Below are 72,089 nucleotides of genomic sequence, written 5' to 3'. Positions count from 1 at the left end.
GGATTCCAAAACCGTGGTTAAGCCTAAATTCTTATAATGAAAAATTATGTAAGGAGGTTCTCTAATCTTTGTTAGAGATGGGAAATGGGCAGGACGGTTCGGGCCGAATTTGGCCTGCGAGGGAGATGGGCCGAGTCGAATTTGGCCTGAGAGGGAGACGAGCCGAGCCAGGAAAATGAAAATTGGGGCCCGGCCCTGTGGCCCTTAATAAATGGGCCAAAACGAGCTGGGCCGGCCCGTGAGCCTGGCTGTCTGGGCCGGCCTGTGAGCCATTTATTTATAATTTTTTTTATATTTATTTATTTTTTCTCACATGTAACTAATATTTTTTTAAATATGTTTATAAGTAAATAATGTTTACTTATAATTTTTATGTTTGTAAAATTATGTTTACAAATATTACAGTAAACATTATAGTAAAATTATGTTTACAAACATAATTTTTTAAATATTTTTTTTATTTTTTGGTAGGCCAGGTCAAGTCATTTGAGAGGGCCAGTTGGTGGGCTGCCCACGGGCCACATATCGCTGGCCCGGCATGGCCCTCATTTTGTTGGGTGGGCCAATTCGACCCGTTTGCTATAGTACTGGGCCAGGTCAAGCTATGAGGCAGGCCGACCGAGTTGGCCCATTTGCCATCTCTAGTCTCCGTGGTTGTGGCGGTGGTTAAAAGAAATCAATAATGATGGAGCTTTAAGTTGAGGCTGTTGACCAATTCTAACAAATGGATCCAATATAAACCAATTCACATGTATTTAACCCATTAAAATAAAATTAATATTATGGTGTACATTTAATACTAGTATCTTAAAAAAAATTTTAAACCAAAATGAGAGGTCAAGTGAGTAAAATGATCACCCTATTATTTTTCACTTAGAAAATCTATCTAGCTTGGCATGACCCATTTGGGCTCCGATCTTATGGGTTGAGATTGGGCATGGCCCAATCATAAACTAGGTGAACCCATATAGTGTGCAAATTGACTTGACACATTCCTGTGTTTAGATATATCTTAATTTTTGTGAAATATTTATGAATTAATTCATTTTAAATCGAATCAAAACCCAAAGTTTTTAATAATCCTAAACTAAGGTTCAAAAATAACAATCATAAAATTTAATTAGTCAGTTGGGCCCGGCATTTGAAACTTGTCCCAGGACTGTTACGTTGAAATTGGGCCACAAGAAAGCCCAGAACCAGCACATATAAGACCCATAAGATTTAGTTCATTTATAGAAATACTATTGACTGTAAAATTCCCTCGTTCAGTTAAAAGTTTTTGTAGTTCAATTAATTTTGATTAATTTATTTAATACAATTAAATATTTTCTAAAATTTCAATTCAATTTCATTTCAATTTAAATTAATTTGGTTTCTAGTGAATCGCACACCCTTACCCACTTTACATATTAGACCCATTTTGTTTTTAAACATGTTATATAACATAAAATATATATAAAAATAACTATGAATATATAGAAATAAAGATGCCACAAGAAATGCAGGCTAAGTCAATATTTTTTTTACGTAGAAAATAATTGTAAATGTGAGGAAAAGGAAAATATGAAATATATTTGAACCCTTCCTTGCTAAATGATTTAGTATTTAATTTTGATATTGTTACTGGTATTTTTTGAATCACCTTGGACTATTGTATGGGCCGTTGCGAGTGGAATGACCCAGTGATAAGGCCCAACCTCTCCAAGTCTAATGGGCCCAAGACTGAAGCTATCTATGCGAGGTTGCATAATTGTTAAAGCACGAACTCTGATTACGATAGCGAGCGAGCTCTCGACGATGGCTCTAGCTCGCTGGTCAACCCGATCAACTCGCAAAGAAGACCACAAAGCAAAATAATCGGATCTGATGTCTACTTATTCTTATATGTGGAAAGCCAATCCCCACATGGTGTGAAAGTTTTACTCCCTGTTTTATGGAGATAATGATATATTGCCCCACTACTTTAAATTTTGTGTAAGTTATCAACATCTCACACTATAAATAGGGGATCAAAAGCTATTGTACGAGGAGGATGAAAAAATATACATACTGTTACTCTGCCAAAATAATCAGAGGACAATCGTGGACTAGGTATCATTTCAGCCGAATCATGTAAAAAACTTTTTTGTCTGATTTATTGATGGTGTTATTGTTTTTTTCACCTCGTATTCATGATTACTGGATCAATACGAGGCGACGAATCTCGGTTGACTATTTCTAAACGTCGACGGATATATTTAATATTGTTAAGTAAGAGTATTAAGGAAAAGGGTTCCAAGGTATAAATCGAGTGGTCGGATGAACAATATGTTAGTGTCAATTCTATGAGTTGCGAGTTAGATCTTTGTTTTGCTCAAGGACTAAAGTCTCAATCTATGATTTATCTCCTTGACATGTACGAGCATGGAAAATTGTGCAAAAACGATTATTCTAAGTATTAAGAAACAAGAAAAGGGAAATATGTATTATTGATATTTTTTATCCAAAGTAGAAATAGAGGAGTTGTACTCATGAGTCATGACTATTTTGAATCACATATTAGGTATCAGTATCTTAAAGTAAAGTTAGTTTTGATTATCATTTTAATTATTTTAATCATAATTTACTATCTTAAAGAGAATAAACGATATTTTCATAATATCTTAACCATTATGATTAACTAAAAAGAGTTAAAACTCCTTCTGAAATTACAAAATAAATATAATTTAAGATACAGATTAATCTTCTAACAGCTACAAATGATACTAAAGCATATATAAGAACACTGGAATGGGTGCAAACTAAAAGGTGCTTTGATAACGACTTGGATCAAATTCACATATTAAATCTGTGAAATAGCAAAGACACTTGGAATTAAAGTATAGAATTTTGTCATAACTCAATCAATCTTATATAAGTGGCTAGTACTTGTTGAAAAGGTGTAATTTTGTGTACATTATACGGTTGGGTTTGATTTTTAAATTTTACAATTTCCTCTATTTTGATTCGATTCAATTGAGTCTCTGTATTGAAAAAAATCAAAATAATCAAACTAATCGAAATGTCAAACAATGTTATTTTTAACTAACACTTCATCAAAATAGAATAACTGAAAAAGAAAAGAATAATTGAAGAATAGAATAACCGACCCTTCTATTTTTCTCATCGGCTCTTCCTTTGCAATTGGAGTCTCCCATCTCCAATCGATCCCAACTCTTTTGACCATCCCCTTTCTCTTTGTTCCCATTGGTGACCCACAAGAGTCTTTTCTAACCTTCGCCTTCCTTTTTGCTTCGATCGGTGACTAGCGACTGACCTCAACTATTCCCTTTCCTTTTTGCTTTGATATACGATCAAATTGTGACCTTTTCCTTTTCTTTTTGCTTTGACCAGCGACCAACCTTGACCTTTCCTTTTTCTCTTTGCTCTAATCAATCTTGACCCTTCCCCTGCTTCTTTGCCTTTGTCTTTGGCCTTCTGCCTTCAAATTTCGACAGGTTGATCGCTGACGATAACCTCGACCCTTCCCTTTCTTCTTTGCTTCGATTCAAGTACTAATATGCATGTTTGTTCGATTGATTTTTTCAATAAGTTCCTCTAAGCTTCCTCTTTCTTTGTTTTTTTTTTTCTTGTGTCAATTTATTTTTTTTATATTTTTTTATTTTTTGGTTTGTTCCGTTTGAACATCTATTTAATTGATTCGTTTCAATTTTTAATAACATTTCGATTTATTCAGTTTGAGCTTTATCGAACCAATTGAATGCTCACTACATAGTTGAAAGGACCTGAGATTTGTCATAAAAAAAAAAAAACAAAGAAAGAAATATTAACCTCTTCACTTAAAATGCTATTTTTCATCGTAACTAATTGTTTAGTTAATGATTACAGTTATAATTATTAAAGTAATTATAATTGTACTGTAGTTGTAATAGAATTTATACCGATTTTATAATTTTTTTAACTATATCTAACAAATAGGAATATAATCGAATTGTTCAAACTGAATAGACTGGATTTTTTTTCAAAATCAAACCAACCCGATTGAATAGATACTCAAATCGAACATATCAAAAAGTAAAAAAAAAAAATTAAAAATATCAGATAATTTATATTATATATAATATTTAGTTTTTATATATAAAAATAAAATAGTATTAATTTTTAAATATATATTCTTTTATAAAATATTTTTAAGTTATAATTTATTTATAATATTACTCAATAAATAAATAAAAGTATAACATTAAAAAATATTTACAACATATCAACATAAAGAGTAGTACCGCGTTGGCCCACTACTTGCCACTACCGCGTCAGACAACATAAAGAGTACCCGACATTAAACAAACATATCAATTCAGTACATATCTTTTAAGTGATTTAGGCATTGTGATCTGTAAAGGTTACAACTTTTATGTTGGATACTTCTGATTTTAACTGGTTGTACCATCAGTTTTGAATTTATTACACTATAATCTAGAAAGTGAAAATAATTACAATAGAGTCCCGACCCCTATTATAGATATTCTCTCCCTTGCCTTTTTATGATTTCTGTGTCTTTGGTGTGTCTCTAGCAGCAAAGCAAGCCCAGTGTCAGTTTCTTTTTCTCTCGTTTTTTTTAATGGTCTGTCTGAACCCGCGGCTTCGTCCATGACTTCTAAATTGTCTCCCCTTCTTTGCTGTTCTTTTCCATTCACTTCTTTCCACACTACCATATGAAGGATAACTGCTCAGGAGGTGTTTGGTTTATTCATTTTTTTTAATAGCTTTTAAATTATTTCACTTTTAAGTTGTATAAAACTTAAAAATTAAATAGCATTTAATCTGATAATATATTTAAAAAAATATATTTTTAAACTATCAATTATATAATTATGTGTTTGATTTGAAAAAGCTGATAAGTTATCAAAATTTGATCAAAAAAATATATTATTAAATTATATAAATAAAATTTATAAAAATATTAATTTTTAATAAAAATATTAAATATATTAATTCAATATATATTAAGAATGATAGAAGTTGAAAATATGTACTTTGTTTGGAAGTAATAAGACATTTTTTTAGTCTGTGTAAAAAACTCCTAAGAGCTTATTTGGAAAAGTTAGAGGAGTACCTTTTCTCAAATGCTATTGAAAGACCTTATAAGTTACATAGCGTTTAAATTTTTAAATATTGTTAAATGCGTCAAATTGCATAACTTATAAATTAATTCAATAATTTATAAGGCAAACAACCCCTTAAAAGCAGGTCACCAATTACAAAAATCAAAGACTCACATTTACTCACTCTCATCTAATGGCTCAGAATGCAAGGTAGTGGCACTTTATCAAGGGTACCATACGCATTCCCAAATAATACACTCTGTTCACTTACCTAGGAGCAAATAAAAATGATTATTTCAGTAAAGTGTATTTTCAAGAAATTTGACTAGAAGATGTCTTTAAGGTAGCTTATGGCGGTGACCCACTCTTTATTTTAAGCATGAGATTGTAACCTCACATTTTCTAGTTATTTTTTATATACCAAAGCCAAAAAAAAAAAAAAAAAATCTAATTAAGAGATGGACCATCAAGCGACAAGAGACATTGTGTGTATTAATCAATTTTATTAACTCGCTGTCTCACTCACTCATAAAACTAGACAAAGTATAACTGATAATTTAATAAATGTTACATAATTAATTAAGCAGTACTTATGTGACATTAATAGGTGGAACGATGTATTCTCTGACAGGGATGACATAAAACCTGGAAAAAGAAGCAGAATATGTAAGTTACGATAATATTGTATGCCATACATACATAACGTATAATTAATTATTATATTTATAATCATAAAATTTATGTAAATTATATTATATTGTAATTAAAAGTGTATCTAAATCCGTAATAGAAAATACCATAACGAGAAATACCAGTTGAAGACGAAATGCCGAAATCTGGTTTCTCTTTTTCACCTCAACCGTAATGATGGAACAATATAACTGTAATTTTTTTTTTGTGTGTTGGGTAGAAAGAGAATTAAACCCTTATTTATAATAATAGAAGTAGTCTTCCATCAAGATTTTTAAGAGTTATTATCATTATTTTTTAAATCAAATAGAATCAAGATTAATCATTATCTTATTAAATTTTTATATTTATCTTATCAGATTAATATAATTATATCTAATAATAAATTTGATTATTTCATCAAATAAATATTATAATATTTATTGAGATATTTACATTAATTATCACGTGAAGGGAGGAAAATTCTTAGAGAATAGCCGTAGAATTCAACAATTAAAGCTCATTAATGGTTGGTGGGAATTGATACGAGTGACGGCTGGATGTGGATGGCAGGGTATTATTTTCCTTCGTGAAAGGGAGATGCCTGATTCTGATTAAGGCCTCAATGCGAGAAGGGTTGTGTCTTGGTGGAATCGCAGGCCTGAAATCAGGCAGGACAGGATCTCTCAACTCTCAACCCAACGAAACTTTGCTTATAATAATGCCTTGGAGGATGGATCCAGCTTTATAATATGCTTTTTTGAGAAAGTAAAACAATTAAAATTGTAGAGAAAGCTAAATATGTTATTAAATGAGGGAGTGAAGTCAAATTGCTGAAATTGATGATTTGTGGAAAGAACGATACGATCGTGGAAATTTTTACGCCAATTTTTCTCCATCTAGAAAATTTGCTTGTCGAATAGTATTATATTATATTATATGCCCCCCAATCATCTGGCAACAAACACGACACGACACGTTTTAAGGAAAGTATAAATTAGACACTGGAAATCATTTGGCAGAGCAGCTGTATGGATACGCGCGGTTGGGAATGCCTTACCAGTCGTTAGTATTGCGGGAAGAATGGTTCAAACTGCCATGCAATCCAAATTAAAGCCGCCAGACTAGACGTAAATTGGAACGCAGGTGGGGTAGAGCTGAAAAATCGGCGGGGGGGGGGGGGGGGGGGGGGGCGGTGACGAAATTGGTAACGCCTACGCGTGAAGAATGAACATTGATTGATTTGAGTCAATAAACCAACCAAGAGTCCTTGTAATTGTGCATGCATATATAAATATGGGGACTTTTCGCATGGAAAAAGAGGATGGTAATGCAAAAACAGCATGGCCAGGGCGATTGGCACCTTGCGAGTCGGTCCACTCCCAGGAAGTCAGTCTTTAAATACTGATATTAATATATATTTATTATATAATGATAATTACGTTTTAAATGTAATAGTTAGTCTTTAAATATTTTTATTAGCTGATAATAAATATATTGTGTTTTAAAGTATTCAAAGATTAAAACAATACAAATTAAATATATTTTCTCTAAAAGTAAAATATATTTCTATTACATTTATTAGTGTTGTAATAACAATTGATATTTTGTTTGTCAAAAATATTATGCTGCTTGTGTCGGGCAATATAACGTTTGCCCGACAAGAACAAAATGAGAGAAGAACGTGAGCTCCACCCCCAAAACACCCCCTTGCATGCTCGCGTTGGATTTGTCCGACAAGAAAAGAAAACAAATCCGCTTTGCCTATTTAGTAATGATAAATTTGGGGTGGGATTGAATAATGTGTAATAGTTCACATATTACATATATTAAATAAACACATTAAAATTTATATATGAACTCAATTTAAGAAAATTTAAACATTAATTATAAAAAAATATTACTGTTATGCTTGTGATGGGAAAATACGAAATTTCAGACTCATTTATGTGTTAGTATTTTATTAATTAAATTTAACATTTAATTCAATCAAAATTTACCAATTCATTTAAGCTTAAGAACCAGTACATTTCCCCGTCACTGTCAAAGAGTGAGAAAATAGGAGCTAATTAAGTCGTAGTTTTCTCACCAAAGGATTGACAGTCATGTGCGAGATAGCTCTCAGTCAACAAGAGAAGAATTTCATAACCAAACAAGGATTTGGTTTTGGATCATAAAAAAAAAAAAAAAAAAAGGAGGACATTACCTACACACTAGTAATATATTAAATCCTCGTGTTTTTTATATTTAATTGTTCTTTGCATTGTTCTTTCATGTAAACACAAGACAAAGGGTCAGGATCTCTCACCTTTTGTTTGTCTAAGAGTTACCATTTAGTTGATTTGGTGACTGATCGATAATTCAGTTATAAAATTTTAAAAACCAAAATGACTTGTAATAGATCAAATGAGTACATTTTTAATTTAACTAATTATTCTAAATTACAGGATTATTAAGTTGCTTAATGCGAGCGAGCTTGCAGGGGTGGGTGTGCGAGTCCCACCTACCCTCCAGCCCATGCCCCTCACATCGAACAAATGTTATATTGTTCGATATGGGTAATATAATATTTTTATTTTAAATGAATAGATTATTAAATTAATCAATTTTTTTTATCAAAAATCTAAAAAATTAAAAATTGGTCAAGTAAATTCTTAATAAAAATGTTCCAACAATCTTCCCACTGTACAAATATACTTGCTGCCAACAAATAAATATTAGGGGGCTTATTTGTAATTAGATTATATATAGGGGGTACTTTTGCAGGGGCATTAAAAATTTGGTTAATTCCGTTTTTAATCGAACTTTTTTCCCTTTCCTAATCAAACCGAAGGCCAATTTATGGTGAACTCATAATCGAATCAAATCGAACCATTTTTGCTGATTAATTGACATCGAAAACCAAATAAGGTTGATTTTGAAAATTCAATATGTTACTAATGGGTAAACTCTAGACGTTATTAATATACATAGGTCTTCACTTAAATTTCAAAATTATTCTAAAAAAGAAACAATAACATTCATCAAGAGTGACTCATATAATAACCAAACACTTTATATAAAATATGAGATCGTAAGGTTGTTTTGTCATTGAATTTAAGAAAATAATGGGGCGAAAAAGCAATAACGTTATTTTGGTTGGCTTACACAAATCTTGTCCAACTCTAGGAACTGTTAGACCATGCTACATATCAATAATTTGATACCGAGTGAGTGTGAACGCTTGAAACTCAAGCACGCGCAGTGTTTAAAAAGAAAAGTTTGGCCAACGACGTAATATTACTTACTATAGCTGGTAGAATTTAATAATTCTTTTAAAATCAATTAGGGGTTTTTGATTGGAAAAAGATGAAAAAAAAAATTTCAATTCCATGAAAAAACAATTCCCACCTCCCCTTAGTTACAATTTTTTATGGAAAATGGACTAAAACATGCCTTAATATGTTGTACAATATTGAAATTTTTCATGAAAAATATTAAACAATCAAATATGCAAGTATGGAAATTTTTTTATTGATGTGACATTTTTCATAAAAAAAATTTTTTTATGGAAAACAATTCCAATCAAACATACCCTTAGAATTGAGACATCAGAAGATTTTTAATGCGATAGAGTACGAGTAATGCTACTTGTATATTTAGATTGATAGAGAAATATGTTGACACTTTATTAATCAATTATTAATATATTTTTTTATTTAAATAATTTAATGAGTAGTGTATTAATGATTCATTCAAAAAATAAATATAGATATTTAAATAAATGGCCAAAACATGCCTTAATGTGTTGTATAATATTGAAAATTTTTCATGAAAATATTAAACAATCAAACATGCAAGTATGAAAAAAATTTCATTGATGTGACATTTTTCATAGAAATTTTTTTTTATAAAAAACAATTCCAATCAAACATACCCTTAGAATTGAGACATCGGAAGATTTTTAATGCGACTGAGTAGAGTAATATTACTTGTATATTTAGGTTGATAGAGAAATATGTTGATACTTTATTAATCAATTATTAATATATTTTTTATTTAAATAATTTAATGAGTAGTGTATTAGTGATTCATTCAAAAAATAAATATAGATATTTAAATAAATGGCCAAAACATGCCTTAATATGTTGTATAATATTGAAAATTTTTCATGGAAAATATTAAATAATCAAACATGCAAGTATGAAAAAATTTTCATTGATGTGACATTTTCATGGAAAAAAAATTCTATAAAAAACAATTCCAATCAAACATACCCTTAGAATTAAGACAGCGAAAGATTTTTAATGCGACTGAGTAGAGTAATGCTACTTGTATATTTAGGTTGATAGAGAAATATGTTAATACTTTATTAATTAATTATTAATATATTTTTTATTTAAATAATTTAATGAGTAGTGTATTAGTGATTCATTCAAAAAATAAATATAGATATTTAAATAAATGGCCAAAACATGCCTTAATATGTTGTATAATATTGAAAAATTTTCATGAAAAATATTAAACAATCAAACATGCAAGTATGAAAAATTTTTCATTGATGTGACATTTTTCATGGAAAAAAAATTTCTATGAAAAACAATTCCAATCAAACATACCCTTAGAATTGAGACATCGAAAGATTTTTAATGCGATAGAGTACGAGTAATGCTACTTGTATATTTAGATTGATAGAGAAATATGTTGACACTTTATTAATCAATTATCAATATATTTTTTATTTAAATAATTTAATGAGTAGTGTATTAGTGATTCATTTAATAAATAAATATAGATATTTAAATAAATTATCAATATACACCTCACTTAAATTATTTAATAAAAAATATATTAATAATTAATTAATAAAATATAAACATTGATGTCAATCTCAATGTGTGAGAGCACTCATACTTCCTTCTGTTTCAACACACACCAAATAATCATCCATCTAGAAGTTTCGTCTTCTATTTTTGGTGGGTAGATAGGTGGCTGATCATTTAGAAAAATAAAGTTTTTTTAAGATATTTAATTATTTAACACAAAAATAAGAAAATTAAAAAATATTTTCCTCGAATTTCCATTTTATTTTCTTGGATTTCACAAAATCGGGCACTAAATTAATGGTGAGAGTAAAATGAAAGTGTGATAATAAATGTGTGGTGATATAAAAATGATGAAAATTAAAAATTTGTGGTTTCTTTATCTCTAAATGTAATATAAAATATAATAAGTTGATGATAGTATGTCACAATTTAATATTCATTTGTATTAAAAAATAACTATTAATGTATCAAAATTATAGTTTAAGTTGAAAAAAAATTCGAAATAACTAAACAGAACCAATTAAAATTAACAGTTCGATTCAATTCAATTTGTAGACTGATTCAATTCAATTTTTAAATTTAAATTTTTTTATTCTTTTAATTTGGCTTGGTCTCACCTTACTAAAAAATAATCAAAATAATGAAACCAATTGAAATGTAAAAAATGATATCAATTTTTACCAACTTAAGAAGTAAAGAAATGCAGATTCAACAGAATAGCAGAAGAATGAGATATTCAACAAAATAGAAGGGTAATTTTTAATTTTTTTTTTTTTTGATTTTCTCATTTTAAGCGAGTATTCAATCAATTTAGTTTGATTTTTTTAAAAAAATTGAATTTATTCAGTTTGAACTTATCTAACCAATCGAATGCTTACTAATTTCAATTCTCCTCAAATGGGATTAAGATGTTGGTTATATAGTTTTTCTTGTATATAATATTTGTTAAAGTATATTTAATATATTTTATTTTAATATTTAAATATTGTATTAGTTAATAATAAATATAAAATATATTAAATATTCATTAATTAACGTCAGCCTTAAATCTTAAATCTTCTTGCGTTTAAATACTATTCTGGCATTGTTTCATATTGTTATTTTGAAATAAAATGTAAACATTCAAATCAAGTTTGAAAGGAATGGCATATTTGTAATTTCATTCCACCGCGGAGTCTACCTTTAAGTGGGTTTCAATTGGGTGTCCAACTATCGTACGGCCGGACAAAGATGGTGATGCCAGCTGATAGCTCCGACTTCAGAGTGTGGACACGATCAACAGACGCCCGACACTTCCCCGTGATATAATTAATTGCCGAAACAGGTTAGATGTACATCATGAATTACATACAAAAATATTATAATTAAAATATTATTTATTTTTATATATCTCACGTGTCTCTACATACTTGATGATGAATATTTTTGTCATTAATATACTTTTATAGTTTAAAATATATCAATAATATTATTCTTGATCGTCAAGAATTATTCTGAGATGGACATCCAACGATTTTTTGAGCATGGGATGAAATTTTAAATTCATTTAAACTCACGGTACTGAAAAAAAATGATAAAATACAAGATTTGATGTCATAAATTATGATAGAATTAGATTTATAGATAATGATTATTATTCAAACTATTTAATAAAAAGATTTTCATAATTGTACTAAACAAATTATTAAACTAATTAATTCACTCAAAATGTTATATTATCTTCGTCAGCGTAATATTTATTCTATACAAGTAAATTGAGAGGGAGGCGTGAGCTTTATGAGTGCAATTTTGTTCACCCCTTTTAACGGGGTGAAAGTAACCCCGTCAGTGGGGGTTAAAAAAATAATCCCTTAATTGAAAAAAAATTATAAAATGGTTTTAAAAAAATTAATTATGTTTAAAAAAAAATTATTTTTAAAATTTAACTAAAAATGTGACAGGATCAAAATTGGATGGATTAGAACTTTTAAACAATGACAGACTTACAAAAATAATTAACAGAGTTAAAATTGGAAAGTGACTATTTTCAACAATTAATTTATTTGATTGGCTGGAAATGATTTTTTTTTAAAAAATAACTAAAAATAAATTTTTTTTTTGAAACATGATTATTTTTTTAACCCCCACAGATAGGGTACGTTCACCCCGTTAAAAGAAATGAACAAAATCACACTCAAGCTTTATAGGAGATGGGACTCACACACCCTCTTCTCAAGTTCGCACTTAACGTAGACAACATAAGATATCTATTATCTCACCACTTATCTGTATTTAGCATATATATATATATATACATATATAATCATTAAACTTCAACAAAGTGATCGCTTTGGACCTAAAAAAGAGTGTGGAAAATGAAAAATAGGGGAGAAAATTTACAACAAAAAAAGAAAAGAAATAGTGGGATAATGTCACTGGGTGAAATTTAGTGGCAAATGATTCTATTAAGTGTCTTCAAATTTGGTGTTTTTAAGTTTTGTGATTTTTAGACTTTGCTTCTCTTACATTCTGCTTAGTTGGTTCTAGTTTGGCACCGTTATTATTAAAATTCAATAAAACCATTATTAATGTTAAGATAAAATTAGAATATTTTTTAAATTAAGATATGAAATAATCAAGATAAAGTTGAGAAACATTTCAAGATTTTGATCAAATTGTTTGTTAAATTTTTTGAAATGTATTGAGAGATATATAAGTCATTTTTTCTTATTTGTAAAGTCTAAAATATATTTATCTAGAGGGAAGAGAGATAAATTTATCTGATCAGCTCTATATAAGAAGTCACGTGACTTCTTTGTCAATGATTGCTAGATAAATTTAACAAATACAAAAAAAAAATATTTTTGTTTAGAATACTTTCTATATCCTATTTTTTTTTGTCTATATCTTGCTTAACAAACACTATCTTATAAAATAGTAACTCATAAATTATATCTTGTCGACGTTCAGAATTAGCCGACCGTTTATTCTTAGGCTCGCAATGAGGTATTGAACGCAAATGCAAAGAGGAGGAAACGAAATAAAACGGACACAAAGAGTTTTTACGTGATTTGGCCAAAACGATGTCTAGTACTCCACAACCGTTCTCTGGTTATTCCAGCAGAGTAACAATATGTCATTCTCCTTTTTTCATCCCCTTTACAATGGTATTTTGACCCTTATTTATAGTGAGAGGTGTTTACAATTGCATAAAATACAAAAGTATAAAGATGATATTATGGGGGACAATGTGTCCTTATCATCTCTATAAAATCGGGAGTGGACTCCGCATTATCAGGGATTTGGAATGCCTCATATAAAGAAGGTGGGTCCCTATCTTAGATTGTTTCACAATCTTGTTGTTATGCGAGTTGAATAGTTTGATCGGCGAATTAAATAGTTAGGCCAACTAGCTAAAAGCATCGTTGGGAGCTCGTTAGGTGTCTCACTGAGAGCTCGCTGGAAACATTACTAGGAACTCGCTTGGTTATGAGATTTGAGCTAGGGTTTCAGCGATGTGTGAGCTTGTTCTGATGAGCTTGACTTGGGCCTACTGGGCTTGAAGTGATCGGGTCGGCCCATTGGGTCAAGTCTAGCCCATAAGGAATAATCTGATAAATACCCATAACATATCTTATCGACGTTCAGATTCAGCCGACCGTGATCTATAGGCCTGCAATGAGTAAATTAGCCGAAATGCAAGGAGGAAGAATAAAATAGAACGTACGCAAGGAAATTTTTATGTGATTCGGACAGAATAATGCTTATTCCATGACTGTTCTATGGACATTCCGGCAGAGTAACAATATGGTATTATTAGTCGTCTATCTTACAGTGGTGTTTTTGACCTCTATTTATAGTGAGAGGTGTTTACACTTGTATAAAATACAAAAATGTAGAGATGATATCATGGGGGATAAGATGTCCTTATTATTTGCATAAAATCGGGAGTGAGTTCCGTATTACGAGGGAATTGGTTATTCAGCAATCTTGTTGCTATGCGAGCTTAATAGTTTGATTGGCGAGCTGAACGGTTAGGCCAATGAGCTAGAAACATTATTGGAAGCCCGTTGGATATATCGCCGAGAGCTCGTTGGAAGCCTTACTAGGAACTAGCTAGGAGCTTGCTTGGTTCCGTGATCTGAACTCGAATTTCAATGATGTATGAGCTTGCCCTGACGAACTAGACTAAGTCTACTGGACTTTAGACGATCAGACCAACCTATTGAATTGGGTCTAGTCCTTGAATTGGGTTTGGTCCATAAGAAATGATGTGAGAAATATGTTTAACATATCTCATCTTTTCCATTTATGAAAATTTATTAATTACAGACTGACTCATTTATAACTAAAACGAAAATATTACTCAAAACATAGAATTTTAATATTTTATATGACATTTTGCATTTAAAGGTGAATTATGCTATAGTAATTTTTTTTTGTTTTGTTTTGTTGGGATGGTATAATAATAAATTTATAATTGTGAGAGAATATTTATTTTTAATCTTTAATTTTCGAAAGACCTATAAAATAAAAGACAGTTAGGGATGCAAAATATCTCTTATGCGAGTCATATGATACTTAAATTAGTTTTTATAAAAAATATATAAAATCAAAAAAAATATAATTTGTGTAATATTTTAATCATAATTTAATAGAAAAAATCATTTCTTATTTATAAAAATTAAAATTTATAGATGAAAGAGTATCTGTATCCCTTGAAATCATCTCTTCTGGATTTTCAGATAAAAATATCCAAGGAGAATGGATATACTCTTTGACGGAAAAGGGTGTCTCCGAGAGACGCTCTTGAAGAGCTTTTCTTAAACTTCTTCCTTTCATGCCTATCTTAAACTTTCTTCACCACAAAATTATGAAAATAAATGTAAAACACATAAACACTTCAGAAAGAGTTAAAAAAGAGGAGAAAGAGGCGGGAATGACGGAGAAAATACTTAGAAGGCACGTAATTTACCAGAGAAGAAAATTAGTTAAATCATATTGGGCAGCGTAACGTGACAACACGTACCCTGAGTACCGCGTGTACTGGTCTGTTGGGACCCAGAAAGTTCAATCCCATGCCTCCATCCAGAGAGCTTCAACTTTTCAACACACACCACAGTTCCCGTTTCCCACCACTGGCCACATATCCCCCCGAATGCCCCCCTTTCTCTCCCAAAGGGGAGTACTGACATATATATTCATGCTAGCAAGACCAACACGAAGTATAAAGTCGACATTGATTTTATCTGTGGTGTTGATAGAGTCCTAAGAGAGCTCGATGTCCAGAAAAGGAATGAGAAGCCTTTTGTCTTTCTCCAAGGGCTCATCGTCCTCCAAATCGATCTGGTCTTCACCTTCAGGAACCGGCCATTCGGCTCCCGGACGCAGCTTCTCCAACGCGGCCATGGAGCTAAGTCTTGCAAAAGCGGAGTCGATGATCGCGAAGTGGAACCCTGAAGCTTCGAACATCGCGAAAGTTACTTCTCTCTTCTACGAGAACGGCAGAGAAGCAAGAGACTTCGTTAGCTGTGTTAACGAGTTGCAGAAAGCCATGCAGACCTTGGTTAAAGTAGATCCGCATGAGGAGAAACTGATACGCGGTCAGAAACTTATGGAGATTGCCATGAAACGACTTGAGAAGGAGTTCTACCAGATTCTATCCATGAATCGAGCTCACTTGGATCGGGAATCAGTCTCGGTGGGATCGTCGATCACTTCGACCCGATCAGCGAGCACGTCGGACGATGAGGACGACGGTGGGTCTGGAGACGAGATTCAAATCGCAGGAGACTGTGTCTCGGAAACCGAGCATGTTTCGGCCATTGCCATGGCTGATCTGAGATTGATCGCCGACTGCATGATGTCATCTGGTTATGGAAAAGAATGCATCAAGATATATAAGAAGATACGAAAGTCGATTGTCGATGAAGGTATATACCGACTCGGAGTTGAGAGAATAAGCTCTTCGCAGATTCAAAAGATGGATTGGGCCGTGATGGAGTTGAAAATCGAGAATTGGTTGAATGCTGTGAAGATTGCCATGAAGACGCTATTCATTGGGGAGAGGATTCTCTGCGATCACGTGTTCGCAACGTCTGACTCCGTCAGAGAGTCATGCTTCTCAGAGATCACGAAAGAAGGAGCACTGATTCTGTTTGGATTCCCCGAATTTGTGGCGAAAAGCAAAAAGAAATCGCCAAAAAAGGTATTTAGTATGCTTGACATGTACACTGCAATCTGGCAAAACCGGCCGGAGATTGAGTCCATCTTCTCATTCGAATCCACCTCCGCCGTACTATCACTAGCCGTCACATCACTAATCAAACTTAGCGACTCTATACGGGCACTGATAGCCGACTATGAATCAACGCTCCAGAAGGAAGTATCCAAATCGCTGGTTCCTGGAGGAGGAGTTCATCATCTGACAGTTCAGGTCATGGATCACCTTTCTCACCTCGCGGATTATCACAATGTTCTGGTTGGTATCGTTGCGGACTTCACACCGCCAGCGACGTCATTCTTGCCGGAGTCCTACCTGAAGTCATCCGACTCTGACAAATCTCCGATACCGGCGAATTCAAACCGATTGGCGTGGCTGATCTTCATCCTCCTCTGCAAACTCGACGGCAAAGCAGAGCACTACAAGGACGCCTCTGTCTCTTACCTCTTCTTAGCCAACAATGTCCAACACATAGTCACCACAGCGCGCACGTCTAACCTCAAGTACCTCCTCGGGGACGATTGGCTAGCGAAGCACGAAGACAAAGTGAAGCAGTTCGCGGCCAACTACGAGCTGCTAGCATGGGGCAACGTCATCCAATCGCTGCCAGAAAATCCATCGGCGGAGCTGTCGCTGGAAGAAGTAACGGAGTGTCTGAGGAGATTCAAGACGGCGTTGGAGCAGGCGTACCGGAAGCAATCCTTGTGCGTGATTACACATAGCAAGCTGCGGGACGACATCACGGCGCTGACGGAGAGGAAGATTTTGGCGGCGTACCGAGAGTTCTGCAACACGCACAGGGGGGCGTTGCAGGGGGAGATGCATTTTGGCCCAATGTTGGGAGGTCAGATTTACCCCCGAAGATTTAGGTAATTACTTGTGGGGTCGGCGGTAATTCATTCTATGGGTCTTGTTGTTAGAAACGGTTACTTTATAGAAAGTAGTGCTCACCAGTGCGACACACGAAACGAAGATGTAATCGTAATAAATTTAAAAATTAAATTTTAATTAATATTAAAAAATTTATATATTAAATTTAAAAATACAATAACTTAAATCTTAATTAGTATTGAAAAATTCATGGATTGGTCTTGCATTAAATTAAAGGTAGTGATTGATTAATTATTAAAATAAAATTATTTATTATATTATATATTTATTTATAAATTATAAATATAAATTAAAATTTCTAAATATGAGGAAATATGAATTTTTCAATGTTAATTAAAAATTTATTTGAAATTTTTAATTTTTGATCTTAAAATTTAATTTTTACAATGATAATAAAACTTTAAAAATATGAATTTTGATTTATTTTTCTTTGACTATGTATTAATTTTCTTGCATAGTCTCGCAAATGTAATCTGTTAAATCTTAATTAATATTTAAAAACCCAGACATTAATATTTATTTTTTAATAATTAAGGAATTAATCAAAAATAATATTATAAATATTTCTAATTAATAAAATTTATTTTCAATTCATTGAGAAATTATATATCTATACATGACTTAATTAATAATTCAAATTGTCTATTCAAATTTTCTATTAATAATATTTATTTAATTGATAATAAAAAGTTTCAAGATATTTGATAGGAGATCTCTAATTATTTTGGAATAATAAGTATTAAATGTAAATTATTTTTATTTTATATAAATGAATAATTTTCTATGATTTAATTAATAGTTTAAGTTATCTATTCATATTTTTCAGAAACAATATTTATTTTTGATTGTATTGTGCCAAAGAAATCGGGACAAGAAATTAAGCAAATAAGTTGCGCAAAGAATGCGGCAGTGTGTGGCAAGTTCGCGGCACAGTGCCGCAAGACCTCAAATTAAGCAAGCCCTTAAATCGTTTCATAGGCTTGCGGCAGTATGCCGCAAGCTCGCAGCACACTGCCGCAAGACACTCCCCGCTCGCTTGCTAGCGGTAGCTTCTCGGCTAGCGGCAAATCCCGCAATCCCGCGGGCTCGCGACATAGTGTATCATGTCGCGAGCCCGACCGCTTAAGCTCGCGACACAAATCCAAGTGTGTCGCGAGCCCAACCTTCTACACTGCCGCAAGCCCCGAAGCTTGCGGCGGTGTGCGTCTCCCGAAAAAGCCAAGAGCCTCACTCGGCAAGTGCCACGTGTCGACACCAGTCACCCTTGAAAATCGCTCCCTATAAATATCCAACTAGAAGACAATGAACAGGACTTCCGACTTTGGTAAAATGCAGACATCTTGAATACACTTTGACTATTCTCTTTTTGGTGAGCAATTTCATTAGAGTTTGGGACTGACTTTGGTATCGGAGGGTCTTCGCGGGAAAGATTCCCGCGAGCCTTCTAACCCATTTTTTCAGTATTAATAGGGTCGAAGCCTTGTGGCAAAGCTTGTGGCGGAAGCTTGTGGTGAAGCCTTGTGGCAAAGCTAGCGGCGAACCTTGTGGCGAAGCTTGTGGCAGAAGCCTTGCGGCGAAGCTTTGTGGCAAAGCTAGCAGCGAACCTTGTGGCGGAAGCTTGTGGCGAACCTTGTGGCGGAAGCTTGTAGCGGAAGCTTGTGGCGGAAGCTTGTGGCGAGGCCTTGTGGCAGAGCTAGTGGCGAAGCCTTGCGGTGAGCATCCAAGCGGCAATTTCCCTTAAGGCGACATCTCTTACGGCAATCCAACTTCACTCAACACTAAGCTCGAGTGGACCCCATATCATAAATTTTAATTGTTGTATTTTGGTAACAACAATTTGGCGCCATCTGTGGGAAAGGCAACAAAAAGCCAATCTTAACACGAGATGCCGAGAGGGACAAGATCAACTGGTTTGGCAAACCAGCCTAACCCTACCTGTAGGAGCGCTCGCACAAGGACAAGAGACCCCAGCCAAGTACACCCTACAGTACCTGCACCTTTAGAAGATCATCTAGACAAAGAGGTGCGCTCGGGAAACATTCCAATGCTCGAAGGTAATCAGGCTATCGGGTTTGGGGGTTTGGAGCACTCGGAGCAGGGGGAGATACACGCTGTTGGGTGGGGGAGACAGGCGATCAGACAAGGGAGGCAAGTCCCGCCCCCAATACCGACAAATCAAGAACAACACTCCCTGGGACAGTTCTCGATTCCTCGAAGGAACCCAGTGGCGACATCAGTGCCCCCGGAATCTTCTAGGATAGCCGCCCCCCCCCCCCCACGGTCCCACTGTCGGATTACGAGCTATTGCGGAAGAATTTTGAAGAACTAAAACACCAGAATGATGAGTTAAAGACAAACAACAAGGAGAGCATGAAAAGATTGCAGGGGATTACTGCCCTCTTGCATGAATTAATGCCTGACATCCACATTCCCCGCATGGGACAAACAAGGGCCGGGGGAGAACACTGGAGGTCCCAAAACAACCCCCTGAGGACCCCAAGACAAGGGATAAGAATTGGGACTCCTAGGCCTAATGACCCTATCTGGGAAACAACGGACCCAAGGGAAAATCACAACAGGAGACCAGGGAAAACCCCCATGTACGAAGAAACGGCAGAAAACACCCACTCAAGAGCTCTTTGCGTCCCGTCTCCGCACAAGAACAAAATAGAAAAAGAAACGCTCAGAGCGTCCGACGTCAAACGCCTCATAGAAGAAGTGCTAGAGCAGAAACAGGTTGTGATGACGCCAAGAGAAATCCCTACAAAAGGTTTTCCTCTATTCGAGGAACTCCAGAAACAACCGGTGCAACCAGGGTTCAAGCTGCCGCAACTCTCGGTGTACCTAGGAAAGGAAGATCCTGTGAAGCATGTACAACACTTTGTGGCAATGGCTGTGTTGCATGGATGGGACGAAGTCACCAGGTACCGAGCCTTCCCACTCTCCTTGGCAGGACAGGCTCAACAATGGTTCACAGACTTACCAGCTGGACATATCCAATCATTCGAACAGCTAAAAAAAGAATTTCTAGAACCATTCTCTGCCTATGTCCCAAAGAAAAAGAACGCCATGTATTTAATGAGCTTGCAACAAAGGCCCAATGAATCCCTGAAACAATACACTGAGCGGTTTAGAGCAGCCACACAGGAAGTAAGGGACGTCCTAGTCGGTTTGGCAGCCTCGGCATTGCTTAACGGAACCACATATGCCCCGCTCAGGAGATCTCTAGCATTTTCTGAGCCAGATTCAATGACCAAACTGTTCGCCCGAGCAGAGCAATTTATTGTCCAAATGGAAATCCTCAAAGATTGGGAAGGAAAAAGAAAAGGGAGGCAAAACGACGTTGGACCAGATCGGGCTATAAAGGTACAAAGGAGAGATGAGGCCCCAAAGATGCAATTTCAGAGCTTCACCCCCCTCACTGAGCCAAGAGCTGCAATCCTCTCATCCATTGCCCATACAGGACTCATTAACTTTCCCCCACATTCCAGTCAGCCTCTGGGCAAGAACATGGAGGCTTTTTGCAAATTTCATGAGTCCATGGGGCACACTACAGAGCAGTGCAGGAAGTTACGCAACCAAATTGAACAGCTTATCAGGGAAGGGAAGCTTGACCGATTTATATTGGATAAGCTAAAAAATCAACAGAATATGGGAGATAGGTCTAGGAGGGATAATCAGAGGAGGCCCCCCCTGTCCTAAGTTTGATGCCGCAAATAGAAGGGAAAACCAGCAACCCCGACAGGGGGAAGGAGGAAGAAACAATCAGAAGGGGGAAGAGGCAGGACCGAGCGTCGGAGAAAATGACAATGAGCCCATTATGGAAAAAATACACATGATCTCAGGAGGAGAAAATTTAGCAGGCGATTCCTCTTCTGCCAGAAAGGCATATGTGCGACAGGCATTGCACGTAAACTCGGTGGCTAAGATTCAAGAAGACGAAGACCCCATTATTTTCACACTTGAAGACCAGGGGGATGTGCTGCTACCTCATGATGATCCCTTAGTTATCTCTGCCATCATTGCTAAGCATCCCATTGAAAGGATACTAGTAGATAGCAGAAGCTCTGTTAATTTGTTATACTGGAACTGTTTCGAAAAGATGTATGTTGCCCATGACCGATTAAAGACGGTCACTTCGCCCCTGTACAGTTTCACAAGAGAGGCGGTGCCAGTGGTTGGGTCGGTGCAGTTGCCCATTACACTGGGAGACTACCCTCAAGTGATCACTCAACAGGTTAATTTCATGGTAGTCAAGACCTTTTCTCCTGCCTACAATGTGATCCTGGGACGTTCCCTCATTAACGCTATGAGAGTCGCTATTTCTCTGGGATATTTGTTAATGAAATTCCCTACGCCCCAGGGGGTGGGCCAAGTAAGAGGTAATCAGAAACAAGCTAGAGTGTGTTACATGAGCTCTACAAGAGGCACCAAGGGGAAAGAAAAAACGACCGAAGAAACTTTAATGATCAACGAACAAACTCTTGAAGCTAACAAGCCTCATCCAATGGAAACACTTAAAGCCATCCCTCTAAACCCCGGTGATAACGAAAGACAAGTACGGGTGGGGAGCCAACTAGAGGGTCCGAAAAAAGAGGAGATCGTTAGATGCCTGCGGTCCTACGCAGACATATTTGCTTGGACGCCTGTCGACATGCCTGGAATTAGCCCAGAGATCATATCTCACCAACTGAATGTCTGTTCGGGGGCTTGGCCAATCAAGCAGAAGAAAAGACATCTTGCCCCAGAGAGATTGAGATATTTGGAAGAAGAAGTAGACAAACTCCTCGATGCGGGATTCATCAAGGAGGTCCAATATCCTGAATGGCTAGCCAATGTTGTGATGGTACCCAAGGCTAACGGGAAATGGAGGGTGTGCATCGATTTTACCAATTTGAATAAGGCTTGCCCAAAGGACTCCTACCCGCTCCCTCGGATAGACAGGATAGTCGATGACACCTCTGGATATGCTGTGCTGAGCTTCCTGGATGCCTTCTCGGGTTACCACCAAATCAGTATGTATCCACCTGATGTTGAGAAAACAACATTCATCACAGAAAAGGGGACATACTGCTATCAAGTGATGCCTTTCGGATTGAAAAATACAGGAGCCACGTATCAAAGGATGGTTAACAAGGTATTCAAAGACTTGCTGGGGGAGGTAATGGAGGCTTACATAGATGACATAATAGTTAAAAGCAAGCAGGGTGAATCACATGCCGGACAACTTGAGAAAGTTTTTGCCGTGTTTAGGAAGAATAATATGCGCTTGAATCCCGATAAATACGCGTTTGGGGTGAAATTTAAAAAATTCTTGGGGTACATGATTACTCACAGAGGAATAGAGGATAACCTAGAAAAAGTGCAAGCAATAATCGACATGGAGTCCCCCATCTCAATGAAGGAGGTTCAAAGCCTAACAGGTCGTTTAACTGCTTTGGGCAAATTTCTCTCTAAATATGCTGAACGCAGCCTTCCCTTCTTCAAGGCCTTAAAAGGAGGCAAGAACTTCCAATGGACCCCTGAGTGTGAGAAAGCCTTTCAAGAATTGAAAGAGTACTTAAAAGAAATTCCCCTGTTGACCCGACCAGAAATCGGAGAAAAACTATACTTGTATTTGGGAGTCAGCCATCAGGCGGTGAGCACAATTCTCGTCAGGCAGGTTGATAGCCCGGTCTATTATGTGAGTAAGGTATTGCAAGGGGCGGAGATGCGATATCCTTACGCGGAGAAAATTACCTTGGCATTGGTGGCGACAGCTAGGAAGTTAAGACCTTACTTCTAGGCCCACTCCGTGGTAGTATTAACAGATCAACCATTGAGACAGATTCTACAGAAACCCGAATGTTCAGGAAGACTAACCAAATGGGCCATTGAACTCAGTGAGTATGACATTAGCTTCGAGCCAAGAAAGGCAATAAAAGGACAAGCATTGGCAGATTTCATAGTCGAATGCACTCACCCGCCCGCGACTGAAGAAACTCGCAATAACGAATGGATGTTGTTCGTTGATGGGGCGTCAAATGCCAAAGAAAGTGGGGCAGGGGTAGTGTTGATTTCTCCAGAACAGGAAATCTTAGAATACTCGCTTCGCTTCACCTTTCCCAGTACAAATAACGTAGCAGAATACGAAGCTTTGCTTGCTGGAATGACATTAGCAGAAAGACTAGAAGTAAAAAACTTGACAGCCCACAGCGACTCTCAGCTGGTGGTACAACAATTTCAAGGTACCTACGAAGCAAGGGAGCCGGTGCTGGCCCGCTACCTGTAGAAGGTGAAAGAACTCGCCCATAGGTTTGGGCATTTCGAGCTGATTCAGATTAATAGGTCCCTCAACCAGCACGCGGACGCACTGTCAAAATTAGCCTCTGCCCGGGACACCCCCGGACGCCTAATCCACATGGAAGTCCTCCAATAGCCTAGTGTAGGAGAGGAAGACATCGCGGTGCATTGCATTACGGAGATCGAAGATTGGAGAAGCCCTATATTGAAATATTTGCTTGGCTAAGAACTGCTAGTAACCCCCGCAGAAGCAAGGAGATTAAAAACCAGCGCAGCCCGTTTCACAATAATTGGGTAGAAATTATACAAAAGAGGGTACTCCATACCGTTGTTAAAATGTCTTGGGCCAAGGGAAGCACAACAGGCACTGGAAGAAGTGCATGAGGGGGACTGTGGTGAACACCTCGGAGGAAGGGCATTAGCTGGGAAAATCCTGCGAGCCAGTTTCTTTTGGCCCACGATACGGCAAGACGCCGCCACGAAAGTTCGAACCTGTGACAAGTGTCAAAAATATGCTCCCCTGACAGTAAAGCCTCCGGCTCCCATCCAGCCGATATTCCAACCTCTACCGTTCGCACAATGGGGTCTAGACATACTGGGGTCATTCCCGATGGCATCTGCTCAACGAAAATTCCTGCTGGTGGCTACAGATTACTTCACAAAGTGGGTAGAAGCTGAACCTTTGGCAACCATCACAGAAAAGAAAGTGGAAGGGATGGTATGGAAAGACATTATTTGTCGTTTCGGCATGCCACGTATACTCAATACAGATCATGGAACACAATTCGACTCAGATGCGTTCAGAGCTTTTTGTCATCGATGGGGAATCAGTCTAAGAATGGCATCCGTAGCATACCCCCAAGAAAACGGACAAGCCAAAGCAAGCAACAAGACCATACTACACGGCTTAAAGACCCAACTAGAGAAGGCAAAAGGTGGATGGGCCGATGAACTCCCCAGCATCTTGTGGGCATATCGCACAACTAGTCGGGTACCCATTGGGGAAACACCTTTCAGCTTGGCATATGGAACTGACGCCCTTATCCCTGTGGAAGTGGACCTTGGCTCACCCCGAGTCATGGCTTTCAGGGAAGAAGGTAATTCGGATCGTTTACAGGAGAACTTGGACCTGTTAAACGAATTGAGGGAAAAGGCGGCGGTACAGTTGGCAGCTTGTCAGAGGAGAGTCTCCAACTACTACAATGAAAGGGTTCGCCCTCGCAAGTTTGAAGAAGGAGATCTGGTACTCAGAAAAACAACCATCACCAATGCTCTTAGAGAGGAGGGGAAACTCAGACCTAATTGGGAAGGACCTTATAGAATTCGAAAAATGTTGGGACCTAACACATGCATACTGCAGACGCTACGAGGTGAGACAATGGGCAAAACTTGGAACACCATGCACCTCAAAAGGTACTTCCTGACCCTGCCGGCCATAAACTCCAGTGAAGAAGGCGAAGCATTAGAGGCAGGACCGAGCCTGTCACCAGAGGCGCTGCCCGATCCAGCTGAGGGTCGGGATTCTCTCTAACTTTTCATTGTAATAATGTTCCCCAAACGAATAAAAGAATATACCCCTTGTATTCCCGTGGAGTAGGCAAAACTATAAGCCGAACCATGTAAAATCTCTGTGCCCGACTGCTTGTGTGTCATTGAATGTAATGCAGGTACAATGGCTCAAGCACCACTCGCTCCCAAAGGCCAAGTTGCCTAGTGGAAATCTGGCGTTAATGACTGCGAGCTAGCTCGGGATCGCCAGAAAATCCGATGCCTATGCCCGCAGACTCATTAGGATCCCTCGTTTGAGTTCGGTGCTATGCCTTTTCGGCCATACCCGACTCCTTGGTTGATCTGGCGCCTAGGTCTCCTGGCAAAGTCGGATGTCTGGCAGGAATCCCGCGTTGGATCGCGGGTCAAACCCGGATTCCCTAAGGTAGATCGACCCTATGGACGCCCCCCCCCCCCAAAAAAAAAGGGGGGGAGAGGGCCATCCTGGCTTGATTCTTCTTACCAGAGTTGAGTCACCCAGTTGCAATCTGGTGCTAATGACCGCGAATTGGCCCGAAATCGCCAGAAAATCCGATGCCTATGCCCACAGACTCACCTGGATCCCTCGTTTGAGTTCGGTGCTATGCCTTTTTGGCTAGATCTGACTCCTTGGTTGATCTGGCGCCTAGGTCTCCCGGCAAACTCGGATGTCTGGTTGGAATCTCGTGCTAGATCACTGGTCAAACCAAGATTCACTGAGGTGGACCGACCCTAAAAGACAGAGACAGAAGACATAACAGCAAATGCGCTATGACCCATCCCGGGATCACCAAATGCCTGGTCGCCTAGAGACAATCTGGTGCTTATGACCTCGGATCGACATAGTTTCTTCAAGTATTCTGACACCGATGCCCGCAGGCTCACCTGGATCCCTCGTTTGAGTCCGATCTATGCCCCTAAGCTAGATCCGACTCCTTGGTCGATCCGGTGCCTAGGCCTCCCAGCAAACTCGGATGCCTGAGAAGGATCATGTATCGGACTCGGGGTCAAAACTAGATTGCTTATGGCAGACGAATTCGTAAGAGAAAGAACAAGCACCCCCAAGAAGGCTCCCCACAATTCTTGTAATCTATGATTCGTAAACACGGAACATGAAAAAGAGCAAGGAGCGTCCCGACAAAAGAATAGTGGAAGAAAAATTTAAAAAACGCCATGACAAGTAGATAGGTGCCAAAGATACTGGAATGAAATATATATATATATATATAATAAGTGATAACAGCTCATGTGTAGACGTGACAAATAAAGCACACCTAATCTTTTGTACATAAGATTAGTGGCCCAAAAGTTCGACATCCATAAAAAATGGGGCCACTATTTTAGATAACCGAGATGGGAATTCAATAAAAAAGCATGGCCTAATCACCTCTGCGAGAATGGAGGTGCTCCAACTCCGGAGGAAGCGGACTCAGGGGGGCGCCATCAGGTTCATCTAACCCATGCCTAATCGTTTGCAGAGCCTCTATAATCCTGGAGGTATCCTCTTGATCAGGTACATAGGGACTCCATGGACCAGACAGGTTGGCCAGGTCATCTGTCAAGGTTGCCCTTATATACTCATCGGGGTCACATGAGTTAGGTTCATACTTCCGCCAGTCAGGAGGATCAAGCGAAGCTGTTTCTTAAAACACCATTTCAGGAAATGACTCCCCAGGACGCTGGGACTCCAGGAGACTACGGCCAAGGTAAAAGCCTAGCTTGGAGAAGCAGCTGACGTAGGCCTCCTTTCGTTGAAAGCAATCATTAGAAAGCTGATACTCTTTCACCGCCTCTCGAGCAGCCTCATTGATCTCTCGATGCTTGCTTTCACCAAGACTGGATATCTCCTGACGAGTCTGCGCCACCTGATCCTCGGAGTTGGCAAGAGATCTTCGAAGTTGAACAATCTCCTCCCGAGCACTAGAAAATGAAGACGCCATATTTTCGTACGCTTGGCCTTGCTCCACGGATTTCTCTTTCCATTTTTGAGTTTCTGATTCTGCTGACTGGCACCTTGTAGTGAGACCCTGAAGCTGGGTTTGGAGGCCTTCGACTTGCGTGTGAAGGTTCGAAATGTCAGACTCCAAGTGCCGGATGTTCATATTTAGTACTTGTCTCTCCTCACTCCATTGCCAAGACTTGTTCATCCACTCAGCGATCTCTGCCTCAGCTTTTGCAATGTGCGCCCGATTCATCGCATTTGCCACCACGGCTCCTTGAGCACCCTGCCATAAGGAAATTTAAACAGGCAACCCTCGAAAAAAGGGGGGGGGGGGAGGGGGCTTACAATGGCCAGGTGGCGTTCGAAATCATCCATGTCATCAGGGGGGTTCTGAAAATAGCGATCCTCATCTCGAGGAAGAATGGTAGAATATAAAAACGTGCCCCAACCTCGCGCATGTTTATGGAATCCGTATCCAAAAGCCCCGGGCGCGTCATAAATTCCTTGCCTCGTTCCCATCGACCCTCTTTAAGATCTAAAGCATGTTCAGTTGGTGGGGGGAGCTCGACGAATCTGGGCTCTAAACCTCGGAGACGTAACCTCTCTTCATTGTGTAGAACCCGACGCCCAGTACGCTGTGGGTTAACTACCCCTCTGCGAAATTGCCCACGACCAGCAGCATGACCTGCATTGATGGCCTCTTGGTCAAGGCGAGAGGTAACCTCGATCTCTTGCCCGCTATGGACCACTGGAGTAGCATCGAAATAGCCAACGTACCCCGCATCATCAGGGGCCCTACTCATGGCAATCGAGTCGTGCCCTTTGTAGGGAAGTTCACCAGGTTCAAGGGGATATGTACTTGGAGGAGGAACCGAGGGGACGCCCTCAGGAGGTTCCAAAAGAGTAGGGGCAACGATCGGCTGGAAAGTGGATGGACTTGCCTCCCTCTGCTGACGTCGACTCCTTTTATGACGACGCCGTACCTCACCAGTTTCCCCTGTCCCCTCAACAGCATGAGTCTCTGGGATGGCAACAACACCTTCAGGGGGGAGGGATATAGGCTGAGGAAGCCTGTCACGCGTCACTCCCTCGTTCGCCCTCCGGCGAGAAGCTTGCATTGCTCGCCTCATACCTACCAAGAAGTAGAAAGATTTGTGAATTAAGATCAACTAAAAAAAAAAAAAAAAAAACGAGAAGGAAAGAAAGGGGCAGCGGTCGGAAGGATCCAAACCCTCAGGAGGAGACCGCTCCTGGAGAGTGAGGACCCCTCCTTCTACTTGGACATCGGTTGCCGGAAGGGCTGGGGGCCATAGGGGAAGCGTCGAAGGGACTGTGCGCCTCGATGATTCTCCCGCGTGGAGTACCCAGCCAACCCTCCTCAACCGGTCCTCAGAGAGAAGGTCTAGGAGGCTCACTGGACCTCTACGCAAGAGTTGACGCCGCTCATCATTATATCGCTCCCGAAGAGCAGGGATGGATAAGGAAAGAATTGGCTTGGCCACTCGATCGTCAGAGCGCCAACCTCTGGGGGCATACCATGTACCCGGTGGAGGATCTACTACAAACCAACGAGTGTCGAAGTAGTGAGCCTTGGGTGGAATGCCCTCAAACAAGCGATCCTCAACATGCTCCCTATAAAGTGTATACAACTGATAGCGAGACTGCCCTAGCCGGAAACGGTAAAAAGAAAGAAGAAGATAGATAGTAGGAGACACCCCCCTCTCGTGACATAAGATAAACAAACCTGCTAATTGGGCCCAGCCATTGGGATGCAGCTGAGCTGGAGATAGAAAGCTTCGATGAAGGAGCTCTACACCGAAAGGATGAAGCGGAAGGCGAAATCCTAAACGAAAACTTATTTCGTGAACTGCCATACATCCCTCTGAAACAGTGGCGGCACAAGATTCGCCTGACTCAGGTAACCTAGCACGATAAGAGGAAGGAACGCGATAGTTGCTCATTAGTTGGGCAAGATCGTCAGCTGTTAAAGTGGAACGTTTACCCATAAGGAGTCGACATGGATGCCCCTCAAGATCTTGGGTACGAAGGTATACACTCTTAGGTGCCATGATCTTTGGAAGACAGAGACTTGAAAAAGGGAAGGGCCCTAAAAGACTTCAAAAAAGAAAGCAGGAACTAAAGAGGCTAGTGGCGACATAGCTCACGTGAAAGACTGGCAAAATGAAAAAACTAGTGGCAAAGCCAACGGAAGGCTAAATGGCAACAGCTAGCGGCAGGCTTGCGGCAACTAAAGAGATTAGGAGCACTCGAGAATTTAAAGACTCGCGACAACAAGCGAAGCCTCGCGGCAAGAGCAAGGAAAGCTCGCGGCAGCAACCTGAGGGCTCACGGCAAGTAACAAGAAGGCTCGCAGCAAGAATAAGAAGGCTCGCAGCAAGAGGCAGGAACTCGCGGCAAGGCCACGCAACTCCTTGGAAGCTCACGGCAAGTGGAGAAACCTCGCGGAAAGGGGAGAAGGCTCGCGGCAAGACCGAGAAGCCTCGTGGCAAGCGCTGCAAACTCGCGGCAATGGCCAGGAAGTCTCGTGGCAAGCTCGCGGCAAATCCAAGGCAGGGTCGCAGCAAATCGCTGGAAGCTCGGGGCAACAAAAAAACCTCGCGGCAGAAGGAGCTAAAACTCGGAGAAAGACACAGTAAAATTATAGGGGTGCCATGCGATAACTAATATTTATAGGGGTGCCGGAAGAACCATTGGGCAGGAAGGAAAATTACCCCACGGGTAAAGACCAACCTAGCGGCGGTGTGGCCCTCTTATGTAAAATTTATTACTCTTTTCATTTTGTCCATAGACAAAACAAAAAGAGTGGGGACAATTGTTGTGCCAAAGAAATCGTGGCAAGAAATTAAGCAAATAAGTTACGCAAAGAACGTGACAATGTGTGACAAGTTCGCGGCACAGTGCCGCAAGACCTCAAATTAAGCAAGCCCTTAAATCGTATCATAGGCTCACGGCAGTGTGCCGTAAGTTTGCAGCACACTGCCGCAAGACCCTCCCCGCCCGTTTGCTAGCGACAACTTCTCGGCTAGCGGCAAATGCCGCAATCCCGTTAGCTCGCGGCAATTGCCGCGAGCTCGCCGCAAAATGAGCAAGGCTCGCAACACAAATCTAAGTGTGCCGCGAGCCCAACCTCCTACACTGCCGCAAGCCCCGAAGCTTGCGGCGGTGTGCGTCTCCCGAAAAAGCCAAGAGCCCCACTCGGCAAGTGCCACGTGTCGACACCAGCCACCCTTGAAAATTGCGCCCTATAAATATCCAGCTAGAAGACAATGAACAGGACTTCCGACTTTGGTAAAATCCAGACATCTTGAATACACTTTGACTATTCTTTTTTTGGTGAGCAATTTCATTAGAGTTTGAGACTGACTTTGGCATCGGAGGGTCTTCGCGGGAAAGATTCTCGCGAGCCTTCTAACCCATTTTTTCAGTATTAATAGGGTCGAAACCTTGTGGCGAAGCCTTGTGGCGAATCTAGCGGCGAACCTTGCGGCGAACCTTGTGGCGAAGCTTGTGGCGGAAGCCTTGTGGCGAAGCCTTGCGGCGAAGCTTTGTGGCAAAGCTAGCAGCGAATCTAGCGGTGAACCTTGTGACGGAAGCTTGTGGCGAACCTTGTGGCGGAAGCTTGTGGCGGAAACTTGTGGCGAGGTATTGTGGTAGAGCTAGTGGCGAGGCTAGTGGCGAAGCCTTGCGGCGAGCATCCAAGCGGCAATTTCCCTTAAGGCGACATCTCTTACGGCAATCCAACTTCACTCAACACTAAGCTCGAGTGGACCCCAAATTATAAATTTTAATTGTTGTATTTTGGCAACAACAGATTGATTGAGGGATTAATTAAGAAATTAATTAAAAATAATATTATAAATATTTTTAATTAATAATATTGATAAAAAATAATACTTATTTTTAATTAATTGAGGAATTAATTGATGAGAAGATTAATTGAGTTTAAAATTAAGTTATAAATAAATATTATAAATAGTATTTGAAACTCATGCTTAATTTTTTTAATTTAATTATTATCTCTAATTTATTAAAAAATACAAGCATTTAAATACGACTACTTTTAGTAATTAATGGAAATTTTGAGGAAAAAAATTCTTTTGCAAACTATCATACTTTTATATATATAAAGATTTTTATAGAACAGTTTAGAATTTATATGTCAAGAGACGTTATTTTTAAAATAAATAGTTTATATTAATTATTATTGCATTATTTTGGAGATAATTCTTTTGTGAATAATCATGATAAAATAACAATTCCTTCTCCCCATTTATAGTCTTTTTGATAGGTGGATGATTCACAAAGTTGAATTTCAAAAACTACAAAAAAGTATAATAAAAATAAAAATAAAATAAAAATAAAAATACAATTTAGGCATTGAGTTTATATATTTTATCTCTACACTTAATTTATTGCTTAATACATTTTTGGTTTACTAAAGATATAATGCAATAAATAATTGCTCTTAACATATCTTTATTAAGCCATTTTTTTCCATCACACCTTATTTCGAAATGAAGCCATCAACTAATGAAATTAATTGTAACAATCTTTCTATTTTTTCTCATCCCCTCTCTTTTTCCCTTTTCTCTCGTTTACTCTCAAACACTATAATCTCTTTCTTATTTCTTAATCAATAAGTATATTTTAGTTACTTTCAAAATACAGATCAAGTAGTTAGACCATAATAAACTGAGATTCATACTAATAAGTATATTGATTCCTTACTCAGCGTAGCAAGCCAAAACTTTTATCTGCGATTTATCTTCTCTGTCGAAATTGAGAGCACGAATGGCAGGAGACCACGCAAGAACGATAATTCCAAATATATTTTAGTCATACAAATTTTTAATAACAAAAAATATTTTATTTGAAAAAATTATTTTCATAATTATCCAAAGTACATATAAGCTAAAAATGTTAAGCTAAAAGTACATCAACTAAATATATATAGTCATACAAATTCTAAATGATATTTGAATTACTTAAAAATACATTTCCTAGATTAAATGTCTATAAGAATATTTATTATAAATATATTTTATATTTTACATATATTAAGATATAATATATAAAATCTTAAATACATACAATATAAGTGCCAAAGCTTGCGCCCAATCAAAAAGCTTTACATACCTTGAAACTGGAGATTGTGGTTGGAACTAGTCAAAATAGTGACTTAGAAGTTTAACGGATTGTTTACCTGTGGAGAATATTTTTTATTTTTCATCTTTTATTTTTATTTTTACAAAAAATTAGAGAAAAATAAAAAATAAAATTTATTTTTTTGTTAAATGTGAAATCAATTTTAGATTTCAGAAAATGAGAAAATATGTTCAAAATTATATTATTTTCTATTTGAACAAAAATTGAAAATAAGAGATGCAGACAACCCTCCAATGATCTACAGAAAAGCTAACAGCGAAGGATCTACAAGGAGAGGAGAGTCGGAAAATTTGTGAGAAGAGGAAAGGCTGATGATCCAATAAGAGTAGAGGTTAACAATTCACAAATGATTTGCAAGAAAAGAAGAGCTAGACAATTCACAAAGAATTCGTGAGAAGAGGAGAGAGGCCGACGATATGAGAAAATAAGAGACCCACAATTTGTGAGAGATCTATAAGAAGGGGAGAGCTAAACGATCCGTGATATTTCGAAATAAGGGTTAAAGTAGATGAATGTGCGATGAAAATGAGAGACCAATAAAGGATATGTTGCTCGGAGGATTCAAAGTAGGGGCTCTTCCATAGAAAATTGTGTTTTTTCTTGAAAATACAGGAGAAAATATGGTTAAAAGTTATTAAGAAATCAATAGAAACCATTTTCAACATATTTTTTGAAGTCTAGTTTAAATTTACAAAACAAAATATTTGTTTTCTATTCTCTATTTTTTTTTTTAAAAAAAATTCAATTTGAACATAGTTTTTAATCTTTTATCTCTATAAAAAGCTTTTTCACAAGTAAACAGTCCTTTAGATTTGTCCATTTTAGAAGGTGCTTGGCAAGTAGATGTGGCAAATAGATAGATTAGCATAGAATCAAATAATTAGAGCCTTAGCTTAGATACCATATTATTAAAAAAGAGCGTGTTTCTTCAAAATTGTGTTTTGAGCAAAGAGAGCTTCTCAATTTAACATGAGAGAGATTTCAAAAAAAAGGAAAAACAAATCAATCCTAAAATGATGCTTACAATCAAATTAATCCTAAAATCACGTCTATAATCAATTTTTGTCGCCTAGCTATAACTATATGATACGTATTATTTAAGGGATTACCCTTAAATCATGCTAACATATTCAAACCTCTATGAATATTTTGATAAATAATATTATTTTAATCATGCTTATGGTTTTTCAATTATGGATACGGTTATAGATAGAATTTTTATAATCATAATTGTCACATTTTTCCAATGTTGTAACTATTACAACTGCTCATATCAATTCTTTTCGATTTTTAACAACGTTTGTGTAACCTGATTATAAATTTTTGGAAAAAGGTTCAAATCAGCTCTCCAACCATTTCAATTAGGTCAATTGACTCCAAAATTAAGTTTTCAATCAAATAAACCCAACCATAGAAGGCTTCCTGAAGGTGGAACCAATATCTGCGTTTTTGTTGTTTTGGGAACATATTCCTGTTGATGGTGTGGAGTGTTGACAACAGGAGATGATAGAGGAGTAGAGTTGCAGTTGATAAATGATGGTTAAACCTCTAATGCTTTCCTCTTCGAGTTCCCTTTTTGAAGTTGGGCTTGCTTAAGTAACTGTCTTGTAGTCACACTTGGTTGTCCCATAAATTGCAGTCCTGGTGCTTGGAATTGTCCATGGGTCAGGTTCCTCTGTAGAATATTCATTAATGGATCAGTAGTAACCTTACTCTGTTGATCTGTTGGCACTGGATTTTGTGATGACAATATCCTCTCTGACAACATTCCATGTTGCAATCTAGTGAATTCAAGAGGTCAGAATTCTCATTGATACTTTCAACATGTGTTACACCAATCGAGTTAGCAGCTAACATTTCAATGCAATGTGAATAAGGGTATTTTAGTTTTTTAACGCTCATTCTGTAAATCTGTCTGTCAACCTGTCTAACCCTGTAGAAGAACTCCTCTAGTTTTGAACGCTCCAATAATGCTGGCATTGTTATTAAGAAAATCCTTGATTCTTGTCAGTTCATCAAGAAGCTAACATGCAAATGAATTACATAAGTTTGGGTTAATTTAATGATATTAATTACACAAGATAAAGAGAATATTATTGATAAAGTTATATTACATTTTGTCTTACTCTAATATTTCCTGTCTCCTTACTTCCATTTGTAGTCTTATCTTCGTCAATAGCTTGAGTAGCAGCTCCGTCAATGTTTGCCTATAAAAATATAACAAGTTAAAAACACCTTACATTTTAATTGTTTTGATAATACAATAAAGTATTAAACTTACATTTTGCATCTCCTGATTCGATTGCCTATATGGACATCCTTGCGTCTTGTGTCCTTAACTCTTACAAACAGAGCATGTCATTGTCATCCCCTTCCTAGACAATTTCCCTATCTTGCAATTTTTCTTTAGTTCATCATTATATTTATTCCTTGAGTTTTTTGGTCTCCCTGCACTTTTAATGGGAGAAAGGGGTTCTAATGGTGGCTTGGTACTTTGGGGCCACATGTTTCAACCTTTCATTGGATATAATGGGTATTTGCAGTTTTTCATCGACTTGTTTTAGCTATACCATCCAGATATATGGTCTAAGACATTCCTTAACTGTTATAAATTGCACTAATATTGTGAGTGGAATATCTACAAAACAGAATACAAAACTATACACAAATATAAAACCACCAAGCCTCAATGAAAACCCAGCCCCAAATCACCCCTCTCTCTAGGCCAAAAAACGAAACTGTAACAGCCCACTTCTTCAGGGCGTGTTATGCCTTAGGAAATTTGGTCTATTTTTTTTTTTTTTTATCTTTACATTATCCCGAAATTCCCTAAAACCTTATCTAGTGCGAGATATCTATACTAGAAAATAAATACAAAGCGGAAGCTGAATCGAACCTATTCATATAATAACTAGACATGACATTCATTACAAAGTTGATTCATAAGCGTCTGACAATAAATACAATGTACATAATTCTTAAACTACTCATATTACAACATAACATGGTACATTTACTCGCTTCTTGACGTCTCGCGTCACTACATATCACCAATCTCGGAATCATCTCTGCAAGTCCCGACTGGAACGTTGAATATTCCAGGGGCGAACCCAAGTTAGATGATGAACCATCTAAGTAAGGGTACATAATGCTATGTCATGAGTGTATGCAATGTCTTTCATCGTAGGTGTCAACTGCACCCCTCATGCTACCTACCATTTTAGTGGCCACCTCTTTCGAAGCCGGGGTGTATGGGTGCACCCTTGGTAAGGCAGCGGTGCCAGTTTGTACTCCCTACGGCCTTATATGCGTGTGATCGATGATATCAACGTGTATTTATGCATTTCATAGTCATGTATGCAGTCTACGTGATGGATACATATCAGGGCATGTCAATATGATGAAAACATTTCTGAAAAAGTACCACTTACCTTTTAGAGTTTATCGGGCTACCTCGAAATTCGTGCCTTGCCTCGATTTGCGTGCTAACCTCAAAATTCGCACCAGACACCTCAACTTTGACCTCAAAGCATCCTAATCACCATAAGTATTTGAATAAATATTAAATCCTATTTTTTCATAATTTCTGGTATTTTCTTTAATTTTCTCTCTATTTCTTCCTATTTTTCCTCAATAATCCAAATTAAATATTTCTAGGAATATTTTCTCAAATATTTCACTACGAAAATAAAATAATATTTTAAAATTTCTGAAATTTTTTAGAGAATTTTACTCACCTTAACTTAGCATCTCCGATTTCCTCGATTTGCGTGCAATATTCGAAAAGCGTGCCCGAGCCATTTTTTTTCTCACCAAAATCTCCGGAATATCACCGAAACATAATTTCCTATTTTTCAGGATTTTTCTAGAATTTTCCCATCATTTTTTCTATTTTCTTTTTTTTTTCTTTTTCTTTTCTCTTTTTTTCTCCCTCTCTTCTTCTTCTTCCTCTTCCTCTGTTTCTTCTTTCTTCCGCCATGGACGCGCACAGACAGCTCTGCCGTCCCTCCTTCCCGCGGCCGTCGGCCACCTTGATCGCCGTTGACGGCCTCCCCGGTCACTGCCGCACCAGCTCGCCATCACCGCGAGCCAGCCGCTCACTGTCGTCGCCCGTAGCAGCCTCCCCTGCTCGCGTTGGCTGCTGGAGCTTGCGGCCATGGCCGCGGCTCAGCTGCTTTCGACCGCGTCTAGAGCTTCCGTAGCCTCTGACGACCACCACGCCACCATCAGCGAGCTGCATCTCTCCTCGAACCACCGCCATGCTTGCTGGTCGTCGGCCATGGCTGCCGAATAGCAGCTTCGCTGCTGCTGCCATGGCCGACTTTGGCCATTCTGAGCGGCCCCCTCGGCTCCAGCGCTCTCCCTCACGAGCTCTCTTCCAATCTCTCCCCCCCTCTCTCTCTCTCGATCTCTCATTTGCTTGCCTCTCAATTGGCCGATTCTCTTGCCTATTTATAGGCAGCCATGGCTTGCTATCCAAGGTGCATATATATATATAGTACATTACATTAATAACAAAATCTCTCACATTCGGCTGCTATATCCCTTAATCCCGCTGCCATTTTGTGCAAATCTCGCTTAACCATGAAAATCTTGCAGAGGGTCCATCACTTCATCATTTGAACAATTCAAGTTGCAGCAAAATGAACTTCACAGAAGCTCTCTTTCACGCGCACACGCGCACGGATATGTATATATATTTATATATTTTGCTTGATACATTTAACCAAATCATCCTGTCCTACCTACACCATGTCTCTTGGAGATATTTTTTCCTCAATTTATGCTCCCAATATCTCTCCCATTGCAGCAAATCTTGGTCATTCAAAGCTTCTCAGAAGCTGGCCACGCGCACGAGCATATGTATATATAGGTATATATAACTATTTATTACACTTTAAATTAAGAGAAATTATTTATTAAACCCAAATTTTATTATAATATTACTTGGGTAATTTTCTTATTACAACCCTGCCCTCAAACACCGATTAAATTGCATTAGAATACTGAAAATTCAAATTTAATAATTCAAAACTTAGTCAAAAAGGACAATTCGCCCCAGTGTCTTCACCGAACTGTCGTTTAATCTCAAAACCACTGAAGGGTTGTTCATTACGCAAAATCGGAGCCTCCCTTGGATTCTGTTGATTTTTTTCGGGAGTTTCCTATGACGATTCGGTCTTGCAGCCTAAATAATAACTGTATTTTAGCTGTACCGAAAACCGTTCCTAATCCGATTTCTTTGGCCACCATAAATCTTAACTTGGAATGCTCGTCGAGACCATGTAATTTTCTTTAGACAATTTCACTCCGAGGCACTTCCTGTAGTTGATTCGGTACCTAAAATTGCTATAAAATCTATTTTTCGGTATTCTAAACTTATTAAAATTACGTGGCAGCCTTATCTAAACATGGGGTATTACAGAAACCCTTTTGCCAACAGAATGCTCTACACGAAGTAGAGTCCACAAAGGAACAAGAATCATGAAGATAGAGCGAGAAGCAAGAATGAATCAATCATCAAAGCTTACCTCCCAAGAATCGACCATACCGAATATATAGAGAATAAAATCGGTGAGGCGCGATCCAAGAATAACAAGGAGATCACCGCACAAACCAACAAGAAAGCTAATTAACAAGGAGATGTCGCATAAAGTGGCAAGGAAAGTCTGTGAATGAGGAGGATACATCGGTGCCGACAAGAGGAGAGAGGGAGAGAGAGACTTGAGTCTTCAAAAGAGACAAAGCAAGTATTTATATGAGGCAACTAGGGCATCACAACAATGGGCGTGCACAAAGCAAATAAGCTATACAACAAATGGGCTAACATAAGTAATGGGCTGGGTTTCTCCATCTCTTTAGCAAATGGGCTAAAACCTATTTCTCCTTCAAAAAGATGATAAATGAGCTTATGACCCGACTTCTAATTAGGTTGCCAATAAATGGTGATATTTGGATTATACTTCAATCACAAGCCGAGGCCTATAAAGATATCATACACGCCTGAAACATTGTCACCACCTTCGGCCTTATTTGAAAACACAATCTAACAAATATCATGGGGACATGGTATGCATGATAGGTCCAAGGACCTACATGTGCATGACCTCCCTCTTAAGTTGATAGTATGTCTATCCTTCCCCTCACATACTTCATAACCTTTATCTTCATTAAAATCTACATGACGATTACAAGATCTATGCATATTTTTTTCTAATCTCTCAATGGCTGCAGGACTAACATTTGCAACCCATTTTGCACACTCGCCCTCTTTATTGGTATTCTATTCATCATATGTATCCTAATTTTTCAAGTAGGCCTAATATCTGTTTTGTCCTAGATTCTATATGGATGCCATTGAAAGATTCACAAAGGTTATTGTCAACAGCGTCAACTTTGCATGATGGAAAAATATGCTCTACACCAACTGGCAGGAGGGTAACTCAAAAGATCACTTACAGAACCAACAGCTATACCATTTAGAACTATAAATTGATCTTCAAAATCTTGCCAATAAGGACTCTATACACATCTCCGAAACTGCTTCCTCAATTCATTCACTCTTTACTTTTTCTGCCATCTCATGTAAATGTGCATTGCACACCAAAGATGTTCTGCATTTGGCAACTTTTTTTGCACAACATCAATTAAACCATTAAAAAATTTAAATAAAAGATAATTACATAAAAAAAATCAATTGAACAACTTAGATTTCATTATAAATAGTCATATTAAGATAATACATACTTTTGCATGTCTAACATTATTACAAAATTATGTCCCTCAATAACACCAATATCATTTTTGAGTAACCTGAGAAACCACACCCAAGTTTCTGTATTATCTTTCCTAACCACAGTCCAAGCAATGGAATTCATTTGCATCCCTTCCAATAACAGTTAATAACTCTCATTTACAAGGTGTTTTCAAGAAGCATTCATCCACTCTTACAATGGGCCTACAACATGCCTTCCATCCTCATTTCAATGAATCAAAGCATACATAGAACATGAAATTTGTTCGTTCTGGTTTAGTAACAACCCTTACTTTGCTTCCTGGGTTTGTTGATTCAATTTCAACTGCATATTGCCAAAGAAGACCATATTCTTCAACATTATTACCTGCCGTGTCTTCTTTCAATTTCCTTCTCTCTTTTAGAATTAGTTATATTAACATTCACTCTTAACTCCTTAGCTCAGAATTTGAGTTAGAGTTGATTTTTGATAAATCATTTATCTTATCTTTGAAATAACCAACCAGATAATTGCATGTCACCCTTTTGTTCTTGAAGACCCTATAATGCCTATGTTTTGATATATATGTCTTCACTATAAAATCTCCACTTTTAGAGTCCTTACTTGCATAAATTTTCCAGGGACATCCACTATAAACTTGCATATAGCTTTTATTCTTCTAGGCTCATTCTTCTGAAAAGCTAGATCAACACCTCTAGTGACTGAATACCCAGTGCAAGCCATCCTGAATTGAGCAGCATTGTCCAAAATCATTTCAAGCACAAATCCATTCATAGGGCTGTTAGGGTCATGTGCAACCCTTTGACTCTTCCTTCTCTTGTATCTCAGTTCCCCATCATTAGCTGAATCCTCCTCAAGACTCCTTAGATCTGAATTATCATCGCCCCCCACCCTACCATCATTGTCTTCATCATTTTGATCAATATTATCATCACTTACAAAGTAGCCCAGTTCTGATTCACTAGAGTTTGAATCAGAATCATTTTTAGCTTCCTCAGCAACTAATGTTTCATCACCAAGATCAACGTGTATTGATTCATCCTGTTGTCTGCTATATGTTGCCTCAACATTAACATGGCTCCAACTACCTCCATACTCATTATGCGTTCATTAAATATACCAGCAGCTCCTTTGTCTATCTCTTGGCTATGAAACCCTCCATTGGTTTTTCTACCATAGTTGGCATTATTCACTGAGTCAAACTTAGAGAAACCAATGTTTATTGTATCATCAAAGTCAAATTCAATTATATATGACTTACTACTCTCACTTGATTTGTCTACTGTCACTTGAAAAATTCACTCTCCCACCAAACTTGCTACTAACCCTAGTTGTCACATTAACTTCATCACTAGATTCATTTGTTAATATAGGGTTGAATTCCACATTTGAACTACTAGGGGCAAGATTAGGTGTATTAGTGTAATGTTCCAAAAAGAAAAAAAAAAACTCCAATATGTCATTACCTTACTCACTTTGATCATGTCATAAATTGCATCATTGTTATAAATTATTCTCGGCCCATGTGTGCAATGTGTTTCCCCTCCGGCAACCAATAAACTCTTATTTTTTGTGCATAACCAATAAATTCCTATTTTTCAATTGAGTAAAGTTTATTTTCAATCGACTAATATATTTTGATAATCGATTAAATATGTGTTAGTCGAGTAAAGATAGGTTGGATGCTGGTTAAGTATTTTATCTTAAGGATAATCGAGTATCAAGTGTTTGTACTCAATTAAAGATGTCTATTAGTCGAGTAAGCTTCGTCTTGTAATCGAGTAGTTAACGAAAGGTTATGTGACTTCCATTATAGTTGAGTAATGACTTGGTCATATTTGAGTAAGCCTTTGATACAATCGATTACATTATATATATAGCCAATCAAGTAAGTTGCTAGATTAGTCAAGTAAACCTTATACGATAGTCGAATATCAACTGTCAGATTTCAAAAATTATTATAGTTACTCAAAAGAAAGAAAGGACATCTTTTGACAATTTGAACATTATCAGTTTATTTTAAGAAGTCTGATATGTCATCTCATAACAAGAAGATAAATATGCTTATACATAATGTGCAAAATGTTTATATATATATATTATGCATATTTTTCTTAACAAATTTGACTGTTATCAGTCAAATCAAAAAAAGCTGTGAGTATATACAAGTATCAAGGAAAATTCCAAGTCTTAAAACTTCTATAAAAAGTCAAGTGTTACACGAGATCATGTTGTTGCTGTGTGAAGCAAGCCTAAGTTGTTTTTCGAAAGATGTCAAGCCATCCTATACCTAGACACGACCAACTTGAATTCGATTTCAGGCAAAAAGTCATTGCTTGAGTGATAAGTTTTTCATGCTCATCTTCTTTCACTTCAAGCCATTATTTAATCGAGTTTTATGCAGATCTTCTTAAACCAGAAATTAGAGAGTTGAGTGTTTTATTCATTCATATTCTTATAACTCTCTTTTGTTCAAGAAAATATTTGAAATCATTATATTATCTTATATTTAAAAAAAAAAATCATTTCACAAAAATTGTGAAACTTGTTAAAGGTTAAGCTTAATCATTTGAAAGGTTGTAATCGAGTCTAGTTTGAAAAAGCTACATGTAAAGGTTACAGTTGGTCTTGTGAAAGCTAGGATTACTACGTAACCCGTCAAAAGTAGAGGTTACAAATTGTAACATCCCAAAATTTGGAGATAAATAATAGGTATTAATTCCTGTGCTTGAGGTCATTGTTGAGTATTTAGAGATTTAAGGAAAAATAATAATTTATGTTGTCGTGATGAAATGAGAAATTGAGGCAAATAATTAATTTATTTGGGAGTATCTATGGAAATAATAAAGGAATTAAATGGATGAATTTTTGGGAATGTTCGGGGTATAAGTGTAATAAAGAGAAATGAGGAGTGAGGTGTGTGTGTGAATTTCGGAAGTCTTGTAACATCCCTAATTTTGGAAATGATTAGTATATAGATTTTAAGGTGAGATTTTGAGAAAATTTATAAATTGTTGAATCGATGGCAGGAAATGCTTTGGGACTTGGATGTCCAGGGAAGAGGGCATGAGATTGGTGAACATCTCGAGATGAGCCTAATGATGCTAGAAATAGTCAAACCGAAAATAAATAATTTGTGTATAAGCCCGAATGAATGTTGGTACTGAATGGTAGTAGGAGGGGCCTCCGGGAAGCTGAGAGGGACCTTAGGGGTAGTTCGATTTTGCCAATGAGGTAACCCTGAAGTATTTTCGGGTGGAATAAAGATCCCGTGTAGGCGCATGGACGAAATTGACCTTTATCGAGTAAATATTGAATTATTAATCTTGAAATTTCAATATTTTAATCTAAATAAAATTGATATTGAGGATGTAATTATAATATGAAAGGTTGAAGTGAGAGTATGAATATAATTTATGAATTTATATGTAATTTTTATTATATAATAAATTACATGTGCGCATGTGCAATGAGGTATATGGTATATGGGTGTGCAAGTAAGTTTTATAATATGTATATGCATGGCTAAGTCTGGGGGTGCATTCAGTGGGTTCACTTGACTTGAGGAATATTATATAATATACTATATAATGCAAATGCTCTTGAAACTTGAGAGAATAATAATGATAATGTATCCTTGAATGGGCTATCAATTGATGGCTATGGAATAAATAAATTATGTGATGGCTTTAGAAATTGAAATGAATAATGGCCTTTGAAAATTGAATGATTATGTAACCTGTAGTGGGTTATCAAATGATGGCTATAAAATAAATAAATTATGTAATGGCTCATGGAAATCTAGTATAAATAGGGAAGTTGGCCGCGGAGAAGTGAAAGCAAATTGAAGGTAGAGAAGCAAAGGAAGAAAGAAGGGTTCATCATCTTGAGGTAAATAATCTGTCTAAATTAGTTAATTAACAATTAATTAGTAAGTTAGTTACTTGGTTAACTAATTTAGTCAATTAATGAATTAGCTAAACCAGTGGGCTCGGTAACTAAGTGAATTTAGTTATGGGTTGCTAAATTAGTTTATTGACATTACGTTTAAATATTTTGTTAAGGGATTTTGGGTGCATTGATGGTAAGACTAACGAATCAGCAAGCGGCATATATTTCGAGGTAAGGGTTTAATATGTTTTGTGTGTAAATTACTTTTGTCATGCCTTGCATAAGATGTTGAGAGAGTGCCTAGGCATGAGGCTGTGGATTTCTGACCGTGGGAGTCTCGAGATAGGGTCTTGGAGGAAACCACTAGGGGCCACCTAGAGCCTGAGATAGGTGTGGTGGACGCGCTTGCATGCATGTTACACTTCATATTTATCTATGATGTCATGCTTAATAATTTACTGCATTGCATATTATTTTTACTGAGTCCTAGGACTCACCCCCTTTCATTCCCACTAACCATATAGATAGTTCGGGGTCCGGTAAAGGGAATGCGGCGTATGCCAAAGACCAGCTGAATGATGAGAATGGCAACCCATGATAGGAATGCAACCTAGTAACTCGTGTCTGTCATGTAATTATTTGTGGTTGTGTTGAACGTTGTTTGTATTTCCCAATTGGACTTGTTACTTTTAATGAGTACTTTGTGTGAGTAAATTATGTTATACCTTAATTGTAGTTTATTAATCTGCTCATAAGGCATAGGTCAGATTCGAGACTCGAGTGTCATTCCATTGCAAATGAGTCTTAGACCTCGAGTTCTCGATAGCCGGAGGCGGTGAAGCCTGGACCCCACCCAGGGCCCCCACGTCATTTTATCCCCCTGTTGTTAGGGCATATCCGGCCTTCGGAGTGGGATCTACTGACGTAACCTTGGGTTACGGTGACACCCGGTAGTGGGGACGGGGCGTCACAAGTCCTGGGGGTGTTGGTGTAATTTTGGGGAAGGTCCAGGAGGTCTCCTTATAATTAATTTAGGGTGCATATTTAATGAGGGAAGAACCAGCTCAGCTGGTCGAGTGCGCGTGTGCGAGGGAGGCGAGCGCGGATTCGAGGCCGAGGGAGAGCAGGAGTGCGTTAGGGAAAGAATTGTTGATTTTATCAACAAGGCCAGCTCGAAACAACGTGGCACTATAAGCACGCCACGTGGCGCGTACTTGGAGCTCTTCCCGCCTTGGCCGCCAAGTCTCTTTCATTTTTGCTATTTAAGGTAAAAAAAATTTTGGCCATTTTAAAGCCCAAACAAAGAGGAAAAGAGAGGGAGGGAAGGAGGAAAATGAAAGGAGAATATGGTGTTTGGCCAGCAGCTGGAATGGAAGAAAAGAGAAGGAAATGGGGAAGAAATCAAGGGATTAATGAGCTATTTGGTGTTAAAAATATTCCTATAAGTGAGTAAACGTTATATATCTAAATTATAGATTTTATACGGATTGATTATGTAATCTATGCAGTTGGGTTTAATTAATTTAAGCCACGATTTTATTAATTGTTAGGAAATGTTTTACTTCGCATCGGGAGCGTAGAAAATGCAAGAATCAGCCAAGTAAAGGCAAGCTCTTAACCCTCATCCTATATTCTTTAGTTCTTACTTGAGTCTCTGTGATTTCTAGTATTTTATTCTCTCCCTCATCGTGACTCGGTTCCACGCATTAATAATGATCATTCGCGTGGCAACCCTTCCATGACCTATATATTATTAATGAGTTTATTGGTGATGCAAATAGTCAAGTAAATGGTTTCTTTGTGTCATTGACTTCGTCTGTCACGGGACTTTGTATCGCTCCACTTTCCTTGGGAATGATGTCGTACCTATTAGGGGCTAGGTTTTTAGAAGAAGTTGGCTATGGTCGGATTTATGAGGTTTTGCTAAAAGTCTCAATGAGAGAGGTGGAATTAATGTTTAATATGTGAGTTTTGAGTCAGGTGTTTATGTATGATGAGAAATGAGGACAAATATGGTATGTTAATGTTTATGTTACCGAGTACATGAATGATCATGAGATGCTAAGTCTAAAGGATGTAAGCTTAATTCTGTCTGGGTGTGTCTTAGGGTATGGGGTACAAAACCATTGACCGTCGACCGTGAGTCGTGGCAGTGGATGGCTGGATGTATGGGCGCCAGTTATTGGCTGTTACGATAAGCGTTAGATGGGCTGTAAAAGCTAGTACCGTCAGATTCTTGCCTTGACTTGGTGCATATCATGATGTGTGTGCTGTAGGGGGTTGGGTTGCATTCATTTGGAGGGGGTTGTGTGCTTTGTGTGTGATGGGATGTGTGAGCATTTGCATAACCTGATTGGTCTAAGAGCCAACTTGGGTTCTCTAGGTAAGTCGGTCCATTTAGAGCATTTCGCATGTGTGTATTCCTATGTGGATATAGCATGGCCTGATGCCTGATTTATAGGGGCCTTGTCATCACGTTTATGCTACAAAAGCCATTGCATTTGCTATTTATTGCATTAAATGGTGAGGATGTGTGGCTATGAGTGATGAGGATGGGTGGCGCCCACCACGGATCGTAGGTCGTGGCAGTGGACCACAATCGCAGCATGGTAGGATGATATGATGGATGACAGGAAAGTGATGTTATGAATGTTAGGAAAACCGACTAAGGTTAGGAAAATGGTGGATTTTGTGTAATGATGATATGGTAGCTTATATTAGGCTGCAATAGGTTTGTATGCGGGAGTTGGGTGCTAAGGTGTGGCTTATGTGGGGCCCCAATGACCCTTTATGTGCAGTTGATTTTATGTTATGCATTTAGAGCTAAGGTATATATTGATTGTGGCATGGTATGATGTTGCATTGGCATGAATTGCATAGGGTGTTGGGGAAAAGTTTTATCCTTAACATACAGCCATTCTTTCATGAGCTTGCTGAGTCTCGCGACTCACGTTTGCTTTCCATCATTTCAGGAAAGATGATAGCCTGAGTTTGCAGGTACGCTCAACGAGGTTGGGTCCAAATCGCTCAGTCACAGTAACAAGTGCAGAGTTCTCCTAAAACTAGATCCTGGGTGTCATGGTGTTGGTGTTAAGGTTAATGTTTTATGTTTTTGAGATGGATGTATGTTATGTAAACCCAAGTGGGCTCAAGCTCAAGTTGTAAATGATTATGTAAAAATAGTTATGAAATGTTATGTAATGTAAAAAGTTATAGTTTCTAAAAGAGTTGTGTGTGAGTTTTAGTTTATGTTATTGTTCGATATTATTCAAATAATGACCCTCTCACAGACCCTTTATACGCGGTAGGGGATTCGGGAGGCGAGTCGTTACACAGATTTTCCTATGAAAAGCTGGTTTCCTACTTAGCCCGTAAAAAAATGAAGATTTTAGTTGAGCTTGTAAAAATTATGTATAGATTATAGTTGATCCCTATAAAGCTAAAATCTCTTAGTAGATGTTTTCAAAATCCTTATCAACGACTTGTTGGTTGAACCACTAAAAAATGTTGTGTTCTTGTGGTTTGCTTATTAGATTTTTTATGGTATTATCTTCCTCATACCCATACAAAGTTTTATCATTTGATTTTGGCATTACTAGTTTCAAGTACAACAATTCTAGTTTTCATTGTAAGCATAAAAGATTTTAAACATCACTACTTTCATGCATACTTCTCAAATGCACATGTCTTCCATCAGATTTGAAGATTAAATTTTAGAAGTAAAAGCAAAATGTTATTTTTGCCATCATAACAGTTTTCTTATTCTTATCTTCAAATGCTGTCTCTGATCTATACATACATATATATTATATGTCTGAAATATGTTTGGATCAATCCTTGTGAGAAATCTTTTAATGCATGTAAACCTTTATCAATCTGCTACAACTTTTTTATGTTATGAAAAATATCATTTCAAATTAGTTTTGATGCAAAATATTTTAATATCTAAAAAATATTCAAAATACCCAATTCACCCCCTCTGGGTGATCTTTTATTGGGCCATTGCACCAGGAACCACTTGCTTCCTCCAAATGGACCATTCCACCTGGGGCAATTTGCTTCCTTCCAGTAGACCATTCCACTCGAACAGTGGTGGAGCCATGTTTTGGCCAATTGGGGCCTAGGACCCAGCTGGCATTTTTATTTTTTTGATTTTTTATATATATTATTATAAATAATTATAATTTTTATAATTTGGTCAGGATAAAAATTATAGTTTGACTCAGACTAAAATTCTTTCTTGACTCCGCCACTGAACTTGAAGCCCTGCCTTCCTCCTAGCGAATCATTTATCCACTCCTACAATGGGCCTACTACATGCCTTCCATAATCTTGTTAATGAATCAAAGCATACATAGAATCATAAAATTCGTTTGTTCCTGGTTTAGGAACAACCCTTACAGTGCTTCTTGGGTTTGTTGATTCAATCGCCAAAGCAGACCATATTCTTTAACATGATTACCTGCCATGCCTTTTTTTAGTTTCCTACTCGCTCTTTTGGACATAGTCAGATTAACATTTACTCTTAACTCCTTCTTAGATCTGAATTTAAGTTCCTTAGAATTGATTTTTGATAAATCAATATTTATCTTTGAAATAACCAACCAGATAATTGCATGTCACCCTTTCGTTCTTGAAGACCCTAGAACACCTATGTTTTGATATATATGCCTTCACTATAAAATCTCTATTTTTAGAGTCCTTACTTGCATAAATTTTCCAGCGGCATCCATTAAACTTGCATATAGCTTTTATTCTTCCCGGCTCATTCTTCTAAAAAGCTAGATCAACACCTCTAGTGACTGAATACCTGGTGCAAGCCATCCTGAATTGAGAAACATTATCAAAAATCATTTCAAGCACAAATCCATTCATAGGGTTGTTAGGGTCATATGCAACCCTTTGACTCTTCCTTCTCTTGTATCTCAACTCCCCATCATTGGCTGAATCCTCCTTAAGACTCCTTATATCTGAATTATCATCGCCCCCAACCCTACCATCACTGTATTCACCATTTTGATCAATATTATGATCACTTACAAAAGAAACTAGCTCTGATTCACTAGAGTCTGAATCAAAATAATTTTTAGCTTCCTCACTAACTAATGTTTCATCACCAAGATCAACATGTATTGATTCATCCTGTTGTCCAGAGGTTGCCTTAACATTAACGTCGCTCCAACTACCTCCACACTCACTCATGCTTTCATTAAATGTATCAGCAGTTCCTTTGTCTATCTCTTGGCTATGAAACCCTCCATTGGTTTTTCTACCATAGTTTGCATTATTCACTGAGTCAAACTTAGAGAAATCAATGTTTATTGTATCATCAAAGTCAAATTCAATTGTATATGACACACTACTCTCACTTGATTTGTCTACTGCGTCACCTGAAAAATTCACTCTCCCACCAACCTTGCTGCCAACCCTAGTTGTCACACAAATGCTCTATTGAATCTCCTCAAACGTTCTTTTACTTCTTCCGCCGACTTGCCTGCCATTGGATCTACTTCAGGGTTTCGATGATGGGGCCCCACGCTAGCCGCTCGTAATTGGATGCGAACTGCTTGACTCTGGATTCTTGCTTGGATATCCAATCATCGCCGAGCAGGCGCTTGAGGTTCGATTTGCGTACTTTGTCGACAACGTATTGGAGATTTTTGGCTAAGAAGAGGTAAGCGAGAGAGACGTCTTTGTAGTGCGCTACTTTGCTGTCGAGTTTGCCGAGGAGGACGAGGATCAGCCATCCGAAATGGGTGGAGATAGCCTGACTCGGGGATTCGTCGGAATCGGAGGTGTGGAAGAAAGACTCAGGTAAGGATGACTTTGCCCGGTACGGAGAATAGGTGAGGATGTCTGGCAGAGTGTTGCTGTAATCGCCGAGGAGAAAGAGGTAATTCATGACCTCAATTGTTAGATGATGAACGCCGCTGCCGGGAACGGGCGACTTGGATCTGTCCTTCTGGATCGCCAATTCATAATCGGCTACCATTGTCCGGACACATTCTCCGAGCTTGACCAGCGCAGTGATGGCTTGTGATAGTACGGCGGAGGTGGATTCGAATGCGAAGATGGACTCCATCTCCGGCCAGTTTTCCGAGATTGCCGTGTACATGTCAAGCATAAGGAAAACCTTTTCCGGCGATTTCTTTCTGTTTTTCACTGCAGATTCCGGGAATCCAAACAAAATTTGCGCTCCTTCTTTCGTGATATCAGCGAAACATGATTTTCTGATGATATCGGATGCAGTGAAAACGTAATCACAAAGAATTCTCTCCCCATTAAATAGAGTTTTCACAGCAATCTTCATAGAGCTCAACCAATTTTTTGTTTTCAACTCCATCAAATCCCTATCCATCTTGTGAATTCTGGAAGAGCTCACTCTCTCTATTCCGAGTCGATATATACCTTCATCAACTATTGATTTTCGTATAGTCTTATATATCTTCGCGCACTTTTTTCCGTAACCAGTTGACATCATACACTCGGCGATCAGCTTCAGATCAGCCATGACAGCGGCCGAAACTTGCTCGACTTCAGAGACAGATTCTCCTGCGATCTGACTGTCCGCCTCAGGCCCACCGTCATCGTCATTGTCCGACGTGCTGGATCGTGTCGAAGGTAGCGAGGATCCTACGGACACCAATTCCGGATCCAATTGAGCTCGATTCGCTGACAAAATCTGATAGAACTCCTTCTGAAGTCGCTTCATGGCAATCTCGATCAGTTTCTGACTACGTACGAGTTTCCCTGATTGCGGATCTTCCTTAACCAGGTAATGCATGGTTTTCTGTAATTCAGCAACGCAGTTGATGAAATCTCTGGCTTCTCCACGGTTCTCGTAGAAGAGGGAAGTGACTTTGGCGAAGGTCGAAGCTTCCGGGTTCCATTTCATGATCATCGTCTCCGCGGCTGCGAGACTTGGCTTCATGGGTGCGTCAGAGAGACTACTTGTTGAAGGAGGAGGGCAGTCTGTGATTCGATCCGTTCGTTTCTTCTTTGCGTTGGCCGTCGGGTTAATAAATCATAGGCTAGCGAATAAGGGGGTTTAGTTTGAGAGCTGGGTATATAAAGAAAGACGATGATGGAACATTCAGGTCGGACTTCAGTTGATTTCTATATATGTTCAAGACGTGCATTTAATGGAGTTCCTTAGCCGCCAAAAATGATTAAACTAATAATCTCTTAAAAACTACTTCCCTCTTTCCTGGAAATATATTTGTTGTCTTCTAGAGACTTTCCAAATTTTAGGACTCAAATCCAAACAGAAAGATCAGTATATTTTTATATTTATTTAGGTGTTATCTAATATTTAATATTTAATAAATTAATTAAAATGTGATATTTAAGCTGGGTTTGAAAACCCACTAAAATTTTCTGTCATTTCCCATTTAAATCCAGTGGGGGGTTTAAATGTTAAAAGTTAATTACTACTAAATATTAAAAGTTACTAAAAACATCCTAAAATTTACTAAATACCCAATGAATTTAAAAATTTATTAGTCTCCAGACTTTATCCGAGACAGTTACTATAGTACTACATAACAAAACCATTATAACGTAATCATACATCTCATGCAATAGCAACGGTTTAATAAAGGCAGGGGCGGATCTAAAGGTGCAGCTCAAAAAAAAAAATTAAAATTTTAAGGTAAAACCTAGTTCAAGTTCAGTTTAGCCCACCCTACTCCACAATGCTGGATCCGCCCCTAAATAAAGGCAAGGCCAAAACTTAAAATATGTATTATATAGACCATCCTTTAAAAAGTATGGTTCAAATTCCAAGAGACCATAAAAAATGAAGCCTACTCTACCCAATGCATGGTATTAGGGTGTTCATTCGGATTCAACTCATTTTAACGCATTTAATTTTTTATTTTTATTATAATATATTATAAATTAATAAATTATTTTTGAATAATGTTAACCATTGTTTTAAGGGCAATGGTGAAGTGACAATAAATAATTCAAAACGTAATATATTTTTTATTAATTAATAGAATTATTTAGATATTAAAAATAAAGTATAAAAAATGAAGTATAATAAATACATTTAGTATATTTATTATTGTATCTTAATTATTTCCATTGTTTCTAGTAATAACTTAATAAAAATAAATAAAAATGTTTATTGTCAAAAAAAAAAAAAAATACCAAAACTGTTGCTCTGAAATAACGATATGAAACATAGTGAAAGAGAGGATTGAGGAGACCTAGAGAATCGAGATGAACAGGAGAGTGGGGATAGGAACGGTCAAGTCGATGGCAAGCATGCAGCAATCAGCAGGCAGTACGCGATGGGCACAGACGGGGAAGGCTGGAGGAGCCCAGATCTACCGTCAATTCCCTGTCTCCTTGCGTTTCTCTTCAATTAAAATATGTCACGTTATTAAATTAATATAAATTATTAAATAATATGTATTAATAATGATAAAAAAAATTAATATTTTTCTTTTAAAATTTATTCTGCAATTAAGAAAAAAATCTATTACTTTCGATGAAAAAAAAAGATTTTTTTTCTATTTTTCCTATTAATTGTAGAATAGAATTTGAAAGAATAACGTCAAATTTTCTACATATACATTATTGTTTGATGATGTGTATTAATTTAATAATGTGACATTTTAATTAGAGAAACATCCAAGGGGACAGGGGAGATGGAACAACAAATCTCGACTCAGGCTAGAGGGAAAGGATGTGAGACAGGGGCACACGACAATAGACCAAAGAGGCAACCCAATTTTCTCTCAAGTTTAGGATTTTTTTAGGTTTGTGGGTTTTCCATCCTGGTCGAGATTGAATTGAAAATTGGTCTACACTGAACCATAGAACAAAGACATGACCGATTATGTTCATTTGTAGGCTCAAGGTCACACAAATAAAATATTTTTTTTGGTAACAAAATCAGTTTTGAAATATCAAACATAGAAAAATAGGATAAAAGTCATATGCATCTACATCTAAGACGAGGATTTTATAGTCGATCACTACTTGATCCAAGATATAGTCGCACTCACTTCAAGTTCTTTTTGATATGAGATTATTCACATATTTTTTGAACCTAAACTTATCTAAATTGACTATTTTTTCAAAAAAAGAGGGTGGGGTTTTGGTCTCTCAATGAATTCTCTAACACTCAAGTTAATCAGTGTACTATGGAATAATGCAATAGTAATGTAATAAATACGTAATAAATATCGTATTTGAATCATAGGATATCATACATTTATACAGGTAGATTAAAAGATCAATATGAGCTAAGACGAGACCACATGAATGGTTGAATTTGATCCTCTAGATGGACCAGGCAAGCCAGCTATGGGAGTGGGCTTAGGGCCAAACCCACTTTTGTACTTGTTTGAGTTATCTTGATTTAGACTTTCGGGTAGGCACAACACTTTAGGCCTCCTCAACTTAAGACTAAATTTTAAATTTGGGTTGCTTTGGACTTTTCTCTAGGAATCAAAGGCCTATAATCAGAAATATTACAAGAAAAGTAGATGATGGAAAAGGTAATTTCACACATCTGAATATGAATAACAAGCATTGTTTGTTTGTTTCACATTTATAAATTTAAAAAAAAAATATTTAAGAGTTTGAATAAAAGTTTCAATCACCACCAAATTTTTTAAAAAGTGATTAAGGTTTTAGGGTCAATCACCACCCCGATCTCTGATATAATCGTGCTCTGTTAATATTCTTTCTAGTTTTGAGGTTGTCTAAGTAATCCTTAAGTATGAGTTTATCCAAATTGGATCTTCCAACAACAAAAAAACAAAAAAGGAGTCTTCTCCACTACAAGAATTTCAGATTTTAGCGACGAAAAATTTTCATCACTAAAGTCAAAAATCCGTCGCTAAATTAATAGCGACAGACTCTATCTGTCACTAAAGTTATCGTCGCTAATTTTTTTTTGCGACTGATCCGTCGCTAATTTAGCGACAGATTAGCGACGAAAATATTTCGTCGCTAAATGTATTTTTTTTTAAATCTAACAACTGTAATTTTTGTAGCTATTTTTTTAAAACAATTATAAAAAAATAAGAAATTATTTTAGCAATGGAATATTCGTAGCTATTTTTTTGTTTTCTTATAAAAAAAAATAAGACTTTATTTTAGCAATGGAAATATTTTGTTGTTAAAATATATTTTTTTATTTTTTATTTTTTTAATAAAAATTTTTGTCTTTAAAATATATTAAAAAATTAAAAAATAAAAGCTAAAAATTTATTTTAGGGAAGAAAATATTTCGTCTCTAACATATTAAAAATAAAAAATAATAATAAATTAAAAATAATAAAAAATAATAAAAAATTAAAAATAAAAAAAATAAAAAAATATATTTTCGCTATGTTAAAAAAATAACACCACTTAAAAAGTGTTGTGAAAATGGATAAAATTATTAAAAAAAGATAACTAATTAATATTAAAAATTAATACTTAAATATTTAAACTTTAAATATAAAAGAAAACGAATAAAATTACAATCCTAACAAAACTTTTATACATAATGTATTATATATAATAATGAGCTTTACATCACTGGAAAGGCTAAGAGGTTGCAAGTAAAGCATATCAGTAGCAAAAGGAAAACAAACAAAATAATGCAAAAAAGAACAAGATATAGGAAAGAAACATAAAAAGAATTAAACAGAAAGGAGTGAACTTGGAAAAAATACTGAAGACAGTGCAAACTTACTAAATTTAACATATACGAGCAGCTTCAAGAAACAAACTTTAGAAATAAAAAGTAAAACAAATATCCAAAAAATAAAAAGACTGGTTGATCAGTTCAACAATCAAGTAGGTCTGCGCATCATTGATGGCATGGATGGTCAAGTTTCAATAGCATTCAAATACCACAAAACAAAGGTACACGCAAGACATAAACAATTTAACCAATAAACAACTAAACCTTGGCGAGGGAGAGGGTGAGGCAACGAACGAGAGGCTAGAGCGATAGAGTGAGCAAGCGAGATACAAGGGCGCGACAGCAAGTGAAAGGCAAGAGCGAGCAAGCAAGGGCAAAGGCAAGCTGCGAGCGAGGGGAATGCAACAAGCAAGGGTAAGGTGAAAATAAGGGTGAGGCAAAAGTGAGGGTGAGAGAGCCCGAGAGGTTTAGGTACTTAGGGATTTGGGGAGTTTGGGGTGGGGGGGATTTGGCCAGGAAAGAGGCGGGGAGATTCCTGTCTTTTGAATTTACTTAATTTTTTTTAATATCTAGTAATTAAATAAAAAATAATATAATTTAAATTATGACTATTATTAAATAATTTAAATAAAATCTTATTGTAATCATTTAAAATGTGATAATAAAATAATTTAAATTATTACATTTTAAATTAATATTTATTTAAAATTATAATTATATTATAAATCTAATAATTATAATAAATTAGTTTGATATGTTGAATTATTTATTAATAGTTTGTTATCTCAAATAATTAATTTTTTTATAAATAAAAATTATATTAAACGAAACCCGTAGAACATCTACAAATTATTAGGGTAAATCTTGAGTTTCATAAAAAAAAATTAAAAAATAAAAATCCAAAGCCTCCACCCCACCTAAGATTCCCAATTGCAGAGTAAAACAATGCTAATGGATTTCATTATTGATTGAGAAAGTATCGCAATTATTTGCAGAGCCCATCTAATCAACACAATGGGTTCTAGATCGTTGAATTTTATTTATAACTCAAAAGAGAAAAAGAGAGATGACGAATGATAAAGAGATGACAACATGAGGTAAGTTGTTGCGACACCAACTAATGGTGTGAGCAAAGAGATGATGGCAATGACGACAAGTGATCGATAGTTGGTTGTTGACAAATAATAATTAGTGACTAACAAGTAGTGACAAAGAAGAGAGAGAGATTTGGATTATAATTTCTAAATTTATTTAAAAATATATTTATTTTTTTCCTGATCAACATTAGTGTTTTATACATAACACTTAAACTTGAAAAATAAAAGTCCTTATAATTTTTTTATAGTATAACTATTAAATGCACTAAATACATATATTTTTTATTTTTTTTATTTTTTAACAAGAATAACACATGTCACTTTTCTAGTTGTTTATTATGTATGATTTTTCACTTTTAAATTATACATTTAATTGTATTACAATATCTATATATTAGATAGTGACATATGATATTGTTATCAAGTATAAGAAACAATGTTATTCATATATTATAATTTTTAAACTTTTTAGCGTACCAAAAATTTTTCTTATTTATAGAGAGAAAAAGACTGACAAGATAATTAACTCCTAAACTCTTTTCTATATAATGCAATCTCTCAATATTTTTCATTTTTATGATTTCTAAAATTTAAAATAATAAAAACTTTAATAATATTATAATTTTTAAACATTTTATTTATTTTTCAAATGTAGTGTTTGTTTACATTTTGTACACATTTAATAAATATTACAAATAATTAATTATTATAAATTTAATATATTTTTTATTTTATACACATGAAATATTTTAATTGATATATTTAGAATTTAACAATATTATGGTTTTTAAACTTAATATATTTATTTAAATTTTATAAATTAATTTTTTTATATTCATCTCATGTTTAAATGTATATTTAAGTTTTTTATAAAATTTAAATTTTCATATATTTAAATATTCATCTCAAGTTTAAATATTTATAAATTAATTGACTAAAAATAAAAAAATAAAAGAAAAATTAATATTAGCGATGGATTGAATATTCCGTTGCTAACTCAACAATGGATTCTCCAAATCCGTCACTAACATTAATTTTTTATTTTATATTTTTTTTGTTATTTAAACTAATATTAAAATTAATTTTTTTATTTTTAATTTTTATGACAGAATTTATTTTTCGTGGCTAATTTTAGGAATGTATTTTTCATCACTAAAATTATTGATGAAAAATAAATTTCGTTGTTATATAAAAATTTAATTTTTATTTTTTTATTATTAAAATTTAGCGACGGAAATACCTTTCTGTTGCTAATGTTAGCGACGGATTTTTTGTTTGGTCACTAAAAAATTTATCATTTTATTATTTTATTTTTTTAACGATGAATTTTTTTTCCATTGCTAAATTTCGTCGCTAATCCTTGTAAAAAATTTTCCTCGCAATCCGTCACAATTCTGTGGTTGTTCTGTCGCCAAATAGCGAATGAAATTTTCGTCGCTAAATCTTGAATGTCTTGTAGTGTTCGTGAATCCTTCGACACTTCGGAAGCGTTTGGTACATGAGAAATTTTTAGATTTCTGTAAATGTTAGGTTAAGAATTTACACTCCCATATTTGGTATAATTTTTTTAAAAAAGAATCATGGGAAAATAACATTTTCATGGTTAGGAATCTTGGATTCCCATGAACTAGGGAAGGTTTTTAACAAATAAAAAAACTAAAATACCCCTTACATTTTTATACAAACATATATATTATATATACACACACATATATATATAATGTGTAAAAAAATAATATTTTTTGACTTCCTAAAGAGGTTGTGGGTCCTAATATTTTATATACTATAAGGAATTTATTATTTTTAAACAAAAAATTAAATAAGGGTAATTTTGAAAAAATAGCATGGATTTCTAGGAATGTTATATTTAAACCAAATATAAAAATGTAAGATTCTCATAAAAGAATACTCAATATTATTGAGAATGTTTAAATCTAACCAAATATATAATTACATAAATTCTAGAAATTAAAGATTCCCAGAAGCATTATTAGGAATTGTGAATCGTAGGAATCTAAAAACTTGTCATGTACCAAATGTCTCGTCCAGTCAATTACTAACCTCGAGAATAATGCAATAACAATCTAATGAATACATAACAAATGTTGTACTTAAATCTTGGGACATTGTGCCTTTATGTAGGTAGACTGAAGGGTTAAATGGGTTAGTATGAGGCCACATGGATGGTTGAGTTTGATCATCCAGATGGATTAGGAGAGCGAGCTATGGGCAATGGGCTTGGGCTCGAACTCGCCTTAGTACTTGTTTGGGTTATTTTGAGCCAAGCTTTGGGGGTAGGGTCGACTTTTCAGGCTTTCGACCTTAATATTAAATTTGGATTGCTTTAGGCTTTTCTCAAGGAACTGGATGGTCCATTATCATAAATTTTACAAGAAAAATAGATGATGAGAAAAGTAATTTCACACATCTGAATATGAGTAATAAGCATTATTGTCTGTCATCACAATTGGAATTCTGAAAAAAAAAAAAATGCTTAAAAAGTTTAAATAAAAGTTTCAAGAATAAAAGCTCTAGAAGGTTGAACTTTACCACATATTTTAGGCTTCATTCATATTTCTAAACCTTTCCAAAAACCTCTCTCCTAGCTTTATTGGGAGGTCTAAAGGCCTTCCCTTAAATGTTTGAACCTTTTTAAAATGTAGCTATGTTTATTCAAATGTTAAAGTATTATTTAAATGTTCGAAAACAAGCAAAATCTTGGCAATACATTGTTCGAAATTTAGGCATCCATCTAAAATGAGTTGTGCTATTTGTATAGAAGCACTCTTTCAGGATGATTTGTAGGAATAATAAAATGACTATTTTGCCCCTATAATAAACTCAAATGACCCAAAATCATTTCTCTCTCTCCCCCTATCTCTCTCTCTCATACACCATCGCCCCCATCCGTGTCTTCGTTTCACGACATCGTCAACCCCACCCACCAGCACTTGCCCATCCTTCTTCGAACATCGTGCTCACAGTGGTGGATCATTCTAAGGTTTAATGCAATCAAGAAATCAAATTTATAATGTTGGAAATCAGCGAAGTATAATGCTGGCATCTACCTGCAAGTGCCATCAGATCATTCCAAGGTTTCCATTTCCAATTAATTCAATGCTTTTATTCCTCTGCTCTCATAGTTCATTCATTTGACCTCAATTAATCAATAGGAAAGGAAGGAACAAGCACAAGCTTGGTTCATTATACTAGTTGGCAAAATTTTTAGTCATTTTCTAAGGGAACTTTCCCAGGAAATGCTTGAAGAGCAGAGCAACAAAAAAGGAATAACGATGGTTGGAAGAGTAGAGCAGCAAAGAATGATGGTTTGGTCGAGCTTCGCCCGCCTTCTATTTCGCTGGTGGTCGGAAGAAATTAGGGTAGAGCAGATAAATTAGGGAAGAAATTAGGGTCGTCGAGCTTCTCCCACTTCTATCTATAATTTATAATTCCTCGCGATAAATTACTCCAACTCATATCCAATATATCGGGATATATCACCCCTGTAGCCCATTCTGTAAACCATATTCTATACAAATAACATTTCTCATCTAAAATAGGTTGTGTGATCAGCCAACAATGAATTGATTATGTGGTGGAGAAATGATGGATTTTGTTTTTGTTTTTTTTCTACAATTTTGCTACTTGTATGCATTGAATGACGCACGGGTTGATGCACAAGAGAAATCGCGATAATTTGAGTGTGAAAATATCACCAAATTTTGAAGGAGACCCATGTTGCTTTCTGCTTGAAATTAGGTCACTTGTGTACTTTTATCTCTCTCATTCTCATCGACTTGCACACTCTCTCGTTATCTTTCTCTCACCCGCCCACCCACCTTCCCAGAGGATCAAATTTCCTTCATTTTCCACTACGTCGACGATTGGACGGTGTACATTAGTATATGTATCTCTCTATCTCTCTCTCTCTAACTAAAGCACGAAACAACCATCCTAGAAATTGGAACCCTCACTAGCTTTATCTCCTATTGCCGTTGGCAACAATCTAACATTTTCGGGTAGCAGATCGGACGTACCTAGTCTAATACCCAAGAACTTTGAGTTATTATTTTAAAGGAAAAATAGAAATTCGGGGAAAATAGGTATCTGAAAAACCCAAAAAATTTACCAAATCAACCGAAGGGAGAACCCTAAAGCTTAAATGCCTAAGGAAATAGGAATGCCTTTAACGAGCATATTGAGGCATGATTTTTAAAACCAAAAGAAATTGAATCAGAAATCATTTTCGGTACAACTATGAATCAGGCTGAAAAACTAAATTGTCATAGGAGACTCCCAAGAAGGTAACGGAAGCCTTGGGAAGCTTCAGTTTATCAAGTAGGACAACCCTTCAGAAGTTTTGGGAAGAAACCAAGAGGTTTAAATCTAAAACGGAAATTTGGGCCTAAGTGTAATTTCCCAACATTGCCCGAGAGGGGTCAAAATGACATTTTTTCAAAAGTTTCAAGGGAGATATGGAAAGATTAGAACTTGAGAGACTTAATGGAAATATTCAAAAGTTGAGGGGCTTTTGTGAAAGAGGGCCAAACATAAAAGATAAAAACAGTGGGGCAAAAGTATAAAAAATGAAAATCTTGGCCATGGAATCCAACCAGGCCACAAGGGGTTGCCGAAAGCCACAAGGTTCGCATGGGGGGTGGTCAGGGATGGCCAAGGAGTGATGATGAGTCGACAATGGCCACTGGGGTGGCCGAATTTTTGAGAAATTCGGCCAAGAAAGCTAACCAAATTGTCGACGCCTATAACTTGCTTTTTTGGGTGCGGGTTGATGCTTTCAGGTCGATCCAAGAGAGGTGAGGAAGTTTAAAGCAATGGGTGAGGCGGCCAAGGCTATTTCGAAGCTCGATTTTTGCCTATAAATAAAGCTCATGATGGCCAAAAATTTCAGAGAATGAAAGCTCAAATCAAAGGCATTTTTGAACAAATTGAGAGGCAACGATAGAGGGCTTTTATTGGCCATAGGTTGGAGAGCATTTCTGGAGAATTTGGCAAGCAAGAAAATAGAAATAAAGGAGATATGAGGCTTCGCTGAAGCCCTAGGCGGACCGCCTTACCGAGACTTTGAGCTTCAAGTTGATCGGCTTCCTGACCTCCTTTTGAGCTTCAAGATGACTAGCGCGTGAAGCTCACGCGCTAGTCTCACTCGCCCTACCACGCGCTGGAGCTTGTGGGCTTGGTTTTTTTTGAAATTTTTTTAAATGCTGAGAAAAATATTTTAGGATTTTTTGTAAAAAGGATTTGCAAAATAAGTGATGTAGGTATTTATTTTGGATTATTAGAGAGAATAATTGGAGAAAATAGAGAAAAAATGCAAGAAAATTAAGAAAAAAAAGTTTTTATTGATTATTTAAATGAATATCTTGTCTAGGGTGCTTTGGGATTTGAGGTGAAACAATTGGTGTGAATTTCAAAGTTGACACGAAAATTGAGACAATTGGACGCTTTTCGAGGTAACCCGAACATTGTGAAATGTGAATGATTTTGTCCCTATAACTCATATACGACATGAATACCTTTCTATGCATGATATTTATGTATGTTATGATCATCTTCGTCATATTTGTTCATATTTTATTGCATGAAAAGTTGTAATATTCACATAGCACAATATTATTGTCATATTGAAACTCGTGTATGGGATTGAGATGTCGCCCTAAGAATGTAGCTGTAATTCCCCAAAGGCAATTGATTGAACAACATTAGACTTATCATGCAGAGGTTCGGGATTCTGCCTAGGGTTCCGTGCCGAGCTGGTGGGCTAGGGAAGTTACACTAGGATATCTATTTATAAATGTATATACATCATTCATTCATTCATGCTTATCGAACCTTCACTTAGAAGATTTCATCTTCTAATATTAGACTATGTCCCTGGAATATTCCACATTCCAGACGAGGCAAGCGGCTGGAAGGGCAAAGAAGTGATGAGGCCTGATGGCAATGAAAATTTTGTGGGTCCTATGTGAGACTAGGACCATATATTTCATTCGGCTGTATTATTTAGATTATAAATAAATGCTTGTAAGGACGTGTTGGGTAAACGATGTTTATAAACCCATGTTATATTTTTTAGGTTTTATGCAAGTTCTGATCTTGCTTCTGTTTATGTTTTAAAATGTATCATTCATTCGCTATGTTTGTGAGTGTTATATATAAAGGTTATGTTGATGATTTATTGTTGATTTATGTTTGATGTATATTTAAAAAAAAAAAAATTCTAACATATATTTTAATATCCTGAAAAGCAGGGTGTTACACCTAGAGACTAGTACAGCTCCAGTGTGCATCCCCAACACCTCCGGCATGTCGTCCACCTCTGGCGTGGATCTCCTCCTACTATCGTCGATCCTCACCAGCAGCTGTGCTGGTAGCGTTTCTCGCTCTCTCTCTCTTTCTTCTGGAACTTCCCACTATCACCGCCAACAATCTCCTGATTTTTGCAACTTATTCGATTTTAGGAGATAACAATAATGAAAAATAAATTTGTTATGTATAAATTGTAGTCCCTTTTTTTACCTAGATTTAGGTACTGACTTCTCATTAAAATTTTAATGATGTTTCTGTATTATTTATGATAAAATTGATAACTTAATAAAGATAATTAATTAAATATATTTTATTTTTAAAATATGTATTTGTGAATAATTTGATCTTGAATATTTTTATTTTTAGTTATAATGTCCAGTGTATCATTTATTTGGAACATAATTAATGAACTAAATAGAAGAAAAGTTAACAAAAATTTTAGTAAAACAAAACATTATTTATTTTTTCATCACATATTTTTAAAAAAAATTATGGTTCTATAAATACAAATTTTCATCAATATTCTACCAAATAAATTTCTATAATCATGCTGCTTCCACACAGGTGGAATAATAACAATCATAACCATTACAAAATATGAAATCGGTAAAATTTCACAATATCAAATTAATTACATTGTTAAAATATTCTTTTCTTTTTTTTATATAGCTGTGTTGACAGCCTGTTTGTTGGGTGTCAGATGTAGTGCTAAATTAAAGTGCTGTGATACAGCTAAGTGTGATATGTAAAGAGATTAAACATCTCTCTCTATATAGATTGTACTCTCCATGATTAGAAGATAGAATAATGGATTCTCATTATATTTGAAGTTGGTATTAGAGACTCTTCATAGAGGACCTCTGTTTCATTCTAATATTAGCTTATTATTTTCAAACTTAGAAAAAATAGGCTCTGTTCTTTCCTTGTTTCAAACCTAGAAATTCCAGCTGTGTAGTGGCATCAACTCAACACCACTTTGATCCGTCAACCCCATTGTCGTACAGCCTCCGGTAGTGCAGAACTTTGCAGCCATCTTCACATGTTCGCAACACCACGAAATCATCAGATCCGCTCGCACAATCCTCAGATCTTCTTGCAAAATCAACAGATCTGTTCGCATTTGCAACGATTGCCACCGGCAATCTAACAGTCCAAGCCGACCCACCATCGGCATTCCACCGATCGACCATCATCACTGTTGCTTCACCGGAATATGGTTCGCTCGCGTTAGTGGCTGTGACGCCCAGACCTGCCTCTGACCAGACCCATCCTCAGCGAGGTTCGTCGTCGACTTTTCCTTCGCTGCCTTTACTAGTCGCAACCATCACCGCCTCCGATGATAAGTGGCGGAGCCACATATAGCCAAGGGTGGGCAACTGCCCACCCTGGATTTTTTAAAAATATATTATATATAATAATTTAGTATTTTTTAATTTTTTTTTTTCTAAATGCCCGCCTTAAATTTTTAAAAATTCTAAATTTTGGATATATTAGTCGATGAAGATAAGGATATTAAGTGATTGCCTCTTATTGCCAAAAATCACCGGCCTGTGGCAATCCCCAGTGCATTTACGCACATTGAGTTTGGCTAAAAGTTTAAGTTTAAATTTATAAAATTTGGCCATTAGATTTTATTGGTTTTTGGATATGTTGGTCGATGAGAATAAGGGTGTCGAGTGATTGGCTCTGATCGTCAAAAACCACCGATCATGGTGGTTAGTGGTGACTGCTAGTACTTTTTTCAGTATTGGCTGAAAATTAAAAATAAGATATATAAAAATTTGACCCACTTTTCTTTTATGTATGTTAATCTCTCTTGACCATTTCTTTAACTATGTTTTAATTAAAGGGATTAATTTTTTTTTTATTTTTTGTTACAAATTTATCAATTACATATTTGAAACTATGGCAGAAAATATATTTTCTATTATGAAATTTGTCGAGATTCGACTAAGTAATTGAATTGGAGATTAATGATTGAATGACAGTTTGTCATGAAATTTATCAAGACTCGGCTGTGCAATCAAATTGAAGATTAATGATTGAACGACAACTTAGATATGTATATTGAAAAATAGATATTTAATAAAATTGATAATGATGTTATTATACGAAGTTATTAAAATATGAAAATACGTTGATTGTATAATTTATTGATATATATATTTTAATATTATAATATTTTTAATTTTTTTATATTATTTAATTTTAAACAGAATTTAAAGTTTAGGATTTAATTTTTGCCCACCCTACCTAAAATTTCTGGCTCGGCCACTACCAATGATGATCTTGAATATCAGGTAATTTCCAATGAACTCCATCAGCTCTCTATTTTACAATTACAGCGTTAGCCTCTGTTTAAGGTTTGGTTTTAGATTCTCTTATATTATAATTGTTTAATAGAAGAAAAAAAAAAGGGGGGGGGGGTGGAATATCAGAAAAAATATTGAATCATCTAAAACTTTTTAGAAAAAATTCTGAATTATGTGAGATGAAAACTGGTCCCATGATTGTTCAAACTGAAGGTTTCTTCAATGTCGGAATCATCCTTAATGAGTCCAATTATGATATTTGGTCTCAACTCATGGAAATCCATATCGTCAAGAGAGAGAAACTCTCTTATATCCGTGGTAAGATAAAACCACCTGCAGAATCAGATGTTGGATATGAGAAGTGGTGTGCAGAAAATCATAAAGTTAAGAGATGGCTATTAATGTCCATGACTGTAATGCCCCGTTTTCTCGGACGCGTTATAAATTGGGACAATTGCGAGATAATAATTTTTTTTTTCTTTTAAATGCTAAAGCTAAACCACATCATACCTCGAATCCGTCCCAAAATTCTCAATCATTTTTCTCGTAAGAGAATCACTATATACATCAAATGCGGAAGCAAAGATCGAAACCTGATATCTTAACATTGATCATAAATCAAATCTTACATCTTCAACATTTCTCAAAACATTCAGAATACATGAACTACATACATTTTATTCTTCATGCACTCTGCTAAGTGCCGTTTCATGCATCATTTATCCTTGAATCTGCTACAATCTCCACCTGGAACGTTTGAATATTCCAGGGGCAAAACCCAAGTTAGATGATGAATCATCTAAGTAAGGGTACATAATACTATGTCATGTGTGTATGTAATGTCTTACCTCGTAGGTGTCAACTGCACCCCTCATGCTACCTACCATTTTAGCGGCCCCCTCTTTCGAAGCCGAGGTGTATGAGTGCACCCTTGGCAAAGTAGCGGTGCCAGTTCATATGCCCTACGACCTCAAATGCGAGTGATCAATGATATCAACGTGTATTTATGCATTTCATAGTCATGTATGCAGTCTACGTGATGGATACATATCAGGGCATGTCAATATAATGAAAACATTTTCGAGGAAGTACCACTTACCTTCTCAAGCTTATCGAGCTACCTCGATATCTGCGCCTGCCTCGAAATTCGTGCATCGCCTTGATTTACGTGCCAACCTCAAAATTTGCACGAGTCATTTCAACTTCAGCCTCAAAGTATCCTAATCACCAAAATTATTTAAATAAACGTTAAAATCTATTTTTCCATAATTTCTAGCATTTTCTATAATTTTCTCTCTATTTCTTCCTATTTTTTTTCTCAATAAATCCAAATTAAATATTTCTAAAATATTTTCTCAAATATTTAACTACGATAATTCATAAAATAATATTCTTGAATTTCTAAAATTTTCTAAGAAATTTTACTCACCTTAACTTAGCATCCCGGATTTTCTCGGTATGCGTGCTTTATCCTTGAAACGCGTGCCCGGTCTGTTTTTCTCACCAAAATTTCCAAGATATCATCGAAACATAATTTCCTACTTTTTCGGGATTTTCTAGGATTTTTACCATTATTTTCCTATTTTTTCTTCATTTTCTTTCTTTTTTTCCTCTTTTTCTTTTCTTTTTCTTTTTTCTTTTTTTCTTTTCCCTTCACTTCATCTTCTTCCTCCTCCTGCCCCTGCCATGCCTGCAACTTCCTTTTCTTCTTCCTTCTTTTCTTTCTTTTTTCTTCTTCTCTTTTTTTCTTCTTCTTCTTCTTCTTCTTCTTCTTCTCTTCCTCTTCTTCTTCCTTTCTTCCTCCCTCCTCTGTTTCAGCCCTGCGCATGCGAACCAGCTTGCCCACCGCCGCCGCCGCGCGCCTTCCGGCCTACCGCCACCCTCACCGCCCGCCGTCGGCCTCCCCGGCCATTGCTGCTCCCGCCGCGCTGCTGCTGGCAGCCGCACGTTGCGGCCGTTGGCTGCGGCTGGTTGCTGGTTCAGCGCCACCACCCGCGGCCATGGCTGCCATGGCCGCACCAGCTACCTTCGGCAGCCCCTCGAACCTTCCCAGCCTCCTCTGACCGTCGCGCCACCATCAGGAAGCCACCCCTCGCTGCCTCGGCCCTCCCCTGCTCGCGTTGCGCAACTGTTGCTGGCCGCGGCTTGCTACCAGCGGCAACCATGGTCGCGGCCACCTTGCTTCCATCTCTCTCTCTCTCTCCCTCTTCCTTGATTCCCTCAGCTTTTCCCAAACTCAAACTCCCTCTCTCTCGCATCTCTCGACCAGCTTCTCCCATGCTTCCATTTCTCTTCTCCCATTTCCCTGCCATTCTCTTCTCTAAGCTCCCTATTTATAGCAAAATGTAGCTTGGGCATTACTCAACTTGGCGTGCAAAATCTTCCAAGGTTGTAGAGGTAAGCTTCAGTTGCAGACGCGTGGCTGATTTGTGCAAATCACGGATGGCTGATTTACAGGGCATGGCACACACGCGCACTAATATATATATATCACGCCGCGCATTTAATTCCTAAAATCTTGCTGGCTTAATCTCCAATTCTTGCGCAAATCTCGGTTGATTTTGCAGAAAATCCTTGGCCAGCAATTAAATAATCCAACTTGCAGCAAAATGAAGCTTCACAGGAGCTCGCACACACACATATGTATATATATCTATATAGCTATTATATAATACACCAACAAAAAGAAAATTACACTTTTAATTAAGAGAAATTATACATTAAATCCCAATTTTATCATAATATTACTTGGGTAATTTTTTTATTGCAACCATGCCCTCAAACACCGATTAAACTTGCATTTTAATACTGAAAATTCATAATTAATAATTTAAATTTTACTCAATATAGATGATTTTGCCCCAATGTCCTCACCAGGTTGTCGTTTCATCCCGAGACCACCGAAGGGTTGCTCGTTTCGCAAAACCAGAGCCCTCCTAGGGTTCCGCTAATTTTTCGGGAGCCTTCTACAACGATTTAATTTTTTAGTCTAAATGGCAGCTGCATTTTAGCTGTACCGAAAACTATTCTCGATCAGATTTCTTTCGATACCATAAATTCTATCTCAAAACGTTCATCAAAACCATATAATTTTTCTTAGATAATTCTACCCCGAGACACTCTCTGCAGTTGATTTGGTACCTGAAATTACTATAAAATCAATTTTTCGGTGATCTAAACTCAATGAAATTACGTGGCAACCTTATCTAAACTTGGGGTATTACAATGACCCCAGAAATTATGAAGCGTTATCTTCGCTTACCCATTACCCATGAAATTTGGAATACCTTGGCAAAGGTTTTCTATGATGGAAGCGATGAACTGCAAGTTTTTTCATTAAACAAGAGGGCTTTCATTGCTAAGCAAAATGGAAGAACACTCTCTGTGTATTATGGAGAATTAACAAAAAAATTTCGTGAATTAGACCACCGTGATAAAGTGGTCATGAAGGATGCTGATGATATTACAGCATACAAAAATTCCATTGAACGACAAAGGGTACATATATTTCTTGCTAGATTAGATAATATTTTTGAAACAATTTATGGAGAGATTTTACGCAGGGAACAACTTCTAGATCTAGAGAAGTGTTATGCTTTGATTCGTCGAGAAGATGTTCACCGTACCACTCTCAAGGGTAATATTGAAAGCATTGAGGCTTCTGTTATGGTGGCTTGTAATCGATCCAACCAACAAGATAGGTCAAGCTTAAATAAAAACAACAATAATATTGAGAAGTCTACCCTTAAATGCACTTACTACAACAAAACGGGCCACACAAAAAATAAGTATTTTGAGTTGGTAGGATATCCAAACTGGTGGGATAAGAATAGAAAAAACAGCTCCAAAAATACTTCTACAACTGCAGTCACTGAAATTAAAGAAGATGCCGGGGTAATTGACAAAACTTCAGCCTTGATAGTAGCAATAGAACAAAGAGGTAAGGTTTTAAATATTTCTGCATCTGTTTCTAATAGTACATGGATAATTGATTATGGTGCCACAGATCATATGACATTTGATTCTAGACAAATCACATCCATTAACCCATCCTCACAACAATATGTGTTTACTACCAATGGTACAACAACCCCAGTCACTGGAGAAGGCTCTCTGTCTCTCACTAATTCTTTACAATTAGATTTTGTTTTAGTTGTTCCATCTTTAGATTATAATCTTTTACCTGTTTCTCAAATAACCTCAGCCTTATCTTGCATTGTAATTTTTTAGCCGAATCATTGTGTGTTTAAGGATATCCAAACAAGGCAGACGATTGGTTGTGGTATTAAGAGAGGGAAACTGTATTATCTGAACTTGGTGCCATCAACGTCAACAAAGTTGCAACAAGCTCTGAATGTGGACACTAGCCAAAACAAAGGGAACTCAGACATCTGGTTATGGCATCATCATTTGGGACATGCCTCATTCAGTTACCTAAAAAAATTATTTCCTAAGTTATTTTCAAAGACTGATATTTCTCGTTTTCAGTGTGATGTTTGTGAACTTGCAAAAAGCCATAGAACTTCATTTCCATTACTTTTGAATGCAAGTCCAATTCCTTTTATGGTTATACATTCTGATGTTTGGGGACCATTCAAAGTTCTTACTTTGGGTGGAGCAACTTGGTTTGTGACTATTATTGACGACTGTACTAGGATGACTTGGTTGTGCCTGATGAAATCCAAAGGTGAGGTTAATTTGTTTTTTCAAAAATTCCACAAAATGGTGCGTACTCAATACAATACACAGATTCAAGTACTGCGAAGTGACAATGGAGGAGAATATCGTAGTACTGAACTTCAACAGTACTTGGAAGCACATGGAATTATTCACCAAACTACTTGCCCCAAAACACCCCAGCAAAATGGAGTAGCAAAGAGAAAAAATCGACATTTATTGGAGGTTGTACGAGTTTCTTTGATTGGAGCCCATATGCCACTATGTTATTGGGGAGAAGCTCATTCCTCTGCAGCATACTTGATCAATCGAGTGCTTTTTAGTACTATCAAATTTCAAACACCACTTCAATCTCTCTTCGAAGCAATTATTTCGCCTATTGTTTCCAACTTACCCCCCCTATATCTTCGGTTGTGTAGCATTTGTACATCTTCATAAAGATCAATGAAACAAGTTGGCTCCTCAAGCTTTGTGATGTGTCTTTGTTGGATATGCTACTCACCAAAAGGGATATCGGTGCTATCATCCTCCCAGTCGTCGAATGTTTATCACACTGGATGTTGTTTTCCATGAAAATTCAATGTATTTTTCCTCTGAGCCTGATATTCAGGGGGAGAATATTATGGAGGAACTTCAATCTCTAGCGTATAATGAGAAAGATGAAAATCCTGAAATTCAAAAAATTGATGTGGGTAACTTGGATATAAGTGGTCTAAAATTAGATTTAAGTGGTGATGGCTCAAAAACTATGAAAGGAAATGATACATTGGATTTAAGAGGTTTAAGTGTGGATCCAAATGGTGATGAAAACTCAAGAATTGAAGCTACCACTTCATCTCAAGATAAATCTTTCATACCACAAACCAATGATATATTAAACCAATCGTCTGTTGAAGATAGTCCTGCTCAGGTGACTGAGTCATCTAGGAAACAATTACCACAGCGTCTTACCAGAGGTATTCCTAAACCCACATATGAACCTGAGTTGTCTAGCAAAGTCAAATATCCCATGAGTCATTATGTGTCTTACCAGGGTTTGTCAGAATCAAATCAATCATTTATAAATCAATTATCTACTATATCTATTCCTAATAGTGTGCAGGAAGCTCTAGCAGACTCCAAATGGAAAGCTGTTATGAATGAAGAAATGCAATCTCTTCAAAAAAATCAAACTTGGGAGCTTGTTAATCTTCCACCAGGAAAGAAAACAGTTGGATGTCGATGGATTTATACAGTGAAGCATAAAACAGATGGTTCAATCGAGCGCTTCAAAGCAAGAATTATAGCGAAAGGATATACTCAAACCTACAGGATCGACTACACATAGACATTTGCTCTTGTAGCTAAGATTAATATTGTCAGTGTTTTATCATCCTTAGCTGCAAACCTGGATTGGCCATTGCAAAAATTTGATGTGAAGAATGTCTTTTTACACGGTGAGTTGTTGGAAGAAGTCTATATGGATCTCCCACTAGGATGCATGACAACAGAGACATACAGTCAAAAAGTCTGTAGATTAAAGAAATCATTAAATGGGTTGAAACAATCTCTGAGGTCATGGTTTGGTCGATTTACAAAGTCAATGAAATCATTTGGCTATCAACAGAGCAATTCAAATATACTTTGTTCTTAAAAAGGCAACATGGAAAAATTACTGCACTCATCGTTTATGTAGATGACATGGTGGTAACAGGAAATGATTCAGAAGAAAGGAAAGCCTTATATGAATACTTGTCTAGAGAGTTTGAAATAAAGGATCTAAGTCCTTTGAAATATTTTCTTGGGATAGAAGTGTCTCGATCTAGTAACGGCATTTTCTTATCTCAAAGAAAATATACATTAAATCTTCTACAAGAAATTGGTATGTCAGCATGTCAGCCAATTGATACATCGGTTGAAGAAGGCTTGAAATTATGTATTGAAACTGATCAAGTTCCAGTTGACAAAGGGAGATTGTAACACCCTAATTCTCGGGAGGGCATTACGTAACGTAAGATTCTGGGGATATAATTTTTTTTTCCAAATAAAAACCCATCACAAAAACTGTTCCCCGAAGATCCCGTTACACCTTCTCAATATATCAACTATGAACCATCAATAAACTAAGACAGGTTCACCAACACAAATGCGGAAGCTAGATCGAAACCTTAATAGGTCATAACCAAAACCACTTTATTTATAATATAAAGTCAAACCAGCATTTACAAGATGTCCTCAAAATAAACAACATTACTGAAAATGACATATTACAAGCTATCACTAATCATCGTCACTCCTTGGCAATTCCCTTTTCTTTCGCACCGCTGCCTTCACCTAGAATGTTTGAATATTCCAGGGACATAGTCCAAATTAGATGATGAATCATCTAAGTGAGAGTTCAAAATCACATTTTTCATGAATGAATGCAAGACATGAAATAAACCAATACACCTGGTAAGAATCCCCAGCACTTAACCTTACCACGGGAAAAGAGCAATCTCTCTAAAAGCTATGCCACCATACCGACTTGACAACACGACGACGCGATGTGATTCTAGTTTAAATGGGGTTGCCAACGCATCTCACCAGAATGTGTTCCCACCTTAAGCATCCAGGAACCACCATACAATTCCAACTCCAAAATTTCACATGGACCACCTAGTCATCCTAGTGCAACTTCCCTAGCCAAACGGTCTAGCACGAAAATCAAGACGGCTATCCTGACATGCTCACCAGCATCAGATACCCCTATTATTCCGTCACGCCCTTGGAGAATTACGGCTACACTATCCAAACAACATCTTAGGCTGACATCCCATATGAACAACACAGTATGGACCATCTAGTCATCCTAGTGCAACTTCCCTGACCAAATGGTCTGGCACGGAAACCAAGACAGCTATCCTGACATGCACACCAGCATCAGATACCCCTATTATTCTGTCATGCCCTTGGAGAATTATGGCTACACTATCTAGACAACATCCTAGGCTGACATTCCATACGTACACACAAAACTCAAGACAATGTCACATTTCACAATTCAATGCATCATCTAAACAACAGTTTTATAAAATGCAATGCACAATTTCGAAACATTTAGAGACGAACCTCCCTCATAAACCAACCGTCACCGGTTACCGTTTCAATGTACAAAAACCATTTTGCATGAAATCCACAACACATTTAGGTAACACAAATACCAAGTTTTAGGGTAAACTACTCACAACTTAAAACCAAGTTTTCAGATAGAACACTCACCTCGACGTATTCGGATCGCCTCGATCCTCGTTCAAAGCCTCATTTTGTGTGCCCAAACACAAGCACTTGAACTTACAGTCAACTTCGAACCACAACACTTCCTAAACACCATAATTAATTAAGGAAGCATTAAAATCCATTTTCCTCAATTTTTTCTTAATTTCCTCTGTTTTCTCCCATTTTTCACTTTGGTAATTCCAAAATAATTATTTTCTCAACCATTTTCTAAAATATTTCAACACATAAAATCCTAAAATAATTAAATAAAAATTATGGAAGTTAAATTACCAAAAAGCCCCTTGTCACGCGCCTTCACGTGCTTGGCGCGTGGGTGCGGTTGGAAGATGGCGCGTGGCTGCACGCGTCACCGTCTTCTCCAAAAATTCGATCGCCAGCGGTTGCTTTAATGGCCACAAAATCGGTACCCCCTTGAAGCCCTCTTAATGTCAATCACAATGGCACCAAAATCAAGCTGAAACAACACCGAAAAGCCCTCCAAAAATCAATTTACAGGCAGCCCTAGGCAGTCCGCCTCCCATTCACGGCCAAG

At 36.8% G+C, this 72,089-nt stretch overlaps 2 pseudogenes; one reads left to right on the top strand and one right to left on the bottom strand.

Annotated features, from left to right (window-relative positions):
* The first annotated feature begins 15,692 nt into the window (after positions 1-15,692).
* On the top strand, positions 15,693-17,795 carry LOC127788274 (exocyst complex component EXO70H1-like; annotated as a pseudogene).
* A 22,122-nt stretch (positions 17,796-39,917) lies between these two features.
* LOC127788829 (exocyst complex component EXO70H1-like) lies at positions 39,918-62,500 on the bottom strand (annotated as a pseudogene).
* Positions 62,501-72,089: the final 9,589 nt, after the last annotated feature.

Source organism: Diospyros lotus, chromosome 13 (assembly GCF_014633365.1).
Source record: "Diospyros lotus cultivar Yz01 chromosome 13, ASM1463336v1, whole genome shotgun sequence".
NCBI classification, from domain to species: Eukaryota; Viridiplantae; Streptophyta; class Magnoliopsida; order Ericales; family Ebenaceae; genus Diospyros; species Diospyros lotus.
The sequence above is the reverse complement of the archived record's forward strand: the minus strand, read 5'-3'. Positions and strand labels throughout refer to the sequence as shown.